Source organism: Onychostruthus taczanowskii, unplaced genomic scaffold, assembly GCF_017590055.1.
Source record: "Onychostruthus taczanowskii isolate IOZ18803 unplaced genomic scaffold, ASM1759005v1 scaffold5, whole genome shotgun sequence".
NCBI lineage: Eukaryota > Metazoa > Chordata > Aves > Passeriformes > Passeridae > Onychostruthus > Onychostruthus taczanowskii.
The window spans coordinates 15267584-15322393 of record NW_024502568.1 but is presented as its reverse complement, the minus strand read 5'-3'; the positions used below and the strand labels follow the sequence as shown (position 1 = coordinate 15322393).

Here is a 54810-nt window from a genome sequence, read left to right as displayed (position 1 = left end):
GTGACACCCCCACAGGACAGTGACACCCCCCGGGACAGTGACATCTCCCGGGACAGTGACACCCCCACAGGATAGCGACACCCCCCGGGACAGCCATACCCACCCCCGCCACAGGTCCGCCGAGAAACTCGGCGGTGAAAGCACCGAAATCGCGACCGGCGATTAAGACAGGGGGAAAGGCTGATGAGGCGCTCCTGCGAACAGGAGGAGGGGGATGTGAACGCTTCCCCAGCTCTGGAATTACGGGAAAGCAACCCAAAGGAAGCGCCGATAAAGCTTCCAGCTGATAAGGGGATGGGTGGAGCGCGGGGCCGGTGCCGTGGTGGAAGGAGTGAAGGGATACACCCATTCTATGTAAATATACGCAAATATCGGGCAATTTATATCAACTCCCCGCCGGGAATGGCCGGTATTCCCGAGAGATCCCCGGCTCGGGAGGCGCTGGCCGGGGGATGGGAGGAAGGATGCTCCCGAGCCTTCTGCTCGGCCCCGCGCTTCCCCAGGCACGCTCAGGCCGCAGGGCGAGGTGGATACCAGCAATTAGCAGAAGGTTAATCAACCGGAATAATAATAGGGGGGGAAAAAAAAGGAAAAAGGAGTTTTCCACCATCTCGGGCAGGCTGATCCCATTTATCCGGCAGCTGGGCACCGGCCAGAGCCCAGGGACAGCGGCCTCTGCCATCTGCTCTTCGGGCACATCCAAGGTGCCCTCCGAGGGACAGGGCATCCCTGCCAAAGCTGAGAGGGAACGCTTTAACAGAGCTGCAAACTAAGCAAAGCCTTTTTTTTTTTTTTTTTTTTTTTTTTTTTTAATTACAAGCCGATTAAACTTTTGAACTGACTCCCAATCTATAATTATTTCAGTGTACCTTTATCAGGCGCCGATAACCAAGCAGCTAATGAAATTTACAACTCATCAGGCAAGAGGAAATGCTGTTAACTGTTAGATGAGCTGCGACCAAGGAGTTGAACTTGTCAGCAACTACAATAATACAAAATAATTCAAAATATTTTCTCCCAGGAAAAGTTTAACAACGAGCCATTTGAGCGTCCCGAGCACCAGAATTCCAATTGTTCCAGGGAACACCATAAAAACTTACCAAACTGTTTGCAAAACTTATTAAAGTGTTGGTTAGTACTTGAAGCTTGGAAACCAAGTATATTCCAATGTTCCCAGTTAAAGTTCCAGCGTGAACTCTTTATATCTGCAGTTTTCCAATGACTTCTGTGCTCTGCAAGAGTTTTCAGGAGAATCACCCGATTTCAGAAGCGGAACTCTTTATATCTGCAGTTTTCCAATGACTTCTGTGCTCTGCAAAAGAGATTTCGGGAGAATCACCCGATTTCAGAAGTCACCCAAGCAGAAAAATTGAACAATTTACAGAAAAATTTTTTAATATTAAAATAATTTGTACTAACAAGTCCAAGAAAAAGCTCGAAAATATTTACAAGTTAAAAATATTTTAAATGTTTGTATATCCGTACACATACATATACCCCCTGGTATATATGGGGGATATATATATGTCCATAATGTTTCTAAGTAATTAATTATCCACTGCTTATCGACTACTTTTAATAGGCTTTGTGGTTTTATAAGCTTGGGTCGAAAATATTTACAAGTTAAAAATATTTTAAATGTTTGTGTATCCTTATACATACATATACCCCCCGGTATATATGGGGGAGATATATATATCCATAATGTTTCTAAGCAGTTTCCACTGCTTATCGACTACTTTTTATAGGCTTTGTGGTTTTACAAGCTTGGGTTGTGGGTTTTTTTTTTTTGGTTTTTTTTTTTTTTTTTTTTTTTTTTGTTTTTTTTTGTTTTTGTTTTTGTTTTGTTTGGTTTGGGCTTTGCCCCTTTTTAAATAAAGATAAGTCTTTAAGGAAAGGTGATGAGCTTTAAGCAAGAAAGAAAGAAACAAACAACCAACCCCCACCAAACAAAACAAACCCCAAACCCATTTAAAAAAAAAACAATTAAACAACTAGGAAACGGGTTCGGTCAGATGACTTACTGCCCGGAGCCACTGGAGCCTTATCTCTACAGGCAGGAAAAAACTACCCGCAGTGGGAAAGCTCCAGGTTCTGTCATCCTCTCTCCATGGATGGTTGTGTCTCTTTTTATCTTCACCTTTGATAGTGGTTGTAGAGAACAAAGGTGTACGGTTGTTTTTTTAACACGTCAGCCAGCACTATCAGCTCCAGACTCTTTTTGGTAAGAATGTAAATCTTCTATTGAGTATTAAAAATATAATATTTTATGATGCTGATTTTATAGTTGTCATGTAAGTACATAAAATCTGAATAGAAACGTCTTGCTTTCCAGAATAACCGAACTAAGCCTTTGGGGAGGTTAATAAATTAGCTCACTGACAAACAGATTTGTTAATTGTCCATCTGATATGTCCAGAAGTGCCTTAGACCTGAGATGGGCTGCAATTATTATTTCTCCTCCACCTGTCACAGAACAGTTCCCCAAGCCAGCAGACATTAACCACCAGAAAAGCCAAAAAAAAAAAAAACCTGAAAAAAACCATTCCAGAGTCTCAGAGGTAAAATATCTCATATATATCTCATACATGAATAATTTAATATGAAAAAATCTCACATATGAATAATTTTCACACGGAACTGGGTGGTAGGAGGCTCCACCTAGAGATCACACAGTAGAAATTCCCCTAGAGGTATGGAAGTGTGGGCACAGCTGCCAGGGATCCAGGGGTGCTGTGCCAGCCTGCCCAGCAATGAGACCCTCGGAGCACCTGGGCACACACGGAAAGGGAGGAGAAAGGAAAGGATGAAAAAGGGGCACACTTGGGCAGAGAAAAAAAGGGTAAATTCTGAGTCTTGAAGGGTCCCGGCCAGAAAAGAGGATGAAGGAGGTTTGGGAAGTTTGGAATGCTGATAGTCTGAGCAAACTCCAACATCTTGGACTTTGCAGAAAGCTTTTCCAGCTTTGTTCTCTTTGCTTCGTTATTATAATTTTGATTCATGCCTTAATGGCTTCCTCTCAGATTTTTTGGGGGAAAAGTGTAACAACCCTGCTCCCACCTCCCAAAAGCCCAGGACTTCTCCACTTTAATATAACAAGAGAAATCTTAGAAAAAACTGAAAGGAAAAACCCCAAACCTTTATAAAAACTACATTCATTGCTACATACAGAAAAAAAAAAAAAAATGTCACTGCCTTGAAAGAGAATGGCTTCAAACCAGGCAATTTAAAACTCCACGTTCTTTTCCTGATACAATCTAGCCCTGGTGCTTGACAAGCATTAACTGCTGGCATAATTTACAAACGAAACGAACCATCGGGGTGTCTTTTGTAAAGGCTGACACGAAGCCAAGCGACCTGCCCCAAGAAACAATCGCTAATCTGCACGCAGCGTGTCTTTGTGGTCAGGTGGCATTTCCTTCCCGGCGGAGGGCAGAGCTACCAGCAGGAGCGCACGTAGGGCACTGCAGGCTGTAAAACAACCCTGAAACCTTGTCGTTTACAGAAAAATACCCACTGCCCCGCCAAATGCCACCCCTCTGAAGGGGCACAGCGCACAGCCAGGTGGGGACAGTGGAATCTGGGTAATTGGGGCCAGGCTGGATTTCAGGAGAGCATCTCTGAGATATCCCATATCCGTGTAAAGAGAGAAAAATCCATGTTACACTTCCTTCCCCTGGGATGTTTTTTTATCAGTACCCTTTGAGAGCAGAGGTGACTCAGGTGTGCCTGGCTGCCATCAGAACACAGAGTGGTTTAAATTCCTGCAAGATGCGTTCACTGTGCATCCTGATAGGCAAAATTCCCCTCGTTTGAAATGCAAATCCCAAATTACAGTGTCAAAAGTGACACTTTGAAGGGCAGCGTTCAACAGCTGCTAGGCCATTAGTAGTGCCTTCACAAATGAGCACCAGTTTCTTTTCCTCAGAGGCTGCACCGAAAATCTCAAGTGAAAAATCCAGGCAGACTCAAATCCCAGGGCAGGATTCAGGTGTGTCAGCTCTCCAGAGAGCTGCCTTCAGTATTTCACTGTTTCACTTCACCTCAGAAGGGCTGCAGCAGCTCACTGGCTTGGAGCATCAAATAATTTGTAGGCTGTTCTAGAAAGTTCAGGTGACTATTAAGACATTAAATGAAACTGTTAAAAGGTAGAATTACACATGGCACAGAGGGCTTCACTGCTTTAGTTTCAATTTATAGACTGAAATTCCCTATCCAGTATTTCCCTTCTTTCATTTCTTCCCTCTCTCTCACATGTATTTAAAATGGAATTATTAAAAAGACAGTAATGTTTCTGTTCCACACCTTCAGAGTGTACATATCAGGTGCACTCTGTAATTTCTCCATCCATTATACTTACTATAAAACCTAAAAAAAAAAAAAAAAAAAAAAATAGCCTAAAAAAAGAGCAAAAATAAAAACAACAACAGCAGCAAAAAACCCCAACCTGGAACAGTCCACTGACTTAACAATCACAGTCTCCAGATCAGTTTTTAAGAAGGAAATACACTTTAAAAGCAAATTAGTACTAGACTTGACTGATTTTTAAAGCTAGAGTGTGACCCCTAGGTGGTGCTGACATCCTGATATTCCACGAAGTTAAGGAATATTCCACTTTTTTAAACTGTAGTCAAACACATCACCCCTCAGCAGCTGCCCCCGGGAATGTGCACTGCAGTCAGCAGCTCCATTTTCTGTAAGTATTTTATTTTAACACAGTGAGTTTAAGCCTGTGGCCATACAGAATAATTTCATTTCCTCTTCAGCGAAGGGGCAGAGTGCACAGCCAGGTGGTGGCAGTGGAATCTGGGTAACTGTGGCCAGTCTGGGTGTCAGGAAAGCATCTCTGAGAGAGAACCCTTCTGATCCGTCCGTGTAAAGACAGAAAAATCCATGTTACAATGTGGTTATGTCAACATCCCTTGCCCAACATGTAAAACTTCCACAGAAGAAACTGAAATTAGCACAAAAAAAAAATCAGCTCAGTCTGTTCAATTTCATTCTTAGGCTACACAACCTGATTAGATTTGAATAATTAGAGATGCTATGGCTGGATAAAGGAGAATCTGATCTCTTACCTGCTGAAAAATAATATATTGCTCTGATCAAATACTTGTCATGGTGCAAAGAAACTCAACCAGATGTTATTTTAAGTTACCCAAACTGATTTATTGACAATTTAAATGTGACATATTTACAGCACTGTTTCTAAAATAATTTAACAATTTTCATAGATTTATAAAAGTACTGATAAATAGGAGACCCTGACAGTGACCAACCACAAATATTTCCCTATGCTACTGAACTACAACAGTAGTTCATTTCTTTTTTCGTTTTTCTCTTTTTCCCTCTTTTTGTAAGTCCCATAATGGAGCTGCTTTACCTCCACCCAATGTGTAAAATTGCCAATACCAAAATACAATAAAATGACCATGCAGTGTGAAAGCTGTACCAGAGCAAGTGATTTCAGATGTTAGACTACAGTAAAAATATTACAATGCAAAGTGTCTTCCACACAGAATGTACTTGTGAAAAAAATAAGCTTTGAAAGAGCTAATGGTTTATTTTTATAGAAATTAAAACCTACAATACTAGTACAGACATTTACAGTAATTTCCAATTTGTGCTAGTTTTCACATATATCTAAAGTCAAACAAAACCAGTAATTTACAGACACCACTGCCTTAGGACAGTGGTTAGTTAGCTTATGGATAAAAAAAAAATAAACCAAAACCAAAAGAAGGTGCTGATATAATTTAAGGTTTTGAAATCATTATATTCCATTCTTATATGATACCAATTACTCTGTCCTGGGATCAACAAATTGCTGTGGTAAAGCCATCCACATCTCTCAAGCAGGAAGTCAGTTTGGAAGTTGGAGAGAAGATGGACTTGCCTGATATGTATCTTAGGTTCCAGCAGACAAAGTCTCACAAAGCTGGACAATCAGGATCACAGTAAGCAGCAGCATGAAATATTTGTGGGGTTGGGATTAAAGCAAATGGTTTTTTTTCCAAAAATGATGAAGAGTACACACCACCTAATCCAATACTTGAAATGTAAAGGTTCTCCTCGCTGGCATCACTGATGCCCCATAACACAATGTACACAAACAACAAATACTCACTTTTTAAGAACACATATTGCACAGCAGTGGGTGCAACACCAGAACACTGGTACCCCTGGCATAAATCCTGTTTTAAAGAGCTGTTTCAAGCTATGCTATCCAGAGCAACTCCAAGCCAACACTCAAATCCAGTAAGAATGGTCTGTGTACATCACTAACCCAAAAGTGTTTCAACAATGTGAGAGAAAACACAGGCACTTCAGATTCTTAGTGCACCAAAGGTTATAGGCCACAATTGCAGGACTAGGAACAGTTCAGTACCAATAACAACACAACTAAAGGAGCTCTTCCACTGATCAATACAGAAACAAGAACTGCTCACAAAGCGCTGGGAAGGAAATCATTCTCAAAACAGTAACCAAACAATACATTTAAACATTTAAGAAAACATAATTGCTGCAAAGCCTAATGTAACACAACATAAACTCTACTTGGTTAAAAAGATCTAAAGTGTCCAAATTCCAAAGTCCAAACTCTCTTCTCCCCCCCTCCAAAACACCAATACATGCAGTCCATGAAAATCCAAATGTGCAAAAGGTTATAACCCACCTTTAGGAGTGCATCAAAAATAGGCTGACTATTCAAAATATTATTTTAGTGGAAATTTTACAGCACCATAACTAGAATTCCAAGGGAGTTCAGAATTCTTGTTCTGATAACTAATCAGTTGACACTGTTGATCTTAAAGAACAGAAGAAACATTTTGTGCATTTCCTGGTATCTGAAAGCCACGGAGAGAAAAAATTCTCATATATGCCTAAAATCTTACTGTAGTTTAAGATGAAATTAAATAATCACATTTGTTGGCAACAAGTTCTCCAAAATAGAGCATTAGTTGCAAATTTAGTAAACCTGCCAGATTAGGAATTAGAAGTTGCTGGTACCTTGCTTACTTGCAGAAGTACTTTTTTTATTTGTTTAATGCGTTTTGGGTTGGTTTTTTTTCCTAAACTGTGCAGTTTGGCCCCTCCCTAGTAAGTGATTTACTATCAGGCTTTGAGAAAATGCCTAAGGTCCATCTCTGACCCTCAGCTGAAAGGCAACACACAAACACATTATATATACCCATGTGTGCACAGAACACACACACACATATATATAACAGCAGTGCTCCGGTTTGTATTTTTTTGTTTTTTTTGTTCTCATTTCCTGGAATTTTCTTTGGTTCAAAGTCCCAGCAAGGAAATTAAAGGACCGAACAAATGGATCATTCTCCAAACGCTTCCATCCCTACACATCACTAACTGGAAGGCTTGCATCATCCAGATCCACAAGGCCAGGATCCTGTTCCTGAGTGCCATTTTTGCTCCGGGGTTCCCAAGGGCCCCGTTCAGTCACTTTGGAAGTTGATTCTCTTGGAGCGACAGCCTGGATCTTGTAGCTCCTTGGCCTGGCCTTGGTAAAAGACTCGTGAAATCCTCGCTTCTCCAAGGCAGGGGGTTTGGGGTGAGGGGCTGGGGCCAGAGGGCTGCCGTGAGGGGCTGTGGAATGTGAGCAGGCTGCGGCTGCGCCGGCAGGACGGACAGCATGGCCGGGTTCGGAAGAAGGCTCGGGATGCTCCTGGAAAAAGAAGGGAATGCGTCAAATGAAGTGGCTGACGTCACGTTGGAAAGACGCAGTTTCAGATTTCACACTCACAAAAAAACCCCAAAAAATAAAAATATCGAGACAGGAAATACACAAAGCGAAGCATCAGCCACGGCAGCAGGAGGCAGGTGCTTTGTGAGGCACTGCTTTACTGGGTGTGAGCTCACAGCAGCGTGTGACAGCAACATCACCTGCTGCATTCTAGGAAATTCAATTCTTAAATCAAGCACAGCAGCTCTGTAGACTTTAGTCCAGCAATTTAGGCTCCTCATTTTACTGAGATGTTAAATAACCTGTCAAAGATGCACACTTTAAAGGCCATTGAAAGTCACATCTTTCCAAAAGAAAAATGTATTCAGACCTATTCATATAAATCAAGCACTCGTGTCCTGGATCCTGAAGCAATGCACATTTTACTGTTCCCTGTTCTTGGAGCACCAAATCCTCCCAATTTCTCACAAGGACCAAACAAAAATTTTAAGGTATCAAGGCTATCTAAAAATTTTCAAAGTTAATGACCTAGAAAAGAAACTGATACTTAAGCTACTCCTTCCATGCAAGTTATTGTTTTGTGTTTATTATCATTATTCTGCTGACCTTTACATAACTATCAAAATATCTTCCACCATTTACTTACTGACAAAAACAAGTCCCCAGACTACCCAGGAATGATTTAGTTGTCTGAAGAACAGGCATGGAATGCCATTTGGATGTCCTGGGATAGCCTGACCTCCTGAACAGGAACAAGAAGTTCCTTGGGCTCTGCACTGCATCCATCAGTTCTGTCAGGATGTCTCAAATCCCTGAGCAGTGCTGGGTTTGAAATGCTCTGATCCAAATGCTGTGTAATGTTGCAGTGAACTGTGTGTGCATTAGGAGCTGCAGCTGCTGCCAGGTCTGCCATCACCAGTGTTAGTCCAGGAACTAAAGGAATCTGCCAGCCCATGTGCACACACAAATCAAGGCATTTCTCAAGCACATTTGTTAGCCAAAAAAAACCCCAAACCCATCACAGATGTGTGTCCAAGATGCAAATATAAATCCTAAATTAAATACTTTTTTTTCCACTGTAGTTTTTCAAGTTTCTTTTAGAATGTTATGACATTCTCATGACATATGAATTAATAAATTTAATCAACATGGATTCTGCCAAGTACTACCATATTTCTTTTTATAAATGAGCTTAATGTTATTGGATGAACCTGCGCAACTTTTTATTGGACTTGAGTTTGGTATTTCACATCATTTACATTGCCTGATTTCATACCTGACTTGATACTCCTCTTAAGGAAAAAAGCTTGCTTTAGCAGAACTTATGATTCACTGATTTACCTACTGTTCTTATTAACAACTTTACTTCACCAAATAGGACAAGACCTCCGAATTTTTGCTAAGCTGCCCTGAAGGATATCCAGATTTTACTACCCACACTGGCTGTAATTTCATGGTTAAGAGACTGTGCTGCTGCACTGCTCCTAAGGTGCCCTGCTTTGAACAGGGCATGGGTTACACATTATTATATAATGCTTCAATGCTTGAACTAATCATTTCATGCAGAGATCTCATAAGCCATGCAGATCAGGCTACTTTAGGCCCTTCCAAATGCTAGTTACAATGTGCATGTTCTGTGTGCACTCATCTGTATTAGTTTGTGGGCAGCTTCCATTTAATGTCACTTTGGCGCAGTTTCAAAACAAATGTAAAGTAAAATGGAAATATGAACTCTCATGCAAATTAGTTTTAGTGCTTTCCTATTAAAGTGACATCACTTATGGTTAAATATTTACTGTGCTTTGACATATAAGCAGTGGTTTTGGTGTTTTTCATTTCCAATCATTTTAAAAGCAAGAAAAAACAGTGCAAACCTGTGAGTGAACGATATTATTGATGAGTTAGTTTTCAGTAATGATAATGACAACAGGCAGCATTACTTTTTAGTTTGTTTTATAGTGCAAATTAGTGTCTAGTCCTAGCCCTCTGTTAAGAAGGCGAGTTTCCATGAGAGCCCACATACGTGCTGCATTCACCAGTTCTTGATGTATACCTCTGTATACAAGGATTCGACAGCCTTCTGGCCTGCCGCATCTGGAACACAGTGCAAAGCTAAGATTAGAGTCACCTGGACTTGGGAGAGAGGACAACAGAGGGAACAAGAAGTGATGCAGACAGTCATAGCTACATTGCTCCGTTAGCCCCACACGAAAAAAAAAAAAAACACAGGGAAAAAAGCATACAGAAAGAAAAGTTACCTGCTGTTTTCATTGCCCCCACAAAGAGAAAATGTGTATCAGGAAGTTTTATTTAAAAGCACGAAGCAGCTACCAAAAACTGGTTGAGAACTTAGGCTGAGTTATCAGAAACACGGCATCAATGCAAATTTGTAGTCAAAAGCCAGGTTTGAATGATTAGATTTCAGATTATGGGGGTAATGATGTATCCAGGTTATTACAAAACATCCCAGAGACAGAAAATGAAAAACACAGCATGCAATACCTGAACTGTGAAGTATTCCTGGTGCTACATCTGGACATACTTGGAGACACTGTGACACCAGAGTAACTCCCACTGCTTTTCACAAGTTAATGACCTTTGTGCTAAACACCTAATACAGTTGAAATGCTAGTAGGTATGAAATGCTGGCATCCACGTGGCTTCAGGAATATTAACACTTGTCACAGTGCCCCAGCTGAGTACTGCAAGATGCTGTTCTCACTGCATTTCCAACAGCAAGAACTCATTCATGTGAGCACAGATCTTAGTTTAAATTTTAATCTGTATCTGCATATGCAATAAACTATCAGCAATAGAGAATGACAATTTAGCAGTGAGAGTTGTTACAAAGAAATTAGGATACCATCATTTGATTGCAAAACACAGCAATTAGCAGAAACACCTCGCAAGAATTAGAAAGTTTTAATTTAACTCCCAAAGTAGTAATAGTGACAGATGATACTGGATTTCTCTAGGTTAGCACTGCATTATCTACGTGTTCAAGACAAACAATGCACAGAAAGTCACAGGTACGACTAAAAAAGTGCTCCATTAAAAACACGAAATACTTGATGTTTGAAAGTTCATGCAAAGAGGCCACGTTACTACAGGACAGGAGAGAGGAAAGGCAGAAGGAAGAGCCAGGACTGAATGGCACAAGTGAACAGGAGCTAGTGGCATCCCCTCTGAGGTGCAGGGTGACAGGGTGACGTACGGAAGCCGCTGATCTGCCCGGTCCCCGCTGCGCTACGATGGCCCCAGAAATGGCCTTGATCCAGCTGTGCATGTCCTCGGGGCTGTCTGCCTGCAAACAACAACACCACCACGGTCAGCAGCAGCCCTCAGCCTGCCCACAGCCCCAGCACCTGCAGCACAACCTACCCCTGCTGCTCAGTGTGCTACTGAAACCCAGGGGGACCTAAATTCTTACAGGCAGACTTTATTTCTTAACCCAGACATTTCTTGCTCTGAAGTTACTACAGAATGTATACAGCTATATAAAGCAGTAAATGAAATATCCTGAAGATCACATTTCCCCTGAAAATCATGCCACCGTTAAAGTGAAGAAGTGCTGCTTTCACTTTTAAAGTGTATTTAACTCTGGCAGTCTCTTGGGTTTGCCCAAAGTTAAAAAAAAAGAAATTACCTGCACATAAAAGGTTCGAGAAGTTGTTACAATTTCAAAGAGATTGTCTCTCATCATTATATCACTGCAAATGAAATACAAAAATACTTCAAAAGCAAGTACAACTTTCCTACTGTATTTTAACAAGACTGTAGAACTGGCAGAGAATCAGAGCATTTGCTGTCTGACTTTTGCATTCCTTTATCACTCCACTACTGCTTTTTTTACTAATTTTAGCCCCAAGACTCTTTAGTTTACCAGCGGCACATGTGCTACTACATGTATTTTTAATTGGAACATTTAAAATTACATAACATTAAGGCTAAAAATATTTACCATACATTTTGAATTGTAACATTCTAAATCATATGTTAAGTTTAAAAATATTTATCATTCTAGTCAAATTCTGTATGTAGTCTGCTAGAGAAAAAACAGAAAAATCAGTATCTCTCAAGTGATACAAAAGCAATTGTTCTTTAGTATATTGCCATTTGGTAGGAGAGTGAAGAGTGCTCTCAGCCAGATTCATCCATCTAAGATGAGTTAAGGTTTAGAGATTATGTAAGCAGAGTAGAGACTCCTGAAATTGCTGCCTCAGACAGCACCCACACATCTCTAACTCTTGGTTTCATGATATTCTTTTGTTCTCCCCTGGTGCAAATTTGCAAGTTTGAAACACACATTAATACAGAACCCTCAAACCCCATTTAATGCACAAAACAGTGTGCTGCCCCATAAAGAACACCCCACATGCACACATCAAGTGAAGTTATTGAACAGTTCTCCAAGGAGCAGCCTGGCCATGACCAAGCAGGGAATTCCATCCCATGTAATGACATCAGTGCTTCCCTCCTCACCTCTGTTTGCATTCCTGAACTTTATGGACCTCCTTAAGTGGTATAACCCTGAGGGGTTCCTTTTCCTGAAAAAAGAAACATGTTTTAGTACAGTGCATCTAACAACTAGAACAGAAAGCCAGAGGCCAGGACAGCAGCAGTCTTCCTTACATGAGACTTTCAAGGCAGTCACTATGAAAAAAGTGGTGTCAACCAAAATTTCATTTGCTTTTTTAAGTATTAAACCAACCATGGCACTTGCAATGAAGAGGAGGACAAATCAAGAAGCAAAACCTCCCAAAACATTAATTCCATACTACAATGAAGACAACCATGCTGCCCTCTTCCCCTAACCAGACCAGACAACTGACCCTGGCCTCAAGCAGCCCATTTCATTAAAATTTTGATTACATTAATTTGCTATGAAACGCTACCATAGAAGATGCTGTGTTAATGGGACTGCATGACATGGTTTTCAGTAAGATTTAATTGTATTAAGTATAGGATATAGTTAAAGTGCTACGAAGAAACCAGTCCTTAACATCTGCAAAAGAACAAGCACTCTCAAAGCATTCAGAAATTCTGTTACCATGGCAAAAATAAGTGTTAAAGTTTCACACAACAGGAAAAAAGTGAGAACATTCAAACAGAAACACTTTCACTTTTCCCATGACAACGTAATGTCACACATACTATTATTTTCCAGTGGCTGTTGCACTAAACTACAAACAAACAACAACTTCTTTTACCTCCTACTGTGATTTCTTTAAACCAAGTTACAATGGATTGATTCAGTTGGCTACAACTTACAGATAAAACAAAAGCTTTCAGGTCTGGAACGACTTCCCCTACCATTTCTGTGACAGATACTTAGGAGATTTATGCTGAGCAAGCTGCAAATGTCACCCAAATGTAACCATGCTCCAAGAGCAGTTTCCATTAGATCATTTTGCTCTTTAGCAGATCAAATGCAGAAAGTTTAAAACCCAATGTTTGCAGTTATTGTGCTCCTTGTACCTCTACCATTCTTAGATTCAACCATCCACTAAAATGCATTTTCAAAGTAATACATCAACTGTGGAGATCATCTCTGGAGTACAGACACCTCTTGGAGGGAAAAGCCCAGCTCAGAAATTATAATTTTCTGAGTTTCACATTGCCTGTATGCTACTGTGCTCCTGTAGCCTGGTACAGGCTCAATGAACACAACAAAACACTAAAAGTGAGACTATTTCCACCATCCTTCTATTATACGTCCCACAGTATAATTCTTCACTGGGTTAGAACTTGTTTGTGAGCAATCTGAGCTCAGATTTGTTTTTAAAACAAAAATAGATGGTTTCTTACAGACAATGAGTCAGAATTGTTCTGCTGACAGCTTAACAAAGATAATGGTGCAAGATCAAACCCCTGCTACTGTTGCAGATGCCCTCATTAGAAATGAAATCAAAGCTAACTTCAGAAACAGCCTGAAATTTGGGTTCTTGACATTTTACATCTTATGTTTGGCCTGTAAACTCAATTCTCCTTAATTTATAGCACTTTACAACTCAGATTTCATTCCTTAGGCACAGATTTTCTTACATTTAGTCTGTTTTCCCAAAAAAGGAATCCCACACTTTACTGTCTTCAGAACCAGCCATTTAATTTTAAATGAAGCCCAAAGGCACTTCATATCTGGCCAAAATCAGCCAAAAACTTAAGAGTGACAGGGGAAGAAGAAAGGTCACGAAACTAAAAGGAACTCTGCAAATGTTGCTGTTGAACAGAAAACCAAAAGGTTTTTGTCCATCTTGGCTGCCCTGGTGAAACAAATGTGTGGGAGAAGATCCCATCATCTGGATGATAAAGCATAATTCTAACTTTAAATGACGAATTGCAAGATTACAGTTTAGTCTTTCTCACAGTGATCAGCTATTTCAACAACACAATTAATTATATGAGAGTGCAAAATGACAAAGTACTAATACAAGAATCAGGGTGACTGCAGAGGAGCAGTTATTACTGCTCTTCAGTGCCCTACAGGCAGGCTTCTCAAACAGATTGAACAGTTGCCCCATTAATTTTTTTGTTCACCCCAATCATGAAAAGTTATTACAGTACAGAATCAAGAGCTGCAGGAGCAGCAGAGCACATTTCTCAAACAAGGATATTCCTTGCAACTGTCACTGGAAAATAACACAGAATTGGAAACTTACCAGTTCAGACTTGAAATATCCTATTGTGTTTTCATCTAATTGAAAGTATCTTCTCTTCCAGTTCTTCATCTGTTAAGGGAAAAGAAATAAATATTTATATATTTGACATATAAAATAAAATAGACTTACATGTCATGAATTATGAATGTATTAAATTATATTTACCATTCTAGTTTTTATTTATAGTGTATGGTATTTTGTAATTCCTATTTATTCATAACTATTAATTTTGAATAATGTTTTCATTACAGTTTATTATAATTACAAATTCTGCATCTTTAGTGTCCCCAAGACAATTATGGATGACTTTGCACAATTAATAAGTTTTTCAGGAAATATTTTAAAAATACAAAATTCTTAAAGCCACTATTTTCTGAGATTTAGTCACACTGTAGAAACTTAGCAGCAGAACTACTCTATGGGAAAAATTGAAAGACAATACATCACAGGTTTCTAGTTTATTTTTAACTAAAAAAAGGGATGTCACAAAAAGAAACTTCATAATCCAAGATAAAAAGAGTCTGAGAATTCAAAGATGTGTATCTTGCTTAATCTGAACTATCTGTTCCTTCTTCTAGCAAGGCATCACATGAACAGCTCCACTTGTGTTATTCAGTCTGATAAGATGTACAATTCTCCCTCTGAACTGAAAAATCAGCTTTTTCTAAACATTTGACTGATTTAAAAAGCAGGCGCTGAACTTCTGTCCCAATTTAGATGTTTTTAGTAAGCAAAATAAGGATCCCTACAGAATGCAGAACAGGAGAATTCCCAGCTGCATGAACCAACCATCACATGGAAGTCTGGGCACACACTTTGCCTCTCTAAAAATCTCTTCAACAGCACAACACTAAAGAAAAAGCTGCATGAACCAACCATCACATGGAAGTCTGGGCACACAATTTGCCTCTCTAAAATATCTTCAACAGCACAACACTAAAGAAAGTCATGAAAAGAAGTAACACAGATCAAAATTAAATGCTACTGGAGGATAAATTTTATCTTTAGTTAATCCTTATTACTGTCAGTAGTAATAAAATCAGTCAATTGCCTTTTGTTTTCAATAACACTTACCACTGCTCCTTGTTTGACACAGTAACCAGCTTTGATAATGGCATTATCTGGGGGATGCTTAGCAGCAAAATAAGGAAGGTGACTTTGTGACCGCTTCAAATAATTCCTGTCAGCCCCTTCACTGCCCTCACTGACCTCTTCTTTCTAGAGAAAACATGAGAAAGAATACTCTCAAAGAAGAAAAACACAAAGAATACTCTCAAGTTTTTTTTTTTATATTTTTCTAAAGGTCAAGAAATAGCTACAGTAGTTACATCAGGAAATAACTTTATCATCCCATGCTCACAAATCTCATTTCCAGTTTGAAAGAACAAAATATTTTAACTGATTTCCAGAGACAACTGAGATTCCTCAGGGGCTGAGTGCTTGTAAGCTGCTCTTAGATACTAACCAAGAATGTGCTGAGTACTTTCAAATAATATTGACAAACACTCAGTAAAAAAAAAGGTACAGATTTAAACTCATGCATGTATTTAGTGCAAACTTTTAACATGGGCAAAACACTAGAGGAGGCTACAGCGAACAAAAAGTTATTTCTGAGACTACAAGACATCAGAATTCACCAAATTTTTAAAGCATTTTGGGAGCATACATATAATCTACATCATATTCATCTAATCTGTAACTATTTTCATCTCAGGAAACTTTCAGCAACAGATTCAGTTCTATCTTTAGCACTGCACAGATTCTACTTCCATAAGCTTGTTCAGCCTCTCAAATTTTTTTCCCCACTTTTCCTTACAAGTTTTTGTCCTTTTTTCTGTTAAAGGGACAGAACTTCATCACTGTTACCACCAACAATTAATTTCACATAGACAAAAATACTATTATTATACTAACAGGTATGTGTGAGCAAAAAAAAACCAGTACTCAAGCAATTCTTTAAAATCCTGTATAAAGGGAATAAAATCCTCAGAACCCCCAATCAAGATGAATAAAAGGTGCATATAAAAGTACAGCTTTGTGTGTAAAATAAAAACCCACTCGTTTGGAGGGTATTACCTGGGTGGGTGTAATGATGGGAACACCACCAACAATTTCTGTCCTGTAAGAGACTTGCTTCTTTCCACCTGGGCTTTCAGCCTGACGATTTGCATTATCCATTTGGCAGAGAGGATCAGACTGCTTTGGTACCTGCAGTTGGAATGTGAGAATTGACATCAGTTTCGTGAGAAAAAGCCCTGGCATTACTAGAGAATTTTGAGGCATTTTCAGCAGGATTTAACAAATGGTCACTAACTAACCATTGCTAAAAATGGCTTACACAAAAAATTTGTTGTAATGACTATGCTTTAGTGCTCAAGAGGAAAGTGGTGCCAATAAAGACATTTCAGTGCATGAAATCAGTTGCAAGCTTTGCCATAAAATTGACATTACTCAATCTTCACAAAACACTGCTAATTTATAGAACTGGTTCTTTATTTTTCAGTTGCTTTCAGTTTTACTAAGAAAGTGGAGACACCCCAGTGCTTGCAGAGCCAGCACAGCAAGGCCATAAACACTGGGACTTTGGTCACACAGGGTGTCTGACCAGTGTGACATTTGTCCTCACATGTACTAGGCATGAAGATTGTGTTACTGCCCCCATTAATCATACATATATTGCTAAATTCTGGCCAAAGTGACCCTGCCTACCTAACTATCAGTAACTATTAGATAATTCAAACGAGGAACTAGGGCCATCAAAACTCCACAGGAATTTGATTTCCCCGTAAGTGTTTTGATCTAAAAAGTTTACTCAGTTTCATGAGTAAATTTCTTTAACCTAAGAAATGCACTGACTACAAGACCTTTTTATTTCTAATCTCCTTCACCTTTAATATTAATATAGCACGTCTGAAATGACTTCAACAAGAAGAGATCAAGTGTCACACCCAAATACCCCACCCAGCAACCTACTGGCTATTTACAGAAGACATCCAAACTCCAGAAAGAAGGACACGCAAATTGTCCATCCAAGACTGTGACACATCCAAAACTTGGAACTGAACTGATCTAGACAAGAAACCAAAGCTACTTTGTAGTCTGTGATTCAAGTTCCTGTGCCCAGGAGCACTCATTTTACAAAATGCAGCCTGCAGAGAAGTACAGACAGTGCTGAGAGCAATGTCAGCCTAGGACAGTGTCCTGCTGGCCACCCCTCTGCCAAGTCCAGCACTGAAGGATAAGCCACTCGTGAGCCTCAGCCTTTCAAGAGCAGAGACTTGTAGATACAGCTTTGTGGGCAAGTGCTTCAGCTGTCACAAAGTCCTGAAAATGCTGCAGCCAAGCCCACAACCACCTCCTCACACAAAGGCATTTTCAAACAGCACTCGAAAACGGGTACACAGTGTGCTAGGCTGCAGAGGGTCACAGTCATTCTGACATTATCAGCACTCAACAGGACTAAAACATGCAATGAATCTTGGAGGATTACAATCTGCAGCAAGTAATGCTCATATTAAAATTAATAATTGAGTGGTCTTAATTATTTGATTCAATAATTGGCTGTACTTGAGCTGTTCAAAGGCTTGTTCCTTCAAAGACAAAATAATAATGATTTCACCAGCCACTTAAAATGCAAGCTAAACAGATAATAAACATCATTCACTCTAAATTGATGCAATCATTTATTTATTTAATCACTTAATTTCTTCAACTGGGAACAGCTCAGGCCTGGTTGTGCTGCATCCTCCTTATGAAGAACACAAGTGAGGAGGCTTTGTGCTTCTGGTTTTTTACAATTTATTAATAGCAGTAGCATTTTTATAACTCCAAAGAATGGGCTATATTAAAACAGTGCAAAGAACTCATGTGAACATCCTTAGATAACCCAAAAATGAGAAAGTCACTGAGAAAAACCACAAAAAATGTGCACCCATGCTCAGAACCCCATCTTTGCTGCAGTGTGCTCTCAGAAGTGTTCACTGTCATCACTTCCCCAAAACTGGAGAAAACAAAACCATAACTTCTGCCTCCTGAAAAGACTGAGATAACATATGGGGGTTTCTGTCATGAGATAACAACTTGTCCTGGTACAACCCAGAAAGGTAATTTAACATTTACCAGAAGAACCATCAATGTTTCTTTGCATGGATGTTACTCAAAATCAAGCTTTAGGGCTTGATCAATATTTTAGTGATACTTTAAGAAATACCAGCTTTTGACAGCAGGTAAAGTATGTGTATTTTTCATTGTTTGCTAGTGTCTTCTGGATATTTCAAATAATATCAAGTATGCACAGTTAATTTTAAATAATTAGAAAAAATCCTAAGCTGTAATTAAAAAGATTATCTTTTGTTCAATTTCCCCAAAGTTAGTTAAACTCAAATTTAGGAGTTCTGTACAGTTTCTCCAAGTACTGCAAAGTCAAGCCAAGACTTGTTTGTGGTGATAGAAACGGGAGGCAAAGGTTACATTTAAGCACCTTGAGACAGTCACCATTTGAAAGCACTGCTAAATATCAACTCAACCACTTACTGTGATTTTGGTAGCTTTGTTCAGAACATTTACCCATTCAACTAGGTCCTGCTGATCATTGGCTTGTAGAAAGTATTTTCTCATCCCTGCATTCATAACTGTTAAAAACCATTATGAAAAGTTAACAACACTGAAATTTAAGAGCAAACTTAATATCATTATGAAAAGATTTGATTTCAGATGAGAATTCTGTTTAAAGTATTTAAGTGCTCTGTTGTGTTTCGTTTTAGAAAGTCATCTTAAGGCACATAAATCCACTTGATTGCTTAATTCTAAAAAAAAAAAAAAAGTAATTTAAGCTCTCCACTTAAATGGCATGATACAAACTTTGAAAATTGATTTTCCGACACAGAAATGAGGTCTTGAATGTTATCAAAATATTCTACAGTTCCATTTCCTCTTTCTCAATTTCCCCATGCAACAAGTTTTATACCTGGGGACTTCTACAATTCCTCCTTTTAATCCTCTGCCCAGAATCTTTGTGACATTATGAACATGACTATGGTCACTGATTTACTTTTTAAAAAAAATTTCAAATTTCTAGGAAAATCAGTATTAATTACAAAGTATATCATGCACAGTACCAAACAACTTTAAGACAGCTACAACACAAATATTATTTTACTTCAGTGACTTGGCAGAGAAACATATTTTAATGAGTTTATATCTCTACCTCACAACCCCTGGCATTCCTTTATCAAAAAAGGACAAACTCAGTGTTAACAGCAAAAAAAAAAAAAAAAACCCAAAGAAAACCACATGGCTAATTCTTGAAATAGGTTTTATGGTGATTAAAACCATCTGAATATAAAGATAGTAAATTTGTATTTTTCCTCTACAAAGTATTAAAACTCTTTAATAAATTAGAGATATTTAAGCCAGGGTCTTGGATCATTTTAGAGGTGACCCACTGACAGGAGAAACTTCACAAGTGCTGAGGACAAAGCCCTCCACAGATGTGCAGAGGAATCTGTAATCTGTAGATGGCACTGAACTGACACACCAGGTACTTGCCTAAAACCAGGAAGAGCTTTAGGATTATCTGAAGCTTCAGTAAATTTTGAACAAATTTAAACCTAGAAGGCGCCCCAAGAATTGTTTTTTTGTGCAGCAACAGAAGCTGAAATTTGACTTAAGAGCATTGGCTGACAGTATTTTTAGATCAATGAAATCAACTCTTTCATCAGTAAAACAGATTTCAATAGTTAAATGTCTTGTCTTCCCAGCTGACAGGCATACCACATTTCTGAAAACAACTGTCATTACTTATTAATGCCTCAAAAATTTCAGACATCTGAAAAAAACAGCTCTCACCTACTCCTCATTAAGCTGCAGTATGAAAAAACACAAAAACACCTTAGGAGGAAGCCAACATTTCCATCATACTAAAGAAGAAAGTGAATACAAGCTGTTTTTCAAACACTCCCAGCTGTAGCTGGTACCAGAACTGCAGAACATTATCCTTGTTCCAAATGTCTGAAGAACACAGCACAAGCCAAACTTACCAAAACAGAACTCTGCCTTTGGCCTCAGCTTAGTTGCATCGCTAACCTAGAAGGGAAATTAAGATTATAAATGTCACAAAATACACATCAGATATCACAAGTTTTATTCTGTTTCAAGGGGGTAAATTCAAAGATTAGCAGAACAGCAAGGTGGTTAGGCACAGTGATAAAGAGAACTAAAAACATACAAAAATGAAAGACAGACAAGGAAGGTGGGAAAATGCAGTACTGACAACAAAGAATGCAAAGGAAGAATGAGAAATGAGCAGGAAGACAAGAAAAGGTCAAGTATTTTTCTCCATTTATTTGTTAATGCAGTATCTGCTACAAATTTAACCACAGAAACTTTCTTAGTTCACAGTTCCCTTTCAGACATATTTAGAACTAACTGTATACACAGTGTAAGGACTAAATATTTTTTAGAAATTTTTCTGTCCTGTCTATTAAAAGTCATTATTACTTGCAAGTTATGACACCCAAAGACATCTTCCCCTTCATAAATGACCAGTCTTTTCTCCAAGACTAATGGGAATTCAAATACTCATAAAGAACTGAAATGTCAACTTTATGAGCACAAAGAGCTGCTGTTTGAAATCACTAAACAAACTTAGACAACACAGTAATTAGTCTGTTCTTATTTTAACCTGAACCTATTGAAGTGTTTTAACACTTCTCTAATTCAGGAGTACCACAGAAGCAAAAACAGTAAGTGGCATTTAAATTTGTCTGAAGTTAAGGCCCTCGGTAGTTACCACCAAGAATTTAATGAGTGTCTCACATATTAATTATCTTACCTTTGAAATATAGGTAAGTTTAATGGCCCCAACAGGTGGAGATCCAGAGGGAAGATTCTGAAACAAATCACGTATGTTACAAAGTGAAACTAGTTTATTCTCATGCCACAGTCAGTGTTTATGCATAAAAAGCAAGTAATTCCACAAACAAAAAGAAAATCCTACATATTTTTATAGACAATGCACAATGTATGCCTGAAACAGGATCTAAACTACTTGTTTATTATACACACATCTGTTAACTAAAAACAGAAAGACTGCTAGAAACAATACAAATAGTAATTGTTTCAGAGGTTTATGTATTTTACTAGAGGAAAAAGGATTCTTGTGGGTCTGCATCCAGGAAATCCGGAAAGAATACTTTTTCCTTAACAGATGTTGGAGTCTCATGTACTTTGACCAGGGCAGGAGGAAGGGACAAGAAGTGACATTCATCTATTATGTCAGACACTTCAAAGGCCATCTCACATATTTTCCAGTCACTTCAGGGATTCAGAAAGGCCTTCACATAGTTACAAGAACTCTGAAGTTCTTCAAAATTACAGCAGTGGCAGAAAATCAAGAAGTTTCAATTTGTCTCTTGCAAGAAACCCTTTCATTTGTGAAAGTAAAATAAAAGGCCTAACCTAGGCCTGGGTGTGCACTGCAAATATCATTAAGTCTTAAAACTTCTAAGGAACTGCAATTTCTACAGCACTTCAAGATTTTGTCCACATGCCCTGAATTGCTTCTTTTCACTCAGATCAAATGTTTGAAGTCTGTGTTACTTGCAGAAATTCTTTTTCTCCTCAGTGAGAACTGCTAAATGCTTCAGTCACAAGTCACATCCATCGAGCTGCACTTCATTTACATTTTGTTTTTGCTGGTTCCTTTGAACAGCAGACTGCTGGTTTTTAACTCTGCTGCTCCTGGCAGAAGGGTACATGGATATTCTTCTGGCAGGCAGCTGTCAGCTGACCTGGATCCTATGCTCTCACTGTCTCTGTGCCCAAACCTTGAGCAATTATCTGTTCTTTCCTCTGCTAGGAAACACAGGGATGCAGGCACATTGTAAAAGTAGCTTTTATCTAAAGGCTGCTCTCCATTCCAATGCCATCCTCATTCATACACCATCCATGCTGGACTGCAATTGCAGGTTTCATTAAAAATTGCTTTTCAGTCACTGATTCTGTGGAGGGAAAGGTATTAGTAATGCAAGGAAAACCACACGCTGCCACGTAAGGTTAAAGGTGAATTAAAGACCAGGGTGTGTGATTTGCCTCATCTGGTTATACTAAACTGATTTACAATTATTTTTTTCCTCCAGCTTCCAGGTCCATAATACTAAACCCCACTTTTCTTCTGCAAATTCGTTAGAAAATCCAAAATTGAGACAAAGCAGGAAACTCCTGCCAGGAGCAGCTCACCTGTGGGTTATCCATGTACCACACCAGGTTGTCCTCCTGCGTGTCCAGGATGAAGTAGCGCCGCAGGAATTTCCCACTATTCTCATTTTCCTCAATGTCTAAGAAACCACAGATGCGATTCTGGCGATCCACATAAGGCATTTCTGACCCTGGACATCACACTGCACAACAAAAAGCGCAGGAGGTAAGCAGAGTTCCTTGTTGCTAATTTTAAGGCTGCTCAGTGCATGACATTTTGGGCAGTTTCAATCAGTAGCTTCAAGAAGTTTCTAGGGAAGGGTAAGTGAAGCGCAGCTGCTCCCCACAGCACCACCACTGCGTTTTCAGACAGGACTTTCACACTTTGTAGTGTGTGTTCAGCAGATCCAGCAGCGTAAATAAGTGTAAAGTTACAAGTGGTAAGCAGCAGAGCATCAAGACTTTGACAAGATCACTGAAAAATAAAGGTTGTCCTTCACAAAACTGAGACAGCAGTGGGGTTACACTTCCTCCTTTGACAATGCTCTCACAGCCAAGAAAGAATCTTGGTCAGGAGCTCCACTGCCCAATGCAATTTTTCATATCTAGCTTATGCAAATGCAATAAAAAAGCTTTTAGAAACATAGTTCTCATTTTTCTTCTCTCCTACAAAAAGCACTTCATGTCCAGCTGTGTCTAAGAAGGCATCTTTTCATTCTTATATATTAAATAGGAAAAATGAAGCTGTATGTGCACCAACAGAGACGTGAGCACCCTCTGCTCTTAGTACTGAGGTCTGAGTACACCACGCTTTTATTTTGGCTTTTGGGATATGTTTTTCGCTTTTAAGTTTTTTTTTGCATTAAAAAATTCAATTAAAAGCTGCATTATGCCCACCTATTACCATTTTACCATTCACCTTTTATGGCTCTGCCTTTCGTACCACGAGTTTTGCTTCCTTTTATTTTGTGGGACAGTCATTTTATTTTAAGAGCCAGCCTTGTTAAGACCAAAGATAAATTTGCATACTCATCTAAAAATGATAAAAATCAGGTTGATGCCAATCTTTCCCAAGGCAGGAAAGAAATGATTCAGTTTTCACATTTTGTTACAAATTTCAGAAATAGTACATATCCAAAAATACTAATGTAAGACACAGGAACGTTGAAACACTTCACATTTTTAATCATTTTCCAACTTTTCCAGCTGTAACCGTGTAATATGGAAGTTTCATTTCAGTATTTCTTTAAATTCTTTACCTCTAATACGTTTTTAAGGTTACTCGATTTAAACACATTTACATGCACATACAATGAGCCAGACACCTGATAATTATTTGTCATTAGATACTGATATACCACACCAAAAAATGAGACAGTTTTTCAAGTGTTGTTTTGGGGAGAGAATCAGTGTTTATTTTAGGGACTCAGATATCCCCTTTTTTTTTTTTTTTGGGGGGGAGTCCATATACAAATATGTAAATGTATAATTGTATTTACAGCTGTCATTTTATGACTAATTAGAACACAAGCAAGTTTTTGACTCAATTACTTTGAGAAATAGACTTTTTAAAAACTATCACCAGCAACAACAGTTTAAATATGCAAAGGTTTAAATATGCAAAGGTTTATTCTTCAATAAAGTAAGAAAATTTACTAAAGTAATCTCAATTTTCTTGGTCTGTGCCTCACAATATAAATATCACAGATCTAAGTCATGTTCTGTAACCAAGTTATATTTATAAGGACCATGAAAATAAACACTTGAGCACTCAGGACAATATCATTATTTTAACAAACATTCATCAGTAATTCAATTGAGACTCTTGGGATCACTTCATGCTGTAACAACATCTCCCTATAAACACTGAGGGCAAGCTCAAGGGTAGCTGTTCTCTACACCTCTAATCTGGCACAACTTGGCATCACACCTTGTTTGCATTTAAATGAATATAAAAATTGCCATTTACCAGTATTGCCCTAATTTGTGCCAGGTGGTCCCTCAACAAAATCATCCAGCATTTCCAGAACACCCTTTAGGCTTCTTATCAACGGTTTATGAAGCCCAGAAAAGCCCTGTGCCTAAAAAAAAGCAAATATTGGTGGCTGGTTTCCTGTCTGAGCAGACTTAAAGCTGTGTTCTCTGCAGATGTGAAGAAAACAAAACAAGGAAAACTTGTTTTTCAAACAAGATACGGATTGATCAAGAATCCTTGAATAAAACCAACTGAATTTTCAAAGCACTTTTCCCCCATAAGAGAATCTATGTTTCAGAAAACCTTTCAAGGAAAATGAAAGGAGGATGCTCACAATGCTCCATTATGAACATACAATTAGCTAAAGCTGAACTACTCCAATACTTGAATTTTTTTTTTTCCAGGGCAAAAGACAAAACTCAGAAGCTTTTTCTTATTTGTCAGTAAACTAATTCTCACAGAAGAAAAAAAGAACCCCAAACATAAATTAATAAAGATTCTCTATTTCTGAGTACTACCAGCTAATTTCTAGCCTACAAAATGATACTATTTGCACCTACTCTATGCTCTAATGAAATACAGTATAAAGTAACACTAATGCTAAAATGTAAATTGTATAACTGCTGTTTTCCTCAAATTAGTTTAAAATTCCTCATGGGATTACAGACCTCTACAGGACTGATGGTCTTAAAGAAGAAGAGACAAAAAAAACCAAACTCTTTAACTTCATAATAAATTGAAATCTGACACAGTATCATATAACTGTTTTCCATTTTTAAAGCCTGCTTCCACCCATTACACCCTGGCAAGATTCCCCTGTAAATTAATAGCAATTCTATTCAACCTTCATTAATGAACCACAATTTGCAATGCACATTGAAAAAGAAATCAATTTGCGCCTTTCTTCCAGTTACTAAAGGGACTGAACACATGACAAAACCACCACCATGATGATCCCTTTCCTGACAACTCTAGACAGAGCCAAAAAGCATTGATGGAATTGCCATGATTCATACAGGGAATTGCAGAAATCCAATTCCTCAGCATCGGAAATCTGGCTGGAAGACCACCAGGCTAAGAATTCATCAGAATTTCAACTTAAAAATGTTTTCAGAACACAGATCATGTCTTGCAGAGATGAGATTTTTCATTAAATTATTTGAAGCAATTAGGAAACAAAAATCTCCAAGTCTGCACCCTTAGTTATTTTCTGCAGCAGAACCTGCAGCACAGAACAGTGCATTAAATATTTTAGAATCAAGCATTATAAAAAGATGATGAGTTCTTAGGAAGGCTGAAGGCATCAAACCTGTTACAGACCACATACAATTTCATTTTATTTTGCCTTCCCTCCCTGCAGTGGAGATGTGGGTCAGTGACATTGTGCTACTTCAGGAAAAACATCCCAGTGGCCCATTTCCTCCTGGTTCTTGCCACAATCTTCCAGAAACAAAGATGTTCTTGAAAACCCATTTTGTGGTGTATAGTAACACCCTGTAAGAACTCCCAGCTCCTTAAAATTCTTTCCTGGAGGGCTGTGTTATAATGCAAACAGGAGGTGTCACTTATTTTTGAAGCCTTACATCCCTCTTTCCAGCAGCAGGGTACTAATTTAGGAGGTCCATACCTCACCAGCCCAGCTTCTCTCAGATTTCCCCTCTCCCTGCTCTTTTCCTCTGAGGTACAACACACACTGACATTCCCCAGCATTTATATCCCACACTGAGGGCTGCCTGGCCTCCTGGGCACCACTATAAATAAAAATCCCAGATCACCTTCCCCAGTCTCACTGTAAATGCATGACTGCACAAGCAGGACCTGCAGAGGCACACGAGCATCTCCTCTGCACCATTTATAACACACAGCTCAAACTCTCCCACATTAATTCCTATTTTTAGCTTCCCACCAGCACCTGTTCTTCAGTTCACCTCCATTACAGATTGCTTGCAGCTTTTGTATCTTCAAGTACAAAGTCTAGACAAGACTGAACTGAGGTGCTAGATAACATTTCTGTGGCCCAGTCTCTCCCTTGATTTCCACAGGTAGGTACAAACCATGGACCACTGGCTGACTAAAGCAAGTGGAAATTTGTCTTCATAAAAAAATCAGGCTTTGCACTATGATAGGAGAGCTTGATTAAAAAATACAAGAAGGGCACTTAATACCTCTTTATTTTACGTGTATTTTCCCCAAGCTTTGGGTAATACTTTATTACTTTTATTTTATTACTTGGGTAATATTGTATTACTTTTATTTCTTTAATTTAGAGGAACAGCTCTACTTCCTGCTCTTTAACATTTGGAACTTTGGATTTAACTCACCCCAAGAGATGACTTTGGGGTTCTTTTTCTCTCAGCTAGGAAGATTCAGAAACATCCATTACCTACTTACTCATCCCTATGAAATGAAGAACAACATTCATACACCTCCACTTGATAAATATAAAATGATGCCATGAGTCATGCCCACCCCTCCTCCCCAGCTCCCTTTTTAAGCTCTGCTGTTTACAGCAGCTCCAGCAGCACAAAGGGAAGGTAAAGCAGCATCCCCAGCCATCTCCAGTCTTTCCTGCAGTTCCAGGGACAGCTTCATTAGTGAGGGCTCCTGGCTTTTGCCTAGGCAATTACTCTCAGCTTCCTGCTGTAAATCAGCTGCTCTCCAGCTGGTCATCTCTTTTACTGACCATTTAGTGCCTCCCGAGGGGAAGGGATGAGTTCAGACTGTCCTGCTTATCCCCTGAAGAACACAGCAATGAAAGCTTTCCTTCTTGTGTACATCCAGGACAAGGAAAGGGAGCGGGGAGGGGGAAATTCCAACCCTAAGACAAGCAGCTCAGGGCAGCCTCTGAAAACAAGTCACATAAATCTTCCAGAGACAGTAGTTCAAACTTCTTTTCATTTCCTTGAAAACATTCCAGCACAGGCAGCCCACCAGAGAAATACCTTATACTATGAGACAATACTGTAAATCCCTGCTCAGCTTTCATACAGCTTCCAAAGTACCAAAAACATAACAAAAAACCCCCACAAACAGCTAATCCAGGAGTTGGAGAGCTTGACTTGGCTGCAATTCTTTTGACAACAAAAGATAATTTAGGATTGATGGATTTAAAATTACAAGCCCAGCTTTTCAATTTCCCAAAGATCCTCCACTGCCTCATTTTTGTCCTGGAGGGTACAGCAGACACTGGATAACAGGAAAGACATGACAGATTTGTGAGCAGCCTATGACACTATGATCAACTTTTAACTACATCTAAAAATGAGAACTGCAAGTCTCCAGGATACACTGCCCCCTAAATTCAGATTCCCATTCTAAAGAAGTCAAAAAGAAGGAAAAACCAGCTGCAAAAGGCTGGAAAGAAATTCCTAAGCAGAAATCAATTTTCCAAATTAAAAAATATTACTTAGCACAAGTGGCATTGACCTCTCCTATCCCTGACCAAACTATGAGGAATGTCAAAAGATACATGCCTCCCCCAGCACCTAATCCAACTTCCAAGCAGACCACAATATAGAAAAAAATCATGGTTGCAGTGATGAATCACCTAACAAAACCAGCAGCCTTATCTTGAACTTCAGTCTTATCCAGTGGTGATTCTGTGTTCAAAATGCTGAGCTGCTGTTTTCCAGGAACACTCGTTAAATCGGGGTAAGCCAACCACTCCCATCTCTACCAGTGCACCTCAGCAAGGCAAACCATTCATTTTATTCAATACCATCCTCTAATGTTACCTTCACCTCAGGGAAAAAAAGAAATATCAGTATGTTCTAAGGGAAATCTGGACTGCTATGGAAAACATTCTGGAGTTATCTGAATCCATCATCCTCTGCCTATTTCAAATACTGATCTACAAATTCCACCATGGGGCAGGCTGGTACCTCCTCAAAAATCTCTGCAGAAATGTCTCTAAGTGATGTTTCCTGTTCTTAACTGAACTATTTTCCTCCATTTTAAGGTATTTGCAATAGCAGCCAAAAGCTTTGGGATGTGATGGAATGAGGAAATGCACTGCACAGGATGCAAAACTCCTCTCTATCACTGATCTTGTAAGTCAAAACAACAAAAAACCCAACCTCACCTATTAATGGTTTTTGCCCAGCTAAAGCAATTATTTTAATTGTCCTTCTAAATGCACTGAGCTAACAGAAATAAAGGGAAGCATCCTGTGCAACAAGGCCATTATAAAAAAACACTCTTTAAATTAATCCATTAATAACTTCTGAGTGATGACCAGCTTACAAGGCAGTGAAGTAAAATAACAAAGCTGAAAGACAGTGACAGAGTATGTTCAATAACACAAAATCTTTACGACAGCCAGATGTAATTTTCATCACTTTATATTAAGCCTCCAGATAATATAGTTATTCAAAATGAGATATAACCAGAAATAAATACAATAAAACAAAATATAGTTACTATAATTGACTTTGACTTATATCTCACACAAGCCTCAACACAAGTTTTTTAATGCTAATTAATTTCAGTTACATGCTAGTTAAAATCCTGAAAAATGCAAGTTCAGAGTTGATTCATATTTACAATTATTTTAATTTTTTTATTGGCCTTTACAAATTTTTTAAATAAGTGCCACCTACAAAACTCCAAAAATGAAAATTAGATCCTTGTTCTTGAAGGTGCTTACATGCTTAGTCTATAGAAAGTGTCCATTCATGACAACCAAAACAATTAAAAATTAAGCAGGAAATAACCACATTACTTACTAGAATTACTTATTATTACAAGTTAGTCATTAGAAAAAACCCTGTTTAATTTCAATAATAAACTAATAACTGCTTCATCCAGGCCAACTGCTCCAAGCACTTGAATTCCACACACTCCCAGCTATTTCAAATTCCCATCTGAATCAAACTACAAATCCTGGTGAAGCTTATTTGACTTTAGGGAGTCCAATCCAAAAAGAAGGTGAGGCTGGTTGAATAATGAATTTTGCCATTTTTGAGCCAGTTTTGCTGATTTTCACTCAGAATCCTGGCTATAAACTCAGTACAAATAAACACAGACCTTCTTCCTGGGAAGTATGTAAGAAATGGAAAGGCCAGCTACTAGGAAATCAGGAATACCTTCAGTTTTCACAGAATACTCTTATGCTGTTAAAGAAAGGACTATAAATAACTAATTTCCCAGTTAATTTCAATATCAAATAATGAAAAGAACATTTTCAGGTGAATATTTGGTTTGACCTCTTTTACTGATATAAAAGGATTTAATGAAATCAAAGCACATAAAGGAAGTAACTGTTTATCAATTTTGATTTTGTAGATCTAATTTAGCAAATTCAATGCAGAATAAAGAAAAATGCAACGGTTCACCTACATTCAATCTTTGGAAAGGAAAAAATCATTGCTGCTCAATTTTAATCTAATTTATTTTAATATTTATAGAACAGACTGTATTCATTTCACTGTATAATTAACTATGCGGGCCAAAATTTCCTCTGCTGCAAAGATTTTCTATTTCCTCCAGAATCCAGCTCACTTGTCAGTTATATCAGAACTACACAAGGATTTCCAGAGATTAGGACTAATCTCAGAGCTCTCCAGTAAGTGCAAGTGCAGTGAAAGCTCTTTAGGAAGAACAGGGCTTTGCCTGTCTCGTGTAACAGACAGACAAATGTGCATTTACAGATGCACAGCTCCTGTTTACCAAGGTGGGAGGGGAAAATTAAGCTCATCAAATGGCATTACCCTCCCCCTCTCGTTTTTTATATACCTTAAATTAAGAAAATCAAATGCCACTCTGGCATGTTTAATAGAAGTCTCACCCGACACACAGATAAACCCCACGAAGTGAAAGTTGCTCTGTTTGTAGCGCAGTGCCATTTCACTCAAAGCACATCACTCACTGTAACTTCTCACAGAATTCATTTCCAGCAGCATTCCTCCTTGGAACCAAGCCCTAAACACAGGGAATCATCCTCATGGCAGGTACAGCCCATGCCTGGTTGTGGCTTTCTGCCTCACCCTCCTCGTTTGTGGGATGACACAAACACCAGTTACAGCCCAGCTGCTGCTCTGCACTGACAAAGGTGTTTCTCAAAACCTCACTTATGGTGTGTAGGGACAATAGCAGCCCTCCACCCACAGAATAACCCCAAAAGTACCAAGCAGGCTCCTGGCATTTTGTGGGATTGCTGTCAGACCTACACACAGTGAGGCAGACACACTCCAGAAGAATCCCAAGTCCTGTACACATCCAGCAGCCTGGAAATCCTGGATGGACCATGAGCTGCTTTTTAACACCCTGTACTGCTGCCTCCCACAAAAAGGCAGCAAATAGACCTCCTGAAGGAACCATTCTCCTCCACCCAAAAATCAGGGCATCAGCACAAAGTAGGAAGACAGAATAGATAAATTACAGCATCTCCAGTGAACTTGATTTAAGGAAGAAACACAAGAAAAAGGTTAACGATAAAAAAATCAAGATAACCAAACCCTAAAGTCCTGAATCAGCAGACACACTTTCAACATCCTTTAAGTGACCCAGCCTTCCATCACTGCTGCACACCCAGGCATGGCCTCCTAGATATAGGAATAACTTGCCAGCTGAATTATTAGCCCAGCCTAAGTTCCCATTTGTCATTTTCAGGCTCCCTAAAGAGTTAATGAACATATTGAACAACACCTTTTGAAGTGCAGTTTTAAGAGGACTGCTCACTCTTACAACAAACCTGGCATGTAACTGTTTTAGTGCTTAACAGAAGAACACTTAATTAAGTCACTAGTCTGAAACAAGTCCCAACACATTTTCTTGGACATGGGATGTAAATGTGGTGGGTACCAAAGCACCCAGGCAGAGCATACACATCAAAACAATTACATATTAAATGCATTAATTTATCACCTATCTGTCAGTATACAGAGACTGTTCCTGGGAGTGTTGACTCTCAACAATGAAAACATGTTTGCAAAGCTTGGTAATTGCTGTCTAGTCTACACTTTCAATTTACAGCAATGACAGTGCCCTGTTTTCACCAGGAAGATTTTAAATTCAAAATACTTTTAACTCTGCAACATTAATAAAGACACTCCTCACTAGAGGTGGCTGCAAATTCTTTTTCCCTTTAGGGGAGTGGAGAGGTAGAAAAGCTCAGCCTCTTTCACATGAAAAGTCAGTAAATCAGGCCAAATTTGAGAGATTCTGCTTACCATGCCAGCAGAAAAAATGAGCTAAATTGATATCCAAAACATCTGGATGCAATGTCTAGCTAGAATTAAAAGCATCTTCAAGAAGAGAACAGCCAACAAAGGAACAGAAAGAGCTTTGCTACAGTCCCCTGTGTGGCAGAACCATAACATAAAAGATTTACATGTTTGTGTGGGTATTTTAAGCATTGTTTTAAAATTCTGTTAAACAAACAAGGCCATGCAGTGCTCCTTAAAGTTTTAAGGATTTGCTTTCTCTAAGTGACACCAGAGATTTCCAGTCAAAACCTTGTTTCCACTGTATTTTTCTGGTTTTCCTCCTCCTGCCTGGAGCTCACCCCTAGTTTTTTAACTTGGGCAGTGTCTCCAGCCTCTCCCTGCCAGCACTAGGGAGCTCCCCTGGCCACATCCAGCCTGACTTACCCTGACCACTCCTGTGATGCAGAGCTGCTGCTGCTCAGCACTCTCAGCATGAGAATGGAGGGACACAGCAGCAGCTTGTCCCAGGCCACACAGGAAGCTTTTTGGCAACACAGTGAGCTGAACCTGTTTCCCAAGTCCCAGAGCAGCAACCTCACTATTGAACCACCTTTCTTCTACATAAAATAGCTGAAACTATTCAGATTTTAAGGCAAAGGCATATGTTCAAACCTGAAAACTGTTTAAACTGTTGAATGCCACAAATGTCTACCAGACCTGCAACTCCCTACTTGTGCAGATAACATCTGTTAAGAGTAAGTGGCTCATACAGTTCTGCACCAGAAAGCTTAATAAGTTCCTTCTCCAAGATTAAAGAAACACCTACACATTCTAGATGCTTCTGCAAGTCCCTGGAGGGAGAAAATGCTGCTTAGTGCTGAGACAATGAACCAGCTTCCTTCCTCAACAGCAACAAAACCCTGCTGCTTTACCTAGCACTGAGAGGAAAGTGTTATTTATAGAACTGAGCCCTATACCAACACATACCTAAATACTTCTCACAGTTGGGGTACAGCATGCATCAAGATGACCTTAGACCTATATATTTTCAAAGTCCTCATTTGAAAGATCAGTGTAAGAGCAGAAAAAAATTTGAAGCAGCTCAGCCATATCCCCCATTCCAATTCATTTCAGTGATTCTCTGCACTGAAGTGTAACTTCAAAACCTGAGCCATTCTTGTCACTCAGAGCTCTTCAGCAGGTGACTTTTTAAAAGCAGTTACATTATTTTCATATGTCAAATAAGCTCACTAGGATTATCATATTTAGGTTCCTTATATAATTTTATAAATCATTGACAGCAATGCCTCTAGCCATGTCCCATTGCATTTAGTTTCAAAACCAAAAGAATACATGCACTGACTTTTGTGTTTCTTTATGTAATTTCCTGATGACTTCTTAAGCACTTGTACCACACTGCAAAAATGTTTTATGCTAAAGCCAGTTAACTAAATTCCCATTTTAGCACTGAAATAACTTACTATTCTGTATTTTCATGCAATTATACAACTGCACAAAGGTTCACTTGGCTGCAAACCCCAGTATTTTCTAAGACTGTTCCTATTCTTCATAATTATCAGTGAAAAAAAAAAAAAACAAACCTGCCAAAACCCATCTTGCAAGACAGACACATGCTTTCACATCACAAATTTTAATATTGTTTGTCTAAACACTGATGCAGAGCTGGATACATCCAAAAGCACTGTAGAGCATGCAAGGAAAATTCTCATTAGACCATGTACTCACCCCCCAACACTGCTGGTTTGCTGCACTTTGGAGGAACTGCATTTACTATGATAACTGTCAGCTTAAATAACCAGGAACAGTCAGTAATAAAGACATCGATGGAATTCTAAATCTACTAAAATAGATTAAGAATTTTGCAGGCCTGGCAGTTTGGGCTACATCCAACCCTGCACTGGAGACTGTGTTACAAGCAGAGACCTGTTCTCATTTCAGTAATGTCCTCAAGTTCTTTCTAATCTGTTACAGTCAATAAAAACTGACTTCTGCACTTCCTCTCTTCTACACCGACTCTCTGACACGCCGTCAGCCTTTATTTGAGCTGAGATAGCTCTGCTGCCTTCTGGAACAGGTCCCAGCTACCTGCAAAAAATGCCTTTTCCTGCATTCAGGTCTCTTCCTCCTGCACATGCCTTCTGTACTCCCCATGCGTGTGTCTGTCTTCTGTCACTCAGCTACTACTCCTGAGGAAAATAAACACAGGAGGAGAGAAGGAGGAGGAGGGAAAGCATGAAGATGCTGCCTGCCTATTTTCTTTACACAATGGTTCTTTTTTGCCTATTCTCTAATTTGTGTGAAAGCATCTGCTCTCCTGAAACAACTCAGCACTGCACTACACCTGCCAGTGACCCACTGTGCATCCTCTGCTTTAATTTCACCCCTGAAATGCAGAGCTGTGCAATGGAACATGAGGCCAAATGTAGTTTTAAATAGAGAAATAGCTCAAGAAAATAGATTTCTTTAGAATTTATGAATTTGGAATTAAATCTTCTACAATCACAAAATCAAATCACAACGTTTGGTAACTGCAGACAGAGCTCACTGAGTCACACAGAGGTTTATATTTTATGCAAAGCTGACTCCAGCAGTGTAGCACCCAGTGATACCCAGGACACATCAAACCCCCAGGTATTATTTCTTGAATTATCACTTTCTGCATCAGTGCTTATCTATCCCTGAATTAAAAGACTCTCCTCCAAACATCAGCCAGGCTCAATATCTCTCCCTACCACAAAGAGATTTCAGCCCACTTTTAACACTTCCTCATGTGACAAAGGGTAAAAACTGCACTTCTACACTTCTGTGCTTCACAAACCTGACAGCTCCACGTATTGTTACTGCTGTGACTCTCTCAACTAAAAATAGCAAGCAGAGGAAACAAGACTGAATGGACCTAAAATGCAAGTTCACTGTTCCACAAGGCAGAGTAACTCATGAGAGAGCAACCACTCAAAGTAACCACACACACTTCCAGCTCAGGATTGTGTTTGTGCTGCATCAAAATGAATGCAGCTCAAATACAAAAATAAAACCAAAACAACAGAACAACACAAAAGCCAAAAAATCAAAAAAATCCTCTTGCTTTGGTTTCAACAGTGAAAAGCCACTCCTCACACATCACAGGCCCCAAAACTGTAGGAAGAAATATAGCTCTGTCCTGCAGGGTCATGTATGGGATTGGGTAAGGAGAAGAGAAAATTTATCTTTACAGACATTACAGCCTCTGTCAGGAAAGCAAGGAATTCGTCAGAAGGCGTCAAAAAGGTGATGCTGTTCAGCTTGCTCTATGCCTAGCAGTCTCTTTAAATGTACTCTGCTTTGAGAAGAAGGTGAAGCATGGAGGGATGGAGCTCTTAAGAATCTAAAAAAAAATTTTAAAGATTCTACCTCTCAGCTTTACTCAGGTAACACCACTCTGCTAACGCCTAATTCAGGTGCTCAGTGGAACAAAAAACTGTTTCCCCACGCAAAGACTGTTCGTTCTGCTCGATTACAAGCACAATACACTGCCTGGTGAAAACCAGACATTTTTCTTGCAGAAAGCCTCAAAGCAGCAGGCTGCCAAAGAGAAAACTGCTGTCCTCTCGATGCTACTTTGAGAACATTTGATGCAACAACATAATGCCTTTTACGAAGGTCATGCATTAGTTCCTCCCAAGGGAGCTGCACAACACGTACAGAATTTAAATCTTCACACTACCTATAGAACTTAAATCTGCACAACACGTATAGAATTTTAAATCTTCACAACACTTACAGAATTTAAATCTGCACAACACGTATAGAATTTAACTGCACAACACGTATAAAATTTTAAATCTTCACAACACTTATAGAATTTAAATCTGCACAACACTTATAGAATTTAAGACTGCACAACACGTATAGAATTTTAAATCTTCACAACACTTACAGAATTTAAATCTGCACAACACGTATAGAATTTAACTGCACAACACGTATAAAATTTTAAATCTTCACAACACTTATAGAATTTAAATCTGCACAACACGTATAGAATTTAAGTCTGCACAACACGTATAGAATTTTAAATCTTCACAACACGTATAGAATTTAAGTCCGCACAACCCATACAAAATTTAAGTCCGTGCTAAGTTCAGCAGCATGTCAAATGCCTGTCTGGAATTTTACAGGTGATAAAACCCGCGCATATACCAACGGTGGTTACAGTTTAACATTCATTTATAGTCAAGTTACCCATTCAAAGCCACTCCGGCTCAGTAAATAACCAGCCCCGGTTACAGCTAAGCCAGACCACGGCTCGGAGCGTGCCAAGAGCCCCCCCGCACATCCCTCTCCAAGCCACAGCGGGCACCACCCGCCGGATCCCCAGCCCCCCGAGCTCTGCCGGGGATCCCAAGGGCACAGCCGGGGAGCCCCGAGGCCCCGGGGCTGCGGCTCTGCCCGCTGCCCCCGCCGCTGCCCGGCGTGCCCGCAGAGCCGAGCGGAGCGGAGCGCACCGTGACGAGCCCTGAGATCACCTCTCCTCTTACCTCCGGGGCCGTGACAGCGCCCTGCCCGCGCCACCGGGGCAGCCCGCACCGCGCCGGCCCCGCGGGCAGAGCCCCCGCGCCGCCGAGCGCCTTCCAGGGAAAGCGGAAAGGAAAAAAGGAGGGAGCGGGAGCAGGACAGTGCCCTGCGCGGTCACACACCGGGCAGGCGCGGAAGGAAGGGCATCACCCGGGGCGGGCCGAGCCCCGCCCCGGCCTGAGGCACTTACTGGAGTGGTGGCAGTGCGGGAGCCCCGTGAGGAGAGCCGGGCGCTCCCCGGGCGCGCTCCCGGCCCCGCTCCCGCGCCCCGCACCGGGAACGGGCTGCTCCCGCCGCCTCCGTCCGCACCGCCGGCACCGCACTGCGCGTGCGCCGCCACACCGCCGCACGCGCCGCCCCACGGCATGCCGGGACATGTAGTGCAGCGCGGGTGGGCAGGGGTGGGACTCGGGGCATGATGGGAGTTGTAGTTCAGTTGCTGGGGTTTTAATAGCGTATTTGATGGGGAGGCCGCAGCAGGGAGGGAAATGTTGAATATTGTGGAAAAATTTTTCCCTCTGAGGGTGGGGAGGCGCTGGCCCGGAGAAGCTGTGGCTGCCCCATCCTTGGAAGCATCCAAGGCCAGGTGCGACAGGGCTTGGAGCAGCCTGGGATGGTGGAAGGTGTCACTATCCATGGCTGGAGTGACACTGGATGGGCTTTGCGTCCCTTCCAACCCAAACTGATTTATGATCTGTGATTCTATGAACTGCCATTCACCAGCCACACGATATCTAGCAGGCCAAGTGCCAGATTCTGCAGCTGGGATAGATCCACCCTGGGTGTCTGGAGATATTCTGGAATGGCCCTGGAGAGCAAGGCCCTGGAAAAGCACCGGGGGTCCTGGCTGGTGGCAAATGGCATATGAGGCAGCAGTGCCCCAGAACACAGCACTGCTGCCTTCCCCTACTCGAGGACGAGCTTTAAGGATGTAGTAAATCAAGATGTTGATTATGTCTGCGTATACTTTGCTAATGTGGCAAAAAAACTCGAGGTCTGTGTACCCCACAGCTGAACTGCCTTCACCTGGAGGCCCAGGTGCTGCCTCACAGCCTTTTGCCATCAGTCTGAGCGGCAAATGACAATTTCTTGAAATGATGTTTAACCAGTTTTACCAGGAAGTTGCTTCTTTCCCAAGCAGATATTAAATTTATACTGAAAAACTTTGTGTTTTCTGAAATAGCAACACAGATTTTTTTTTTCCCCCCTTGCTTAAAGCAGTGATATCTCTAATTATGGAAATCATTTGAACTCTGCTGCTGCCTGTAAATGCATCTTTGTTTCAAGCTGGCATGTAACAGCCCTACTTCACAGTGAGACAAAAGCTGTAATCAGAGCACAACAATAAAAGCTGAAGTCAGCCACAAACAATGCTGCACCATCCCCATGGCAACTTTTCCCTATCAAACCCGGAGAGGTCACACACTCTGCAGCTGCACCAGCCAGAAGCTTTTCAGTTTGGACTTCATTCACGATTATTCCTACATTTTTTTGGTGGTTTTTCACTTAGCAGTGTTTGTTTTACTGGAGTTAATACAAGACAATTAGCAGTGGGCAGCACCACGTCTCTCCCCCATTAGAGTTCAAAAATGACATTTCTCATCCTAACAGAACCATCGGGGCTGTGGCAGCTATTAAATGACTGCAGGATGTGTCCTGCCATCACACTGCACGTGGAAGAGCCTTTTACAAAATTGTGCACCCTTTCTGCTCTTAAAAATCCATGCAGTCAAAAGCCATTCCACAACACATGAAAGCTACAGCAGCCTGAAGTCTGATATGCCTTAACTTGCAAATATTTTCCCCAGCCTCCCACACAAGGTTTGAATAACCATGGATTCTGACAGTGGGACTCAGGAAGGGCTAAATAGATGATGATTACATTTAAAAGGAGTGTATTTTATTGGAATTTGGTAGCAAACCTCATATTGTACTCTTCCATAGTTTCTATCATGGAACACTACTGCAACTTTGCTTTTAGGGTGGCCTAATTCTCCTAATTTAGTGAGGAGACAATCAGGTATATAAGGAACCATCTTTACTTAGACTGAGACACAAACACTTTAAAATAGCCACATTCTGTCAGCTGTGATGTTCACAAAAGCATTTTCATGAAATTCACATGTGGAGAACCAAAAGATGAGGAGTTCTGAATCTTTGATGTCCAAGACATAAACAGAGTTATTCCTAATGCCACAACTTAAAGCAAAACTTGCTTTCAGTAGAAAGCTTCTCATAGTTCTGGTGTTATGAACTGGAGTGGTGCAGAGGCTACTTAAAGCTCAGCTGAGCTCCCTGGCTTCAAAACAACTCAATATTTTCAGTATTCCTCTCTGTGGAATGTGCAAATGCAACAGTTGAAAGTGACTGTGATGACAAACAGGTAAACTTTGGGTGTGAAGTGACTGGGTGGCCCAGGGACTCTCCTATCCTGTGCTACAAAGTAGGCACACAGAGATTACAAAGGACAGAATCTATCTTTTACCCCCTGTCTAAAAATATTCAAGCACAAGGTCTGCACTGGCTTCTTCTCCATGCAATGCCACTTGACTTCAGAGCAGGAATTGGTTCAGAGCCCGGTATATTCCAGCAGGATGATGAGACAGACACTGATTTCCTCTCCAGTTGTCTCTATTCATAGTTTTCAAACGCTGGCAGGTATCCCCACAAAAGTCTTCGTGGCTGGCAAAAAGTGTTGGCAGAACCCTGCTGTGCCAGTCCTTTACTCAGAACCTGCTTGTGATTCTCTTCACTGAAACAGCCAGGAGGGTTTGGACATCAATTCCTGCTGGGATTTCAGTTACTCAGAATACAGATTATAATAAATAGCATTTGGTGAGTGACCTGCAGCAATCTGCACCATTAAGAAGTGTTTATTTCACAAGGTGTAGAAACTCCCGGAGGAACAGTAGTGCCAGAGGAGCAGCATGTATCTATCCATATAAATCCAAACACTCAAATAGAAATATGCAAATCACATACATATCTTGTAAATATAAATACACAACTTGCAAAGAAGCAGAAATATCCAAAAATTCCAAAATACAACTTTCTAGTTGTATTTTCATGATGGATAATTTTACCCAGCAGAGGAAGTTCAGCAGCTTTATAGATATGCAGAAATAAAGATCTATGAACAAAACCTCACTTCATTGCTCTAAAGAAATTAATTCGGCCTGGGACAAAAAGGTTTTGTGAAAACTAACAGTTATGTTGCCGTGGAAAACAGGAAAAAAAAGCCTGGCCAGTGAATTACTGAGTGCAGAACAAAATAAAAACTAACAGTTATGTTGCCGTGGAAAACAGGAAAAAAAGCCTGGCTAGTGAATTACTGAGTGCAGAGCAAAATGCTGTCACTATATTCTGTTTTTATGGGTTCAATATTGCAAATTCCATCCACATGCAGTATGCCTCCTGTGCACTATTTTAAGAGGGGTGTTGCTGACCTCAATGGGACTGCTTTTCATAGAGGCTGTGGCCAGGCAAGGTCATTACTCTGCTGACACCTTCAGTGTTAGCATCCAAGGAAAGCCTTTCAGTCATTAAACTCCATGCCAGAGGATGAATGTCTGGGTTTACTGCAGTGGCATGGGGCTAATTAGGTAGTATTTATTACCTAATTAAATTATTTGCCATAATGGAGAGAGACCAAAAATTCTCCAAGGCTTCAGCCAGAGTGACCTGGGGAAGAACAACCCTTGCTGTTTCAGGGTTTCCAGTTCTGAGCAAGACAACCTCTGAGAAACGAGGTTGTCCTGTCCACCTCAGGAGTAAACCCTTGTTTGTGGCCAGCTGCTGAAGCTGGAGAAGGTGACACTGATTCCTGAGCGAGCCTAACAGGTGATGTAGGAAAAACATCCTCTCCAGCCCTGCAGGTAATCAGCTAAAGCACTGCAGAAGGTTTCCCTCCCTCCTTTCAGCAGAGCTCTGCATGTCATGGGCACCTTGAGGGCAACACAGGAAAAACCTCCCTGTGCCTCCCACGAGGAGGAAAGGAGCAGCAGCTTTAAAATCCCTGCACGTATCAGCAGATAGTTTCATTCAAAAGCTGCTTTAAAGCATATTTGCAATATGCATTTTAAGGCTAAAACTTCATCTCTTCTGATGAAATGATGTTGACAGAGCTTGGAAATTTAATCTCACGTGGAGGTTGAATCCGTTCAGCTTCAGCTGCCAGTTGCTGGGTCTTGTTATTAATTTGATGTTGAAGTAGAAAAGCATCCTGATGTAGCTGCTGTGGATAAGCACTGATATACAGTGATGAAGTAATTTCCCAGCCTTTTAAATATTCTGTTTCCCTGAGAGCCATATTTAAACACTTTGAGTTTGTTAGGAGTTTAATATTCTTATGTTGCAGTTGTTTTCCTCATTCTTTCCTCATAGCATTATACTAAAATGCATATGGTGATTCCTCATATTCCACCAAACAGTGAATTTTTATTTTGCTTCCATCTTTCTAGATATAAAGTTTATTAGCCAAAAACCCCCAAAAACCAAAAAACCCACCTTTTCCCCCTTTTGTCTATTTTAACCTAAAACCATTCCACATTAAAAAAAAAAAAAAAAAAGGAGAATTGTCTTTAAAATACAGTGTCCCTGCAATAAAAAGATTGAAATGCTTTCATTTCATTTCATTTCATTTCAAAGCTTAAAAGATGAGAGCTTAATCTTCCTCAGAAAAGGGCGTATTCTGCACTGAAATGTATGCAAAGCGCCTGGGGGAATTTCAGCTCACCCTGCTGCTGCAGTCAGGTCAGGACAGTGCCTTGCTGCTGTCATGGGGCAGGATGGGAGGCAGAGGCTCACTATTTTGTGTGTTTTATTTGTTTAATATTTCACTATGCACTGTGTTACAAAGGTAATTTACATTTATATTAGCCAGGACAGTGCAGAGTAAAGCTGGGGGTTGAAGCTGCTCTCATTTGTGCTTTTACCAACAGCTATAACATTATACTTTGCTGCAAGTCCCAGTAGTCCTCAAAGGGCTGGAGATTGTACTGGATGTGCCTTTTAAATTGTTATAAGCCACGATTTGAGTTGTATTTCACAGGAACTACTACAGCAGGAACAGCCTGAACCAGGGGAAGAGAAGCAGTTGCAGGGCAGCAGTGGCCTGGCCTGAGCTGGCTTTGGGGCACAGGAACTCCCTGCAGCCTCTCCTGTCCTCAGTGACCCCCAGCAGAGATGGAGCCCAAAGTCCTGCACTAAATCAATTAAACAGACTTGCTTTTACCCTTTGGATTCCCTCCCCTGTGTCTCTGATGGGGAGTGAGCTGTGTGGGGCTTGGTTGGTGGCTGGGGTTAAACCACGACAGAGAGAAAGGAAGAAAAGTTTTATTCAGCTATAGCAAGATCCCAAATATCCCAAAGGTCCTTGCCCTTGGCACACCCTTCTGCCTTAGCTGTGGCTGGTATTGCCCAGGGTGGGAAATCCCTCGGTGATGGCACTCTGGGTTTCTCCACCTGGTCACAGCAGCGTCCCACATGGGGACAGTCTCACTGCTGGTGCCACCAGCCCTCAACCCCTCTCTGGTACCCCCCTGTGGATGTTCCCCATGGGGATGCCCACACAGGTGGCCTGTTTTTCAGGGTTTTTCACAGGAAGAACAGCTCTGCAGGTGAAGATCCAAGCAGAAATGTGGTGTTTTACATCAGAGGAGGAATTTCAGGGACTCTCAGTGCAAGGTAAAAGCTGCCACAGGTCTGTAACACACAGGACAGCACCAGCACAGCCTCAGCTGATAATTTCAGATGGGGTTAACATTTTTCCCAGCCCACTCTTGCCCTGGCAGGTGCTGTGCCAGTTCAGGTATCACCTGGAACTCTGAGCTGGCACAGAGGCAGTGTTCAAGCCCAAAACTGGCACAAGCTCCAGAGAAAACACCTTGGCTCATCCACTGGCATGTGATTGTGTTACCCACACAGCCATCAAAAAAATGTTCAAGAGCTGGAGTGTATGGAGGCTCTGGTTAACAGCTAGCATTGCAACTTTTAAGCTCATAAAATAAAGTAAGCTATTAATAAATATTTATTAAAAAGATAAGAACATCCCTATAAAATCCACCACGTTACATTACACAACTTGAAGGAGATAGCAAAAGAAAAAAAAAAACCCAAACCCCAACTCTGTGCCTACATTTAAAAAGGAAAATAGAAATACTTGTTATAATTTCAGAGTATGTAGAAGGAATGCAAAAACCTTTGAATGTTTAGATTTAGGAAATATGTGAAACAATGAGGCTCTGGAGACATTCCCAAATGGCTTTTTAGCCTGTTGGTGTCCCCTTCCCCGGTTGTTCCTTGAGTGCTCTTCTACATCTGCTTCAGAGAAATTATTTTGTAATCTCTATATCTTAGATTGCTTTCTGATCAGAAAAACTGAGCAAATTTCAGCCCTAATAATTCCTGTTTCTTGGGTGAAATGCCTGTCACCCTTTTTGGGCAATCCCCATTTCTCCTGTCTCATGGTTTCTGAAGAGCTCCCAGGAACTCCCAGCATTATTTTCTTTTTATACCTCCCTTTGTGCCATCCCAAAAACTCTGCTGCCTTCAGTAAGGTTCCTTTTTATTTACGTTGGAGGAAAGATTAAAACTGACCATTGGAATTAAAACAGCTCAAAATCTGATCCCACACTCGACCAAATTTTGGTGCTTGTAACTTCCAGCTGCTCTGGTTTTTAGTGTGGGAAGCCACAGCCTTTGCACATGGTGCACATTGCACAGTTGGTTGCTGCTTGTAAATCCATTGAGAATATTTTGTCATCAAAAGCTACCCAAATTGGGTCTTACCAATTTAAAATTTTTTTTGTCTTTATTACATTCTCTCTTGTATTGATACTTTTTAAAGCCAGTGTAAGAATGAGGCTCTCTTGGTACGTTCTTATAGCAATAGAGGCAGTTACGACATGATCTGTAAAATCCCCTGCTGCCAACAGTTCCTATCCAGAATGCACCCTGGATTTATCACTGATGGGGACAAACCTGGAGCCAGAACCAGGAAATTCCCAGGAAAATACAGAACCAGCTCCAGGCCTGCTGAGGTGGGCATTTTACAGGATTTTACATGGAGATAGCAGCCCCTGTGGCTGGGGCACAGCCAGGGCCTGCCCCAGGGCAGGAAGGCAACCCTGGCCTCTCCTTTTGGTCCCCAAGGATGTTTTAGGAGACAACGTTTCCTCTGGACCCCTTTTTCCAAGCCCTGTTGTCATCAAGGAGTGCACTCAGGGCTGACCATGGCTGAAATTGAACTGCTGCTGAAAATTATTTCACTGACAATGCGCTCCAGATATTGCTCCAGCTTGTCTGGCTTTTCAGCATTTCCTTGCTCTCCACAGAGTTTCCACTCCTGCTGAAACCAGCTCCACAGGTTGTGGCAGTAGCTCGGAGGGGTTGTGTAAACAGCAGCACTGCCAGGTCAGCTGCACCTCTGCTCCCTGCCATCTGGCATCCCAAGGGACACAGATGTTGACAGCTGTTCCCGTGCCAAATGCTGCCTTTGCCATCCAGCTACTGTGGTCATCCAGCCACATAAAATTTATCTCTGTTAGCCTGGTGGCTTTATATTTCAAAGGTAGAGATATATATTATATCCATATGTTCCCATGGTAAGGGCATTGGGTTTTTGTTTCTCCTGATTCCTGGAATGACAACACTTCTGGAAGGTGCATTGGGCTGTTCTGTGGCATTTCAGGGTTTTTTATTATTATTCTGTAGGTAGCTAAGCTATGAAATGCATAATTTGTCTTTTTTAGTGCAATTCTGATATTAATGGTTAAAAGATTACTGCGTATGTCAATCCTGCTTTGTCTTGGGAAATAAAAAAACCCAGAACTGACTTTTCCATTAGATCATTCTTTAGGTTCATCACACCTTAGAAAACTTTACAAGTACCTATAGTGGCATGAGGCATGTGCCTGACTGGGAATGACTTCACTTCTAGGAAAAATACCTCTGCAGATGTTAAATAATGTCTTTGGACCTCTAACACAAGGATTAATTAAGTTTAGAAAGGACAGACATAGACCTGATTCAGTGTTAAAAAATGAAATAAATATTTGATGTCAATTAAGAGGCATAGCTTCCTTTTTACAGGGATTAATTGAGCTACAGTTTTGTTAAAAGCATCCTTCAGTTTTGTTAAAAGCAATACAAACCCAATAGAAGTATCTTATGGTCCTGTTTTAATTAATTATTAACCAGCAAGAGTAATCAAAATCATCAAATAATTTTGTCTCTCTCCATTAAAAGCATATCAGTGTGGTTTGCAGTGGCAAACCACAGCCAGATCTGACATTTCTAAGGGAAAAAAGAGTGGCCAAAAGAAGGACAAAACAGAGCAGCTGTTTTTTGTGGCTGGGAGAGAGCAGAGGAGAACCTTTGGTGGGGAAAGCCCCAAGCTGTGCTGGGCACAAACCTGCCCTTTAGGGAAGAGCCCTGCAGGGTTCCCTCAGGTAGTTGCAAGTTTATCTCTGGGTCCATACATTGTTTTACAGCTTTAGGGATATATTTTGTTTTATTTGTAGGATACAGGTTTTGGATTTTAAAAATCCCAAAATCTTAACAACAAACAGTTCCCTTGTTTGGAGTTTGGAGATAAACTGGTTTTTTTTTCCTTTGAGAAATCAGGAACTGTTTTTTTTCTGGAATTTCAGTGCTGCTTCTCCTGGGTAAGGGCCGGGAGCAGGTTGTGGAGTTGGCTCCTGGATCTGCAGGAGTGGTGGAACCCACAGTGAGGGGAACCCCCTGGACCAGTGCCTGTCTGCTGGGGAAGCATACTCCTCCTGTGGGGTTATGGAGCCACCCAAGCACTTCCTGACTCCTTAATTTGAGTTCTTTAAATGAAGACGTTCCTGTGAATGTTATAAAACTGCAGTTTGAGAAATCAAGGGCCGGTGGGCCGTGATAGGGAGCCAATTCAGTCCACAAAATGCAATAAGGAAGAACAAAGGACAAAAGGAAAAAAAGGCAGAAATCACAGCTAACAATTCCATGAGTAACCCACTCACTCCTCTGCAATGATTAAACATTAAACTCCCACAAGCTAAGCAAACAACAAAAAAAAATATCCTCTAAATTCCCCCAAGGCTTTTGTCTTTGTAGCAAGGTTTGAACTTGAGGGTAAGTGCAGCTGCATCCTGAGTTGAGCTGAGCTGCCTCTGCCCTGGAGGTGCTCTCTGGGTGAGGTGTCTGCACAGGGGGATCTGTACAGGGGTGTCTGTACAGGGGTGTCTGTTTTGGGGTGTCCCTGGCCAGGCTGGCCCCAGGTTAGGGTGATGAACACTCTGTGCATAAAGCTCCTACACCATCCCTACAGATGCAGCAGTGTCAGACTTTCTGTCCCCCTGCCTCACCTTACCTGTCTGAGTTCAAGTCCAAGGAGGCAGAATTGCACCTCTTTACTTTCCCTACAAAGGAATAATCTGTGTTTGCCTCCCCTTAGCTGTTACAACCCCAGCAGCTTGTCCTCCTTTGGCTTTGCTTCATTCACCAGGCAAATCCCAGGCACATACAGCCCAAAATTTGCCTTTTGCTACTTATCACCTCTCTGCAACTTTAATTGTCCCAACTAACTTCAAAAAGCAGAAGGAGATTTTAAAATCATCCCAGCTTACAAAGCAGGGAACTCAATTTACTTTTGCAGAGCCGCCTTGCCAAAACAAAGACCGCAAAAGCTGCGCTCTCCTAGGTGGACTCAACCACCGCTTTATCAAAGACAGGAACGGAGCAGCAGCTTCCCACACGGCTCCCTGGAGCCCAGCTTCCCTGGGGAATGCAGCACAAACGTGCACAGGCACGCCAGGGCGAGCAGCACACAAACAAATCTTCCTTTGCAGGGTCCCACAGCGCTCTTGCTTAACGCAAAGCTCGGCTTTCCACCTCCGCTCTGCTCCGTGTTTGCCTTGCTGGAGGCAAATGGGGTCAGCAGAAGCTGCTGGGCTTGGGATTCAGGGGGTTTTTATCCTGTGGGCAGCACAGGATGGTAGGGGGTGAGTTTGAGGTGGTGTTATCCCAGGGGGCAGCTGGAGAAAAGGGGTTGAAATCCCCAGTTGCTGACAATGGGATTTTCCCACTGGAGCATCTCCCCCAGCAGTGAATGCCAGGAGGGTCTGGGGCCACAGTGAGAGGCTGTGAAGGAGCTGTGATATGATTCCAAGAGCTACAATATGATTTTGGGCATGTAAAGTAGGCAAACAGAGGTGCCCTGGCTGCACACTTGTTCACAAACACACCAGCTTTGTGAAAACACCAGGATTCATCCAGACACGCCAAAGGTCAGATGTGCAAAAAGGATTCCTGTTTGCTAAATTTGAAAACAACCCTCTCCTGCAGCTCAACTCTGTACTCATCTCTTGGAAGGGAGTGAGGCATCTGAAATCAAAATTGGAAGTATCCTATCCTAGATGATTATTTATTCAAAGCTCTGGCCAAAACAATAAGACACTCACAGTCTATGCCTGGCTGAAATAAATGGGGCTTTATCCTGGTGGGGCTATTCCTCAGCAGAACTAAAGGTAAGGCTGGGAAATTGCATCTGGTTTTGTCATCACGTCTAATATATTAGTTCAACCATGTGAAAGGCTGAAAGACTTAAAATACATGTGAGGGGATTTTTTTTAATATTTTCAATAGGCTATGTTTGTAACTGGGGAATATGATACAGTGAATGAGAAGTGGCATATTAAACTCAGCTGCTTCAACAAATGCACGTGTAAGTAACTGGTGGATTAAGGACTTAGTTTTAAGAAGTACAAATGCAGAGCTCTAAGGGAGTTAAAGAGTTTAACAGAGAAAAACTAAATGAAAATGATAAAATTGGAGAGGAAAGGAGGAGAAAGGAGAAGGAAAAACAAAACAACAACAACAACAACAAAAAAAAAAAAAAAAAAAAAAAAAAAAAAAAGGAAATTATGGAGTAGACATAAAAACAGAGGAGATCACCAGGAAGAAAACAAAAACAGAGACTGGCCTGTCCCCTTTCAGATGGTGATTGTGAAACGAAAAAGCTTCACTGGAACCCAGAGCGGTCACTTGGGTTCGTCTCCCCTGGAGAAGCCTGCAAAGCCAGCACAGCGTACCCAGAGATACGGAAAACCGTGAGTGCTGCTGCTGCTGCTGCTGGGTAATCTGTTTGCTTTCATCTGATGAAGGTCATGACTTTGATATTTTCCACCAGACTGGCCCGATTTGGGTGTCGGGCTGTTTGTTTGTTTACAGATGGAGAAATGTTTCCGACATCTGTCTGCATTCTCCCAGCAGCTACCTCATGTTTCTTGCAACTTCCCAGCCTTGCCCACGGCCTGTTCTTGGAAGGTTAGTTTAGTTTGTGTTGGTTAAAACACTCTTTAGCTGAACTCACTTAACACAACACCACACTGAGGACTGTCTTAGCCTTTATGTAATGTTTTGCTAATTTTAACAAACAGGCTGAGTGGTAGGAGCCGCTGGGGTTGCTGAAGAGCCATGGAGAGATTACTCAGTCAGATATTTCTGGAAACGTCTAGATTTCTAGAAACACAGATGAAATCATACCGAGATCAGAGCACAGCTGTGCAGGGAAGAGACAACTCATTTATCACCTCCATTGTCAAGCCCAAATTAGTCCAACACTGCTTGGAGAAGTGATGTGGTCACTTGGTTTTACAGCAGCTTGAGCAGAGAGCTGTGAGATGGGCACAAGCTGAAATCCCCTGGAGCTGGGGATTAACGAGTCCCCTGAGCCCTTGGAGCAGCTCTTGTGTGCATCACACAGCAGGGTCAACCTGCATCTCATTTCCTGGGACATCCCTTGGGTTTACCTGGTGCAGGAAACCAAAATAGTTCTGGAAATACACAGAAACCACAAAGTCAATGCCTCAAGTGGAAATCTTGTGAAAAGCCAAGCTGTTCTCTGTGCAGCCAAGTAATCAGGCTTACAGAGTTGTGTCTGGCCCTTATTCCCGCCCCCTGTGGGGCTCCCAGCTCCTTCCCACGTCCTCCTGGCCATCCCCTGGGGCGAGCCAGGGCTGGGGTCAGCTGCCCAGTGGGCAGGACGGCAGCCAAGGACCACGTGTCCTCTCCACCAGTGTCCCCACATGTCCCTCCTTCCCTACCCCTGCTGATTTTTATCATATGGGCAGGCACATCCTTGGGTTTCTTAGGCTCTTTCAGATTTGATTTTAATTAGCCAGCAGGCTCTGAATCTGACAAAATGCACTTTAGCCTTAACTCTGCTTTAAAATTGACTTCTGTGTAAGAAGATGTGAAAAATCAATGTTTGGGAACTTGGAGCTTATTACCTGTGCAGTTTATTTACTAATGGCTATCCCTAAATGTTTTACACTTCCTACAGTATATCAATGTTATAACTGTGCAACTAATTGAACAGGGCTTTCATTGAATTATCCCTAGGAACAGTTTACAGTTAAACACTCAACCAACCATTACCTAAAGCTTTTACAGAAATGATTACCATAAATTTCCTTTCAAAATGGTGATTTAGTGCAAGCATGCTGCCATTTTTTTTAACAAGCAGAAAAAATAAACTTTATGCTGTAGAAATGGTCGTTGGCAGACTGGCTCCTGACCTCAGAATTACTATGAAACATGTATTTTAAATACTGAGAAACTAGAGAGTAGATGTATTTACAGGAATGAAAGGCTGACCAGAATGATAAATGAATCAGGCTTAATCAGAAACAAACAGTGACCTATTCATAGCTCTTTCAAAAAGGCAAGAATTTTGCAGATGTTGTTGGGTCAAGTTATATAAAAAGACAGTTTATAACGAGCAGAATGTGTGTGCTAAAATCAAGGCAAGTCTTCACAGACACATGTTTTTCCCATAGCTACGTGACTTTATTCCCCAGCGGCGTGGTTTCATTTTGATACATGCTTCTTTTCATCTCTGACCAGGGCTCCATCCCCGTGGTGGAGGGATTGCTGGAGAGTGCAGTGAGAGCTTGGAGAGACATGAGAAACTGGAGTTTTAGGCTTAATTCCCTTGAGACATCCCAATCCATGCTGGTGGGAGCCGTGCCCAGCACCAAGTAAAACCCATGCTGGAAACCTGGGCCGTGGGCAGCACTGCCCAGATCTTGGGCAAGGTCAGACATTGCTGTGACCTGTCCATCAGTGCCCCTGGGGTGCTCACAAGCGTATGGGAAACACTTTCTTGGACAGCAGCTCGAGCTCCCATGGGCCAGGCTTCTCCTGGCTGCGAGTGAGGTTTGGAGAGCCTGGTGTTTAGAGTCCAGCAGGACTAAGGAGCTCATCAAGAGCTGGAACCCATTTTTGTCCCGTCTCAAGTGGTGGGAGAGTCAGGCAAAGGGCTACAATTCAGCCAGCAGAGGAGCTGGGGGAGAGCCAAGATGAGCTTTTAAAGGGTTCATGAGTTGACACTGATTTGCCTTTGAAAACCCTGAGAATCTGCACTGAAGCCCAGAAGACCAGAACCCATTCACTGGCCTGGAGCCCAATACACGCTCCATTAAACCATATTTCATTTCTTCTAAATAAATAATCAGCCTCCTTTATGGCACCATAATATATCTGAGGTAGTGTCTCTGCTGCTATTGAAGTAGAAGAACAGGGGAAGGAGATTGATAGCCAACGTTTCATGTGATGAAAGGCAGAATTAATCATAACCCAAGTACAGGATGGCACTGCTGCATCAGTTCTGGCCTGAGCCTGTCTCTGTGTATCACCTTGTTGCACAATATTTCATAAAACACAGAAATGTTGAAATAGAGTCATCCTGGAAAGAACTGTTTATACCTAAATTGTGGATCTGGTGGCATTAAACAAGATCCCCTGCCTTGAATCAGTCTGTGTTTTGTCCCCTCTGTGACTGAAGAAGTCAAAAACACAGGGTCCAGAGGCTGCCAAAAGTTGTGCACTGAAATTTAAAGTGCAGAAGTGGGGTAGGACAAAGGAACATAGGCTGGAGGGTCAGAAAGAGCAGAGTAGTGTGTAAGCCCAGAAGGATTTAAAAAAAAAACATTTGTGCAACTGATCTAAAATAAGCTCATTCATGAATTGTGTAAAATTAGAACCCATTTGGGTTTTATTTATTTATGGAAAATACTATTCAATCAAACAGAAATTAGAAAACGTGTGTGAATATGCTGGAAATTTGAGAGGTGAACACCCCCAAACTTTCTCTTCCTATAATCTAGAGCCAGGTTTTGCCATCTAAGCCCATGCCTTAATGCAGTGGAAACTGCCAATTTTAAGCAAGAACCTGTGGGTAATGGAAATGAGCTGCTGATTGAATTTACCCTTCCAATGAGCATGACAGGAGGAGAGGCTGCAGTTGCTTATTTTCATTCTGTGACAAACATGATTAATGGGCTAAATGGGTCAGTCCTGGTCCAGTTTCATGACCTCCCCCAGGTGCTAAAATCGAGGGAGGAAACACCAGGACTGACTCAAGGAAGAAGAAGAGCATGTGTAGCATGACGTGGAAGGAGTGCTAGCCATGTTTCACCACCTACACCCAGACCTGAACCAGGATCCATATTGGAGGAGTCAATCTGATTTTTAGTCATTTAAGATTCTCAGATGACTTTTGGCCAATCATATGGCTTGGAGAATCATCTGCAATTTCATGGTTGTGAACTTTTAGCAAGAAAGACGTTTTCTTTTTATATGAGGAAGGGGTAGCTCTAAGTACTTTGTTTTCCTGCTGTGAAGCAGACAGTTTTTATCTCTACCTGCAATCTAAGCTTTGCAGACGAGGTGAAAAGAGACATGTTTGACTCCTGTGTAACTATTCAAAAGTCCCAGACGCACAGAGAACCACAGACATCGTCTCTTAAATAACTTCTTGCAAAAGCTGTGCAGGCGATTCACAGGTCTTCACAGGAACTCGGTATTTTGCTGGGGAGCATAATCTTTTCTAATACTGTTAATTTTAATAAGCCCTTTCTTGTCTGGTGGTTAAACCACAGGTCTACAAGTCACAACACAGGCGTGTCGTTCCTGCTCTTCCTTGGCCTTGTGTCTCACCTCCAGCGAGACACAATTGCATTGTTACATTTTTCTGAACCTTGAGCCCTAAAACGGCGAGATATTTGCCCATCCATGTTGCTTCACTGAAATAACATTTGCAGAACACTTTGGGTTGTCAGAGGACAGACATTATTTATTAGTGTAATTTCTGATTTCGGCTACGCCCACGCAACCTGCTTGTTCATGTGGAACGGCGTCATTTCTCTGACTTCCTTTCTGTGCAAAGGCTCGGTGTTATCTGCGTTAGGAAGTGTGATTAAGGAAAGAACTATGCTTCTTTTTAAAGGCTTTTTTTTTAGATAGATCAACTTAACATGTGCTTTTCCCTTCACAGGAGCAATTTTACTTTTTGTTCTCTGAGCTGAAAACCCTGCGACAGCGAGCTACGATCCTGAGATAACAATGAGCATTTTCTGTGATGGCTTGAGTCCACGTGCCACCAACATTTTCCTTGAGGTGCTAAGCCTCTCCTTTCAACACCAACGTCAGTAAAATTCAAGGGAACTCCAGCAGTTCAGAACTGAACCTTGGCTGGAACAATTCTTGTGGAGGCTGTGCATGCTCAGGCATCACTTATAGGAAGGGCTGGCACTGATGTACGAATATTTTATTTACAGAATCTGTGCTAATGAACTCTCTAGCTAGCTGTGACCCTTGAAACACTCTGCAGCTTCCAGAAAGTGCAAACTGAGTTAATGCTCATGTGTGGACGTGAAGATCAGTGGGTAAAGGCTGAAGAAATCTAGCAAAACCCCATGTCAGCAGCCTGTTGAATCAGCTCTTTAAACAAGGATGGATGTTGATGTAGGGTTTTGAAGTCTTATGTGCTGACAGGCCCTTGTATTTGCTTACTGATGGCAAAGGCATTATATTTCTCATCAGCTGCACAGCAATAATTGGAGACAGCATTTTTGTCACAGACTCAGTAGGTGTTGCAACAAGCCTGGTGTGTTGCCTCTGTGTCTGTCGCCACATTTTAAAATTCATGGACTATGCCTAAATTTTTTTGTTTTCCTGATATGTCATATCAGAGTCCAAGCTGTTTTATAAGCAGTAAGCATTTACTTACCAGAAATACCACATCAGCATCTAGACATAGCAGGAATAACTGTGGTTGAGCTCATCCTTTCCCAAATGCCCATTGCAGGAGGACTATGTCACTCCGGATTTTGGGTGAGCTGGTCAGCACCCATCTGTGTGCCTGATTCTCTGAAGAGATAACTAATAAAATTCAGGCAAAAACCTGTGATTTATGTGGGAAAACCAATGGCCAGATATTGCTTCTGTCAACTGGTAAGTTGGCAAGTCAGGTTGGGAGACTGTAGCCCTTGGTTGTGTGCAGCCTTTTTCACGTATAAACAGAGATAAAGTTCTCTGAGATTTTCAGGAGGAGTGAAAATACCGAGTCTCATGTCAAGGTTTGCACAATGCATTTGATTTCCCTCCCATTTTTTGCTGTTAGTTCAAATGAATGGGATGCTCTGGAGTTTTCACCCAGAATCATAGAGTTCTGTGAAATTGCTTGATGCAGCTTAAAGCAGGATGTGTTTCTGTGAAAAGTAAAGAGATCCCATGTAGGGGTGGCCATCCCTACAGCAGCAGTGGAAAACAGGCAGGAGAGCACCAGGCAAACACTTTCTCTGACATCCCAAATGAGAGCTGCCTGCTCCAAAGCTGGACCTGGTGGTTCCAGTGCTCACACCCACCCAGGCTTGGCCCTGCAAACTCAAATTATTAATTGTTTGGGTGAGAAGAAAGATCAATTCTCCTTCAAAATCTCCTCCACACTGCCTTGGTGTACAGTTCTGAGGGCACTTTCCAAGCTGCTCCTGGGCCAGCCCAGCCCTGGAAGCACAGCTTTTGTCTGAGTGAGAGCTGAGGCTGAGCCTGGTGAAGCATCAGCAGTTCTGGAAACCCCCAAGCAGCAGCAGCAGCAGCAGCAGCTAGGCAGCACAACCTGTGTGCTGCAAAAAAACCCCTCTTCACCACCATCCCAAATATTATTAATCAGCCCACAGTTTGCTCAGACAGGAAATTGTTACCGACCACTTTAATTTTACTAAACAAATGAAACCACCCCATTACTCATTCAAATCTAATAAACCGCAGCACACAGAGGAGGAAGTGAGCACTTCAAAATGGCTTGGAGAAAAGTTCTCACTTTGTTTTGCCATTTAATTAAAGCCAGGCTCTTTACAGGAAAGGCCATAATTAAATGGCAGCATGTGTACCATGGTAACTTCTTCATTGGCATCTCAACATGCAGCTTGCTGCTGAAGGCAGACAGACTCTTTGTGCTGCTCTTCACACTCCCAGAGCCTCACCTGCTCCTCAGGAAGAAAATCCACTGGGTACCAGCACAGCTCTCCTCTTCATTCCTTGCTGGATGATACAGGGCTTCATTAGGAAGGTGCCAATGAAATAAATTTCCGTATTGCCTAATGTCTGCAGATGTTCAGAAAGCAACTTCCTGAAGATGGGCCCTGCAAATCACCTGGCAGCCGTCGATTTTATCAATGCCTTGGCATTTCCCGATCATCAGGTCTTTAAAACATAAACAAAATAGTCCAGCTTTAATATTTGCAGTCCTAGCACTGGTTCAATATGTGATGTGATTTGTGTGCATATGTAAATATTGTCTTTGCAGGCAGAAGGCAGACAAAGCATGAATGTACTTGTACCACAGAGAGGGATTGCTGTAATTGTTTGCCTTTCTTCTCAACATCAAATTACTGCTTTAAATGAAGGGAATTTCACAAACAGGCAGAAATGCCCTTTTTGCTATGGGAATTCTACTTACTGCAGCTGCATGATGAAGTTTCACCTGAGAGAAGAGCTCATAAATGGGAATTATTCCTTTGCTGTGTTTTGGCTCCCAAAAGATGATTAAAGAAGAAAAACACAGATAATCTCAATAAAGGGCAAATATCACAAAGAAACTTAACACCCAATGTGTTTTTGTAGCACTGCAAAGGCCATGAAGGCGTTTTCAAGCACCCACAAGTTTGTTCCTGTCTGTACAACACCCCCTCCTTGGGACTGTTGGCGTTTGGTACCTTCACAGTCAGGGGATGGACAGTGTTTGCTGGAAGGTCCTTGCCAATTTCTTTGGTGTCTCACCTGGTTTGCCCTAGACAATCCTTAATCCAGTGCAAACAGGACTAAAGTCAACAGGAAGATGTATTAAAGCAGCCGGCATACTTCATAAATCCCCTATCAGTCACCATCAGAATGAACTGGTGTGTGATAAATCCTTTTTGTTACCGTGCTCCAGTCCCATGCATGGACCATGTTATCCACATGAAACCAGCCCCTCTTCCCTTCCCCATCACAGATGTGCTGCAAAATCTGCAGCAATCAATCTGCTCTCCTTCCCATTCTTCAAAATGTTCTCCCTACCACCCTCATTAGTCTTACTTAATTTGTTTTGCTCTATGGAAGGAATTACAGATTTGCCATCCTAGAGAACAGCTGACATTTTTACAGGAAAAGAAGTACGTGATTCATAATTTTCCAGAAATCTGCACATTACATATGAAGAACATTAGGACCTTCTGAGAAGCAGGA

At 41.1% G+C, this 54810-nt stretch overlaps 1 protein-coding gene across 9 annotated transcripts; it reads right to left on the bottom strand.

The window, feature by feature from the left end:
* Positions 1-5147: 5147 nt before the first annotated feature.
* Positions 5148-36579, bottom strand: PLEKHA1 (pleckstrin homology domain containing A1). 9 transcript variants are annotated; one of them, XM_041415320.1, is made up of 13 exons: positions 36446-36579; positions 22603-22763; positions 21197-21253; positions 20403-20448; positions 18898-18995; positions 16441-16572; positions 15439-15582; positions 14365-14433; positions 12188-12252; positions 11352-11415; positions 10920-11009; positions 9759-9833; positions 5148-7687 (listed from the first exon to the last, which is right to left on the bottom strand). In XM_041415320.1, the coding sequence occupies exons 2-13, from the start codon at positions 22741-22743 to the stop codon at positions 7358-7360; spliced, it is 1311 nt and encodes a 436-aa protein (XP_041271254.1). In that variant the 5' UTR covers positions 22744-22763; positions 36446-36579; the 3' UTR covers positions 5148-7357. The 9 variants fall into 9 exon arrangements, with proteins under 9 accessions (XP_041271254.1, XP_041271253.1, XP_041271257.1 ...); XM_041415319.1 differs by having other exon boundaries at positions 36219-36562; XM_041415323.1 differs by having other exon boundaries at positions 9729-9799; positions 36219-36562.
* Positions 36580-54810: the final 18231 nt, after the last annotated feature.

What these genes read in the sequence shown, in the direction of transcription:
- PLEKHA1 (XM_041415320.1), bottom strand. Translation starts at nt 22,743, where the DNA reads ATGCCTTATGTGGATCGCCAGAATCGCATCTGTGGTTTCTTAGACATT. An exon ending in CTCGAACCTTTTATGTGCAG is followed by an intron (nt 11,010 to 11,351) that starts GTAATTTCTTTT and finishes TGTTGTTTGCAG; the next exon opens with GCAGACAGCCCCGAGGACAT. An exon ending in TCGAATCCTTGTATACAGAG is followed by an intron (nt 7,688 to 9,758) that starts GTATACATCAAG and finishes TTCTTTTTCCAG; the next exon opens with GAGCATCCCGAGCCTTCTTC.